The 72,089-nt window shown below is 35.4% G+C and overlaps 1 protein-coding gene across 1 annotated transcript; it reads right to left on the bottom strand.

Moving 5' to 3' along the window:
- Window positions 1-23,252: 23,252 nt before the first annotated feature.
- LOC141901319 (lysosomal phospholipase A and acyltransferase-like) lies at window positions 23,253-54,918 on the bottom strand. Its single transcript, XM_074788482.1, has 6 exons — window positions 54,776-54,918; window positions 44,971-45,127; window positions 40,859-40,977; window positions 39,330-39,428; window positions 38,545-38,775; window positions 23,253-29,296 (listed from the first exon to the last, which is right to left on the bottom strand). Exons 1-6 carry the CDS (start codon window positions 54,888-54,890, stop codon window positions 28,779-28,781), a joined length of 1,239 nt encoding a protein of 412 aa, XP_074644583.1. The 5' UTR covers window positions 54,891-54,918; the 3' UTR covers window positions 23,253-28,778.
- Between the last annotated feature and the right edge of the window lie 17,171 nt (window positions 54,919-72,089).

Below are 72,089 nucleotides of genomic sequence, written 5' to 3'. Positions count from 1 at the left end.
CAATGTAGAATGCCATGTTTCAACGGCTGATGAATCAAGTCATAAAAGGTCTTATATGTGTTGTTGTATATATTGATGACATAATTGTATTTTCTGATACGTGGAATGAACACTTGTATCGATGCTTATTTGAGTGATTAACTGAGGCTAACTTAACGGTAAATCTAGTTAAAAGTGATTTCGGTCAAGCTAATGTATATATCTGGGTCACGTTGTAGGCCATGGGCAAGTCAAACCCGTTGATGCAAAAATTGAAGCTATTGTTAATATACCGCCCCCCCCCCCCACGATCGTCGATCTTTAATGTGATTTCTGGGTATGGCAGGTTATTAATAGGCGCGTTCACACGACGAAATTGAGACCGGTCTGAATTTGATCCGGTCCAATTTAGACCGGACCAAGCGTTCACACGGGCAAAAATACAGTTCCAAATTAGACCGGTCTAGTTTAGACCGGTCTAATCTGGCACGGTCTAAAAGAGCGAACCAGGTCCGGACCAAATTTTGGACCGGTCTAAATATGTGTGTGTGGACAGAAACTGGTACCAGGTCCGGTCTAAATCGTAATTCTGAATCACTGCGGTATAGATGTCGCGACCTCTGCGCCAGAGGGTGAGTCCAGTTTATTAAGTTTTAAATGCTTTTATTACCGTTTATTATTCTTAAGAACTGTTTTTCTTCCCTTTACTATGGAAATGTTTGGAGCGTAATTCGTATTCGTATATCGCGATCATCATCCGTTTTACTACCGTGCTTTGAACCGTGTTTAAACGACACTTCAGCGTGATAGAATAAAATCGAATTCGCAAAAATGTCTAAACCTGACAGAGGATCGAATAGGTCAAATGAAGAATGTCCCGCTATACTTCGAATCTGGAAGCATGACTTCATCCAAGGCGCAATTAATTATTTAGCAGATGGCGACATCTTGTGGGCCCGGTGACAAGCGATTTTATCACCGCGTTTCAAAACGCCGTGTGAACGCTCACCAAAATTTGGTCCGGTATAAATTTGGACCGGACCAGGGACGGACCCATTTAGACCGGTCTTACTAGTTGTTACGTGAACGCGGCTATAGATAATTCTGTGTGAACTTTGCCAAGGTCACATCGGTATTGCCTGATTTGTTGAAGAAGAATGTTAAATTTGAGTGGACCCATCAGCGCGATGAGGCATTCTTGAACGTAAACAGATTGAGTAGTAAACCAGTGCTTATTGCGCCGGATTTTGGTAGGCAATTCTAATGATCGACGCCTGTGACATTGGTGCAGGTGCTGTATTAATTCAAGCTGACGATTGTGGTATAGACCATCCAATTTGTTCCTTCTAAAAAAAATGTGATGTTTCACAGCAAAATTACTCAACTATTGAGAAGGAATGTTTAGCCTTGATACTTGCTTTAGAACATTTTAATGTATATACTACTATGTGTCTTTTTCCGGTGGTTGTCTATACTGATCACAATCCGTTAACTTTTGTAAATAGTATGAAGAATAAGAACAAAAGGTTGATGAGATGGTGTTTAACCTTACAGGAGTATGATCTCCATATATTACATGTACGTGGTTGTAATAATGTTGTGGCGGATGCGTTGTCTAGAGCGCAAATTGATAATGGTAATTGTAAATAACTACTTCTTTATGATCACTTCTTTAAGAAGGGGGGTGTTACGTATTTTCGAGGTTTGTCTAGCATCACTGGTTTTCAAATTCCTATTTCACTATTTCATTGTGTTCATTGTGAATATTGTAAGCTTTGATCTCCTTTGTATTCTTCAATTGTTGTTTCCTATATATGTTCGTTGGTGTTATGTAGATGGCAGTCTTCCGAGGTTTTATAGGTTTTTATAGGTTTTCCAGTTGTAATTTTGCTAATTCATTTTTCAATTAAAAGTTGTGATCGAAATACACTCGTGAAAATATCTTATCTTTGTCTGTGGTCTCTCACTAGAAAATCAACAGTTCCAAATTTGGCATGTGTCTAATCAAAGGGGGTGGGGTTAAACCAATTAGACGGTTATTCTAATTGACGGAACCTTTGAAATTTCGGGATGCTCCTTTATGGACTAGGACTTCGTCTTTTTATATACAATTTATCGTGGCAGCAGGAAAAAGGATAAATGAAATAATATATATTCATTTATTCATTCAGATAAATTACGTACAACGCAGATTATTCCGGACTGGACAGCACACCAGGCGGTTTGCTTGATACCTCGTTAACCTAGTTATTAGTAGAAAATCACTTCACATTTGACAGAATAAACTGATAAACGCGATTTTCAACTGAATTCTTTTTTTTCGGAAAAAAGTATTCGTCGTGTGTTTTAGCATAGTTTGAGACTTAATGTCTTCGTCGTTGTTAGGAAGTGAAAATCACAGTGAAGTTCGTCTGTTGCGACGTCGTCAGAGTTGACCGTTGTATTCAAACCAGGTAATCAAGGTATGCGGTGAGGACCTGTGATGGCGCTGGTTGCTCTCACGGGTTTAGTATTGTTCGGCAGTCGAACAGTTGATGTTCACATTAGGCAGTGAATGAGTGATGCGTGTAACAGCGTCAAGGTGCAGCATCACCGCCCGGAATTATCCTGCAAAATAAGAAAAGAAACATCAAAGTCTTCTCCACGTTAGATATTAGAAAATTGAATTACTCCGGGCAACCTTTAAATGTTATTACAAAGTGACTTGATTTGAAATCCTTACGATGCAATTTGTTACCACTGCATGAATTTTTTAAAAGGATTCAACGCTGAAAAATTTGGAAAACCAATTTTTTGTTGAACATATATTAACGGGGCCCTATTCAAGCAAACTGCCTAACACGTGTCCCAAAAATAAGTGATTGGAAAATGTAACCTGTAAATTAGCTGTCGGTTTTTACAATACAACTGAGCTATAGGTAAGTGCGAGCAATGTCAAAGAATAGTCGTTTCGTGTGTAAAAAATTGTATTTTCATAGATATGCAATTCCCTATGTATAGACTAATTTACGCAAGATATTGATTTGATAGCCTACCACCACCACCCAGTAACAAATTGCGACATTTTGGTAACTCGTTCAAAATCTTGTAGCCTGTGTTATGTTGTGTCCAGGTGAAAGGGTATACAAGATTCTAAATAAGTTTACAAATGTCACGATTTGTTCCTGGAAAGAGGTGTAAATCTTATGTCTTGCGTAACTCGGTTTAATCTGATATTCAGTGATCCATTCTTTATTAAAGAAGTTTCCATTTTCTAGCCGCCATTTTGTGGCGGTCCCGCGAGGTCCTTCCCATTGTTGCGATAATTTGCGCTCATTTTCAAAACATAAATTAAGATTGAATATCACAGTTCTGCAGTCCCTTGCTCGACGAACTTAATTTATACACCATCTTAAAGGAAATGAAATGCAGATATTTGCCGGTGATTCTTGGATTTTTGGATATACCCATGATCGACAAATCCAACAACAAGAACAAAGCTGACTTTTCATTAGTATGCTGTAGGCCTACATGAAAATATGTATTCGATATAACTTCGAATCGAGTAACTTAGGAATACCGGTAACAACTGCCAGGTTCCGGATTCCAAATATGATCGTTACTGACATCGTGAATATATAACTTCATCATGTTGCCAATTCAAGCTTGAGGTAAAACCCCTGTAAATTTTGGCATAGGCCTAGATGTAAACACCGAAAGGTAAATGAAGGTGTAAAAACTAAATTGTAAGTATAACAATAAAAAAAATTCAATAAACATACATACAAAAAAAACTTCAAGCTGATATCCTTTTCGTGAAAAAAAACAATGCACAACCAAGAGTGTCAATTACACAACCAGCCATACTTAGGTTTATAGCAAATCTTATCTACTTGTACATGTGTATACTGGAAAAGTTGACCGAAATCGCTGAAAGTGGGTCCAGTATTCTCTGATACTAAATAATACATGATTGATGTATTTTCATAGTTTCGGCTTCTTTTGAAGAAATAAACTAAGCTATTTAGACTTGTGCCTATCAAATGGAATTACGACAAAATAGATCTTTAGCACAAAGCTTGAGGGGAGACATACTCCTGGAATAATAACTTAAGCCAATATACTGTGGAAAAACATAAGCCAACGGCCTGTCAATCCAAATGTGGAATCAAAATCTATATTTGTACGTCATTAAATGAGGCCCACGGGCCAACCGATCACGTGTGCCAAATGGGCCAAAAACGTCGGAGCAAACCCGAGAGCCAAATTTTAGCACAGGTCAGATTATTATGCGTGTAAATTGCAGTATATCTATAGATGAGGAAATGACTCACTTCGCTTCCTCGGCATGGTCTAGTATCGAGTGAGTGATTTACATACGTGTGAACAACTCTTTATAGACACGTGCCAAATTTGGTAGCGGCGCTCTCTGCTGCCTCCCCCATATTTCCCTTTAACACCCAGACTATGGATTAAATCCATAGTCAATTAATTATAGTAGGCTATTTCCTCACGTACATATCACAGGCATTTTGTGTGTGTTATTTTTCACGGCCTCAATAAACTCTCAAGTTAGTTTACTTGTTTACACATCTCTTTGCGATGCAAACTCCGTAGGACTGTCTGAGGCCGAAATTTTATGTACATGTGCAAACAAACACGACATACAGACAACCCCCGATCTACCCCCTCCCATATACCGCCACCACTCGGTTTTCTCAATGTACGGAACATTTGACTTGAAATCTGTTGAAAAAACCCCGAAGTAATGTCCCCCCACCCCCCGCTTTCCGCCACCGCCAACACATTTTCTGTAGTACAGCTCAATACAAATGCATTTTAAAACACCTCCGATTCACTGCCTTCGAAAATTTTGAATTACGCCTTTTTAGAATAAGTAGGCTTACGTAGCCAATAATCTATAGAAGAAACAATAAATGCAGTCAACCCCGATATAACGCCCACATCGGAGCAGAACGGTTTTGCCGTTATAGCGAGTGGCGGTAGGTTATGGGTGCGACAAACACATGAAACTTTAAAACAGCTGTTATTTATTCTGTCTTTCATAATTTAAAGCATTAATAATTAATTCCTTTAAACATTGTTTTGCACCGATGTTGGCGGTATATCAGGTTTGACAGTATTTATTTTTGTTTTACCTATCAACAACTCGTGTTGGACACAGCAAGCCCTCTCGGAGTCGTGTGAATACACCATCAGTCGATCCTCAATACTATTATTTCATTTCTAAACTTATCAGCTAGTTCCGCACACTTAGACATATAACAAGTGCCTGCTTTGTAGTCTTACTAGTAATCAACCCAGCTACGTAATCATTGTATCTCTTGCATCTCTTTTTGTCGAGCGTACAGTTTACACATAAAAAAATCATTCTCCACTGTTGGCATCGATTTTTAGGGCGGTCGGCATCCTTGGAGGTCAAAAAATGACCAATAATTGTGGATGTAAACCCTCAGACACACTGGGTGATTTCGTCGGTCAACTCAGTCGCCGGCGATTTTATAACCGATTTGATCGCCGACAGACCCGGACACACTGGGTTGTTCCGGACTGAATATTTTCTGAAGAACGATCATTTTTAATCAAGATTGAACAACTGATGAAACGTTGTCCTTTTCCTCGAGATCGAAATCTGTGGTTCCTTCCTCGGGAATGGATTTCGACAAAACTTCTTCTGTGTTCCTATAATTTATTGTCTGAAAATCTTTCGCTGTGCTCCGTCCGATGAGTAGGATGACGACCAATGCCTCTCTCAGAGTGAGTGAAAATAGTAAATGAATGCTGAATGAATGAATGCTATTTTGGTAGTGACCATTCTATTTTTACCGAACCCAGCCCCCTTTGTCCTGATGTGGCAGATGGCTTCATCTGTTCCAGAGAGGGCTGTTTGTTCTCGTCTGTGCCAAAGTAACTTAATTTGGACAAAATCGATGATGTGACATGAGCTGTTTAACCAATCCTAGAAGATCTAAAAAATCATGTGTATGTGAACAACGAAATTGCAGCGAAACTTGGGCCAAATTTCTTATGTGGACCCTGGATCCGCTCCTGACAACATTTTTGAGTGACAAATTATGAAAAGGCCAGGATGTTATTTTGGAGGGGTCATATATGTTATAGATTCTTTAATTAAATTTGTGTTGCATGATGCATGAACAAGTAGAGGTTGACTATGCATTATGGTAGACTCAATGACAAAATTGGAGGGACATGCATAAAAGGTATGGTTAAAGGTAACCATCAGATAAATGCCAATGGCAGTTTTCATTGCCACTGTGGTACATTTATCCGACGTTTAGCTTTAACCAGCTCTTTAGAAACTAGTGGATCATTAAAATGATTGAATCAGAGAAATGTTAGCTTTAACGTTAACCATTCAAAAACCACACGTCTGCCAGTTTGTTGACATGAAATATGAAATATACGTAGCCTACAAATTTTTAAACTGAATTAATGAATAATTCCAACCAGACGCGGTGCTATTTATTTCTTTCAGCTTATAGCAATAGTTTTTTTTTTCGTGGGTTTAATGCCCAGTGGATAAGAACACAGCTTAGCCGAACGTAGACCTCGTATTACTCAAGATTTTCATTGAACTCGTAGGATGAATCGAGAGTAAGATAATCCCAGGATTAATGAAATCATGATTAGATTTGGTTGTCGCGATAAAAAACTTGCAAATCACAAACTAAACGCGATCTTTTACATTATTTATGTAAAATAAGCGCAGTAATTCGAAACCCAACTGAGGACAAATCGCCTACCCATTCAAGCACTAGGGAAATTATAAATTCCTAATTCTATCATCTATCATGGATGTTCAATTCAATAAGATGTTTTCAACTCGACGGAAGTACTCGCGTGTTTCAAAGTTGAATTTGGAGAATTGACAATTATCGAGAATTCTACCGAGGCAAACGAAAGAAAATAAATTTGTTATTCGTTTCACCTTATTTCTGCGAAGAATTGAAAAAAATAAAACATCAAAACTTGCCGTTTTAGAATAAATAATTTGGATTATGTAAAATTCGGACGAGAGAAAGAGAACGGAAGGCATAGTAAACACGAAATAATAGAGAATATTCACATATTCACAGTCATAGTGCTCTTATTAAGTACTTTGATACATGTATCAACGAATGAGATAATTAGCCTAACAAACGCAATCATTTGTCCCGTGCTACTGGCTCGGGTCTGGTCCGACATTTTTGGTCGGGCCAAATTTGGCCCGTGCGAAAAACGCTCGTGTGACAGTTTTGGTCGAAATGATTATGCTCGATGAAAAGGAAATACTGTGAGTTCTTGGGAAATATTTAACTAACATGTTTTTCAAGGCACTCGTATTTTGTTACTAGGATCAGATACCCTAAATTCTAGGACAAGTATTTGAATATTTTTAACAGTTAACAATCTATAAACATTCAGACCACGTGGTCAAAACAAAGCTTAATCTAATTACCCGCTATTATCATTGTTTATTACTTATCATCCATCATAAATAAATCATTGCGCTTATCACATATCAGAATTACTGAAATAACTGTGTAGTAGAAAATACCGCGAGTATAATTTCCCGGCCATGTCAAGGTCGACTAGTTTCCGGCAGACGATATTCAGTGCGAAAATGATATTTTTGTTAAATACTTTTTGATGATCAGGTTTTTTCCTTACCAGTTATAACCGAACAAGAAAAAGGAGTTAGATTAAGGTATATATTAATTGAAATTCCATACCATATCTTGCCTTGCACACGGATTCGAGCATTTGGATAAGATAACGATAAGATTTTACGTGAAAAGATTTTCATCATGTGTTCTTATATCAGAAAAACCTAATCTTGTGTACGTAGGTACAATAATCATATAAAGATGGCTACTATACAGCAAACCGAGGCACCACTGAGTCAGTGTACGTCGAGTATAATCTAGATTTTCTGAGGTATAAATGCAGATTTTAAGTGACAGTAGAAAGAGTAGTGATTGTAGCTAATTGAAACGAATGTCGATGCCAATAATATTATATTATTTCCACTGTAGCTGTGTATACTGCGAGGTTTCCGTCTAGCGCATATCCATCAAATTAGATCGAAATCAGAATAACACGAAAATACTAGAACCTATCATGCGTACGTTAAATAGATAAGTGTAGTAAACGGGAATAACTAAAAACTATGAGCCTGCTTGTAAAGCTTATGTTTCACATACACGTACGTATTTGAATTCCAATTAGTTCGAAAACTGGCATGGCGTTGCGTTGCTCTTTAAAACGTATCAAAATTAAGGAAAAAGCTCGGTCCTTGAAATATATATATCTAGCACTTGGCCATCCGAAGTTAATATATTTTTCAAATTAGACTTAGCTACTGCTTTTACCCCTAACTCCTTTTATCCAGTAGCTTAAATGCGACGGAATCAAAATTGAAACATTAAACTTTTATCTTTTCGTAAAACTGTTTTGCGATTATTTGATTTCCCGGTGTTCTCGGTTGGGATCTGATGATTGGGGTCTGAAGGAGTAGTTCCTTTGTGTCGATTGAATTTGCCCTCAACGCAATTGAATGAATGGATTATATACAATAAGTACATTGTGTTTCGGGAATGATACGTTAGACAGATATAAGATACATTTAATGAACGTTTTGAAATGAAGAGCTCGGTTTGCTGAACTTGCGGTTCACATCTGTCGTTTTATAAATTGAGTTTATTTATAGATTTTTCATCGTGATTAGTTTCAGTTATAGTTTCATACTCATGAAGTGAACTCAGTTGAATGCGTCAGTAGAATTTCATGAATTATATACGACACCAGTAAAACCTACGTACTCTATATTATATATGTTGTTAATTTACATCAGTGGGTTGTAAAGTTAACAAAAAATATTCAGCCATTAAAATTGAAAACTGTTCATCTCGGCTTCCCCGAGAGCACAAAATCAACCATGTGAAACGCATGTTATACACGTATCTCTGCATTATCAATGATAGAGTTGGCCAATGAACTACCCATGTCGAAATAGTAGGCCTTTTATCGGTGATTTCAATTAGCTATAGAGCAATTATTCTAGCTGCTTGCCAGGGGGATAGGCCAGTACCATATGGGTGTTGTCCATGAACGCCAGTGTAAAGTAATATATTGTATACTATTATTCACTGCAAAGCTTTTCTGTTATTTTAATGTGTCAAATGAACTTTATATGATGTACGTTCCAACTCTTGAGGTACATCTTATTGTTACGTAACTGTAGGCCCTTGTCAATACACAGTGATTGTCGAAATTTGAAGGATTGAAATTCATGAATATATATTGCTTCACACTGCTTCCAATTCATTGGATCTATCTGAATAATCAAAATATCTCTGTTGAAACAATAACCAACGTACAGATCCCTGTTTTGATATTATTTTGTTTTTCTCCGATATATCAATGAATCGCGCTATTACCGGTGCGAACAGTCATACGTAGCTCCGATAAGTAAGAATCCTGAATAACGTTTAAAAAGTTTGCCACGATCAAAAATTAAATCCAGCCAATAAGGGATTCAGTTCATTTGCACGATCATAAAAAGTTACACGAGGAAAATCAAATTTGATTGAAGCTCGATGTGTTGTTGACAAAGATGTTGCAGTTTATTGAAAATCCACTTTTATGTGCCACTCAAAGATGGGAATAAAACTGCAATTGAACATTTCATTATAGATGGATATAGTTTCGGGCGGTTTAAATCTTAAAAGATCTGTTTAAATTAAATGGTTGAAAAGTGTCCAAAATCCTGAAGCCAAACAATGTTATCGGGATTGTATTTTGGCCCTAAGCCTATAGTATACTGCTGTGTGATGATGGGAAATACCCGAGTCCGTTGGGTTGATACTATTGTGGCTGATAAACGGCACTTTATGAACAACTTTTCCATCTAACGTCACGTTAAATCAAATGTTTCGTTTTAAATCTAGAACTGTGGAACTAGGCCCTGAAGACTACATTTTATACTTGTCACGTTGCACTCAATTGAATATGAATTTTATCGACTTTTCAAGTCAAAAACCCATTTTTCCCTTAGAACCATCATTAGAAAATAGTCATTAGAAAGTAAAGGCTTCTTTATTTATTTATAGGTTTTTCTGTCTTCGACTTCCTACGTTGCACGTTCATCGTGAAAACGTAGTAGAGTGCATTCGTCGATTGGCTGTGACCATCTCACAATGGAAGATAAACACAACATCTACAGTTCAGACTCGGGTCGAAACCCCTCGCTTTTGGACAATGCTTGCGTCTATAAGCTCAAATCCGGGTCGACTTTATGTCATTTGTTGACCAATGTGTACTGCGTATATATATATATATATATATATATATATATATATATATATATATATATATATATATATATATATATATATATGTATGTATGTATGTATGTATGTATGTATGTATGTATGTATGTATGTATGTATGTATGTATGTATGTATGTATGTATGTATGTATGTATGTATGTATGTATGTATGTATGTATGTATGTATGTATGTATGTATGTATGTATGTATGTATGTATGTATGTATGTATGTATGTATGTATGTATGTATGTATGTATGTATGTATGTATGTATGTATGTATGTATGTATGTATGTATGTATGTATGTATGTATGTATGTATGTATGTATGTATGTATGTATGTATGCATGCACCTACGGTACATTTAATTTCAATTACATTTACACCTTATATACATTAATCGTCAGGTTGCAGAAAGGACTTTGGTATGACATAGAGAACAGAGTTGGTGTGGTATGTTGTTGAACTTGATTTGACCAGCGAGGTAGCCCAGGTCTTGCATGTCACTGAGTTAACTTCGGCGCGTTCAGTTTATCATCGACGGACATCAAGATCTCTTACAAATCGAAGCAGATGATGTAGTGAGGGAACGAGCATGCCAGAGTGAAACATGATATGATTACACTCACCCGTGGGACATCTCTTAACGGTTGTTTCAAGTATTTTGCTTTATATTAATGAAATTATTGGTTTCGCCACTAGCAGTCTCGTGGGTGTTTAACAGGTGTGTGCCTTTCTGAATACGTAACACGTTATACGATGGAGTAATATCGGCAACAGTTTACCTCTATATACTCTTATCACCTACTTATCCGTTCATTCGGATCAAATGAATAGCTCAATATGAGTCAGCTCATAGAAAAGTTGAAACAACTAGTACCATGAACTGGATCCAAGTACCTTTACTAACGGGATTCCATGGCCCAGTTGGTCACGTTGTGACATAAGTTCGAAATCTCCATAAAACTTAAGTTAGTCTTAAATAATTAAATCAACTAAAAACTAATTAGATTGGTGTTAATTGAACATCAAATAACAGATAATGATTCTCATTCTCAAATTACTCCACCAACAACTTACTTATAAGCAAACATCTAACTCATTCAAACATATTTAGCCAGGGTTTGGTAAATTTTTTTAATTTTTCAGAAATTCATAAAAACACTGACGATATGACTAAATGAAATTAGCAACATATGCATTCTCATTCTTTGAAACGGAAATAAAACTGGAAATTTTCACCGAAATGCTGGAATATATTGAAACAAAATCATTATTTTACCACCGCATAAAAATTCTATTCAGAAATTAATAAAATCACTGGGGAATTAACTAGAAACATGTACCGCCGCAGTGAATAAACGTCAAACCAATCTTAAGATCTAGATATCCACCGACTTTCTATATTCATACATCCTCCATAATGTTCTATCAACGGACGTTAATTATACCAGCTTGTATAAACGGCTAGAGCATCGGGCCTAGTTGCAGAGTCGAAACAAAGCCCAGAAGTGTTTATTTTTTCGTTAGTTGTTAGATTGGTTACGGGTTGGTCTTAGGACTGTCTTAAAGCTACACTTTTCTGAGCCCCTGGGTACTAAATATGAGTTAAAATCATTTGTCGTTACTAAATCCATCTCTCAAAATCATTTCATTAAACGTCGCGAATATAGTATATGAATTCTAAGTATCAACATTGGAATAAGAGTCGCGTCATATGACAAGTCACGAATGGTCGACGTTTTTCTTGTCAGAGTAACGAACAATAGGGGTTTGTACTAGTTTTTAAGTTCTTAAGAAGGCGAAAGCAACAGCAACCACATGGGCCACACCCGTGACAGAAATATTGTCATGATCATCCAATTAAAAAAGATATCGTCGTTTGCTAACGTGTAAGTTTGAGATTACACGCGGAAATTGAAATGCGCCTAGAATCAAATGTCGTATTATGGACGCAAACAAAAACGAAATTCAAGGCTAATTTTACCCAAATCGGCCACTGAGCGGCATGCAGAATTTTTATACATAACTAGATGAATCACCCACATTCATGTTTGTGAGAATATGACACATTAAGAAGAAAAGATATATATTCATAATCATGACATGTGCGTTTCTGTATCTCATAATGTCTTTTGGAAATTATGAAACCCCGTGATACGGAGAAAACGGTTAAAAGAGGCCTACAATATCCATCCCTGCAAATTGTGTCCGCTTACTCTAACTATTTTTTTTAGAATTTGAATTTTTGAATTTAAAAATTTCAGATACCTCATTAGAATGACCTTTTAAAGAGGTATCTGAAATTGCAAAATGATGATACTATATACTTTCCGAATATCTCAAGCTTTTCTGTCGCTAAAATCAATAAAAACATCAGTATCATATACATGTATACATAAATGCCGCCGGTTTCGAAATAGAGTATGACGATATCATATAGAGAGGTCAGTGGTCATATTACGATGCGATATTTAACAAGGCCGCTTTCGCAGGGCGGATACTTTAAAGGTGGATACAATTTTTCTTAAGTAGGATTGTGTGCGACTGCCGATGGTGTTTTCTGTCACAGTATCAGATCTCGTTTGGATGTTTGTATTGGAGTGTTTCGATCATAGAATGATTAATCAAATTGAATGAATAAATGTGTAGAAAGAAGAAATGTGAAACATGTACCATTGAGCTAGAGCAACTTGTGTAAGTTCTAGTCGATAGCTGTAAAAAGTAAAACGGTAAATTTCCGTTCTCCCGTAAAGGTGCGGCTTATAAACGTCTGAGAACGGAGAAGGCCGTCAATTAACCGGTCGTACCAATCACAACGCTTATATCAAATGACATGAGGCTTTTGTTGGATATCCAGTTAAATGGACCAATAAGCGAACGTTTTAGCGAACAAAAACGTATTTCGCAAGTTGATACATGACATCATGCGCAAAAGCGCCAGTAATGAAATCGCGCGTTATGATGTGAGGGGGCTGGTGGAAGCGGGTTCGGGAGCGATACAGGACCCCTGGCAGGCGAGGATGCGTGTACCGACACTTCGGTTTTGAAATACTATCCATAAGTAAAAAAAAACCTGTCCAAATGCTCCGATCTAGGAGGATGAACTAAATCCAAGGCAGCCTAGCTTGCGCATCATCTGATGAAATACCTTCAGCCCATTAAGTTAGTAGAATGGTGGTTCTAAACTATCATAAAATCATATATTTCATTCTTGGTATTTTGCCACTTAGTAAACATCTATTTACCAAATCTATCATTTATATTTAGTTGTACTATTGCACCAAATGCTTTGAATATTTTCTATGTTATCAGCCTAATTTTTCAAGGCATACATGAGACCATAAAACTTGATACAGTGTACATGTATGAAGGAAATTAATCTGCTTCATTTTGATCAAATGAAGTGTTTCTGAATAATTGCATCTCGAAGAATGAATTTGATGTTGAATGAAACAGTAGATACAGATGGACTGTCGGTGCTGATTTATGCTTTAAGCTGAATAATGGAGTGCTAAGTTTCCCATCAATGTATCCAAAGCTTTAATTCATTTTCTTCCATATATAATTGTTTTAAAAGATTAATTTGTGAAGAGCCAATTTTTCTCTATCAAAAAATCATTTGTAAAGTAATCAAATGATTTTTTTTTCTCGTTCAAAAAATAGATTTTTTACCAACCCTTGAGACAAGTAACTTGTGCAAAATGTTAAATTAAGATATTGTGCAACTGAGAAATGTGATCTTATGTATTTTATTAAATGGGTAGAAACACCTGGAAAATATATTTCCATTATCATAGATTTTCTAATGTTTTTTAATGTTTGCCTGCGCTGTATACATGTTCGGTGGTAATTGGCATGTCCCCGGGACGTGAGCCAAGTTTCAGGAACTATTTAGAGTAGTGGGTTTGAATCCTAGAAGGATGAACATACAGGGGTCAAAATCACATAATTGAGGATTTCACACCCTTTTGGAGTGGATTTACCAACGTCTATACACGGATCTCTACCGTTATAAAACGGATCTGTTTCTGGTATGGCCCGCAAAGTGTACCGTATAATGACGGAAAAACGGTTCTCAAGCCATCATGAAAAGACGACCAGCCATGCCGTTTTTAAACGGGAATCAGTTTTAATCTACGGATTTATTTCCGGAAACACTGCTGCAACGTCAAATTACGGCTTCAAGCCCTTTACTTACGGAAATACTTTTTACAGTGTATCATCTTGCAAAAATCCGGATGAGTAGTTTTACTATATAGGAGAGAGGATATTTTTCGTTTGGAACTTGAATTGGTTGCGTAGGATTTTCTTCATCGGAGGACTAGGATCAATGATTGACACAAGACAGTCTGAACACATTTGGAGGCCCCCACGAGAGGGAAAGAAATGAATAAGGAAAACACATGTACAATCATTTATTTGAGTTTCGGCTTGCCTTTCTGCAGAAACTTTGTTATCTCCATATCAATTAAGAGTTTTAAGTTTAGGGTGATGATATTCGTCAATTATTAGGCGAAGTTAGCTTGACGAATTGACGAAATCGTATTTTGGGACTTTTGCGGCCCTACAGGGTCCACAGGGGTCTTTTAGGATATGATATACCTGTACGTGATCTAAACAGGTTCCAGGAACAAACGTTACAGCGTAAAAAAGTATGTTAACTGCATGTTAAGATAGTCGCAATTAGAATTTTGTTTTTGTTAAAACTTTTCATCAATCATCTATACATACTTTATTCAAATATATTTCGCCCCGCCCTACCCGTGTCCTTTCTTCTAGCCCCGTCTTCTAATACGTTTTTATGAATACATTAATTAAAGTTTCACCGTTGCCATAGAAACACGTCCTCAGATGCCCCGAAAGGTCACTAAAATGATACCAGATCTTCTAAGTGTTTAGACACCCCCCCCCCCTACGGGCTTAGCAACTCCAGTGCTCGCATATAAAATATAGTTGCCCTGACCCCCCTCCGATCAAATATGACGGTTTGACGAACACATGCAGTTTTGATGGGTACATTTTGTGTGAATTTTATTTTTTAAGTTATGACTGGTAAATCATTATAGTTTTATTTGTAAGATACGATAGTTTGTTGCGTGAAAAGAAAGTGTGAAATCTTGATTTTGAATTTTCTACGATGGCCACTTAGTTTTGACAGTATATACATGATCCGGTTTTACACGTCAAATATGATATTTGTTTCTATCTTGAAGTGGGGATTGACCCTGTTATTAACCTAATTGGTAGATTTTGTCGGATATATTTTGAATTGATTGGTGTCCCTTACAGAACTACCACACCTGCTTGGAACGAAACAGGGGGTTTGATTTTGAGATCGGAAATCGAAGTACAGATATACAGTGTGGTCAAATTTAGAGATTTTTGAAGACATAAAGAGATAAGTGACGAGCATATCATTATCATCTAGTTTTGACTGGTTAGATTATCACGTTCTTCTTAAAGATTATAAACAATGATAGGCAAATATGAAGTTATGCAGTTGTTATTTTGACAGTGACATATGTATATTTATATGTAGCGATTTTGCCGCGTCGAATAAATATGGTATCTATAATGTACGATCGGATTTGGCTCGTCAAATATTGTGCTTTGAAGAGCGTATCATTTAGTTTTAACGGGCATTACGTTTAATTTTGAATAAAGAAAATGTTGTTTCTCTTCATAAGCTTAGTTTTAGTTTATTTGAATGTCAAGGATATACAATTTCAAGATCCGATACACTGGTCACACTTCTGTTTTACTTTAGAGACCCGTTCATTATATCCTACATACGGTATACCTTTTTAATTCATTAGTGACGCTGTCATGATTCCTATGTATTAGGATATCAGATGACAGATTCATATCACGGTAGTATACATTTGGGTCGGTCTACTTGATAAAAATGAAATGAGAATTGGGATGAGAAATGTCGAAATCGCCCAGAATTTTTCTATCAAAAGATATACATATGGCTCGAATCAGAATAGTACTGATGTCAAGCTTGAATAGAGCCTCGCGTCTATGCGTATTATCTGCTTACTACCGGGGCTTATTATAGCGGAAAGCTTTATATTTCGTCCCAAAAAAATTCGCAGATTCAGCCTTGCAATTTTTCGAGAGCATGGTCACTCCAGTTCTTGTTTAATAACGATATGAGTCGATGATTTAATACTACCAGAGTACACTGGAAACCAATGGAGAAAGGTCAATTTTTAATTTGAGAGGTATCGTCGCCAAGAAGGTTGTCATTTTCTTCATAATCTTCGAAACCGATTTCTTAGACTAAAATTTAGAATAGGACCAATTGCTTTTGCCTACAAATATTTTCGTTTTCTCAGCCAACAAATCTTTTTATCACCAACCAACTAAATAATGCAGATATCGTATATAAGTATGAATTTGCACATATATTATATATGCCTTCTCGTCGGGCGATAGAATTAATAGTAACTAATAAATAAATAAAGTATTTAATAGGAACGACTCACGGTCACTGAACGTTTCACTGGACGACTAAATAACGGATCAAAGTTTCATGGGCATCGTATTATCGTACCTGAAGGAAACTTCATTCTGTAAATTACTCGTTCTTGACATAAAAGGAAATAATATATCGTACCCGGAACCATATTCATCAATGAATCATCACATTACTTTAGACCATTTAGCCGGCTTACCATGAGCGACAGGAACCATTCACCGGCCGAGACTTACCCGGTACTCTATTCTGACCAGGTTCTAAATATTATACCCGGTAACGATATAATTTCAAAATTATCAGTCCAGAGTAGGCCTATGTAAACATGAGCGAATTTCAAGCAAATCAAAGCACGAAATCAGTCAACTTAAGGCGTAATGAGCATCGAACAATTACTATGACTGATTACACTTCGTTGTTCAGTTTTAACATGCAACCAGTTATTTTCTGTTGCGTATCTGGAGTATAACCATTGATGCCAAATTGGCAATTTTGGTACCTCACCATGTTTCGAGAATTTTCATTTTGATAAAATATTATATGATTTTCATGAATCTCACCTCATCTGCTTCTAGACAAATGAAATCGTGATCGGGTCCGTTTCAGGGATATTCGTAATTTTTGTCTGATCGTCAATGTCCTTTTCTTGCCCGTGAAATATTCACAACTGAGTCCTTTGAAATATCGAGGGCACCTGCATCTACAGTATCCGAATATGTCCCTGGGCTGTATGAGAACTCCTCCGTTAAGGCAGGTACCAGTACAAAGCATTGTAGCTGGAATTGCCAGGTGGTCTGGTACTAGAAATACCACCAAGAGCACCAACATACCAATATATTTATTTGGTCTCATAGCAGATTTGCGAATCGTCCCGCCACAGGTCGAACACTGCCGCTTATATGAACTCGTTTATCAAACATCTAGAATTATACCGAAAAAATATCACAATGGTTTTTCCCGTATTACTTCAAGGATGCTAGAATAAACAAACACGGATGTCGACTAAGTTGTAGCTTCCGTTGCAGCTCCTAACTACACGCTTCGGTGATTGTTTTTCGCTCACAAGTTCGGTCACAAAAATCGAGAGGATATTTTCAACGTATATGCGTGTTGTTTCTTTATCTCACAAACTTCGCTCCGGTGAAGTCGGCTGCGTTAATTCCGATGGAATGAAAGTTCTGACAGTAGAATAAGGTAAAAGTTTGGATGGTTTTGAACGTGACGTATGTTTAAATCATAGCGAGATGACGCAGCCGCCCACGTGCGAAGCAGACTCGTTAAAACCACACAATACGCGTCCGTTGATGCTGGCTTACTCTAGAATTCGCGTCGTGGCTTCGTCGGAAAATCGGCTTGTATCAATTACTAATGAAATAGCTTCCCGTTAACCGCCTAGAAATATACTAATCAGCACACTGATAAAGTGACAACTAAATAACGCATCAGTCGACAACTGGAGTGACAATTGCCAAAAATGGTTGCAGTGGCAAAGTCTCAGACATAAGGAGCGACTGCGGTTCAATGTATGAAAATAGAAAACCGCAATCAGTTGCCAGAAACCACATGAATTGCAATAAAGCGCAGGTGTTGCCCATTGAAATGGAGATAAAAACTAGAAGATTCACTATTAATTACGGACAATGATCTCAGGTGTATCGACTTTGTAAAAGATGTATAACCGATTTATCGGTAACACGGGAAACTGGTGCATGCGCAGATGAAGGTTGATGATTTTAGAATATATGATTACTGATGACCTCACTACAAAGAGCAGCTCATTGTTTGAAGGAGAGAGTTTTTCATAACGACAGGTCTAATCCGATACTCATATATTATAATCTTCCAAGGTTTAAAATCGGTCTTATAATTTATTTGTTTGTTTGGCTATAAGAATCTAAGGGAAAAGCCAATCCCCTCTATAAGTGGAATTTAAATCTTTTCGTCGAGAATTCTAATGAATTTAATTTCAATCGCAAACGTTTGCTTCTTTTCTTGATTTCACGACCCCACCCACTTCCAATATAATTAATTAACTTCTACAAGCTTTCTTTTACACTCCCTTATCAAATTACATTCGTATCATTTGGACAGTTAAGACAATTAAATTAATTAACTCCCGACTATAACGAGTACTAATATCATTTCCAAATCAAAAACAACATATTCCTTCAACCATGAAGATCCTGTTCAATTTGGGGGCGTTAACATTATTTTTTGCTTCGATCAAATCATGTCAATTTCCTTACTTTCACGAAATGGGTTTATATTTATCCAAATCTACATTGCTGAAATGAAATTCTGCTGTAAGGATACAATTTCGAGATCAAATGTTCCCTAAGATTGGATTTTATATACGTACAAAAGCAATGGCCAAAAGGGTAAACTTCCTATCAGACCGACCATTGGTATATAAGATTGATTTTTGAGTTGTGTATCATATTTCTCACGGAAACAAATGAGGCGTAGGTTTTCGCATGTTGAGTCTATGCAGAAATTACAAAAACATATATATTCTCCTTAAAATAAATATAGTTTCTCTAAAACTTATAGAAAATGTTTTTTTTTCCAAAAACATATTTCCTCTTACTAGACTGGTCAGGTATAAAAAGTCATAAAAATCCCCATATAACTGATATATTGGTAATACTAATACCGGTAATCTAAGTAGGTAATGAAACGTATATATATATATATATATATATATATATATATATATATATATATATATATATATATATATATATATATATATATATATATATATGCAGACGAGCGTATGTCTGAACCGTACTTCGACGAGAAAGCCGCTCGTGACGTTTTGGGTTTTTAAAACGTCATATATATATATATATATATATATATATATATATATATATATATATATATATATATATATATATATATATATATATATATATATATATATATATATATATATATATATATATATATATATATATATATATATATATATATATATATATATATATATATATATATATATATATATATATATATATATATATATATATATATATATATATATATATATATATATATATATATATATATATATATATATATATATATATATATATATATATATATATATATATATATATATATATATATATATATATATATATATATATATAATATATATATATATATATATATATATATATATATATATATATATATTATATATATATATATATATATATATATATATATATATATATATATATATATATATATATATATATATATATATATATATATATATATATATATATATATATATATATATATATATATATATAATATATATATATATATAATATATATAATATATAGATGAGATCTAGTCTGCAGTAATGCAGAGACGCGCATGGATAAACCTCAAACCATTTACGGTAATCAAAACTCAATAGCTTATGGCTGCATGTATTGCCAATGTGTCAGTCTAAAACTCTGTGTCATTACGCTAGCCAAGGCATGATTAAAAATGAATGGGGGTTGATATGAATAGTTAGTTTGAATCATTATTATCACACAGGTTCTACTGAGCTGTATGCTAATCAGTTAATGCGAGTATATTGTCTACTGCGTCGCCTCCATCACTCGGTTTATTAGGTACATACGAAAAAATGTGATTTTCCCAGAATTTCGAGATTTGTAAAATAATCGTCTATTTATTGGAAATTTAGCATGGCTCACTCTTAGTAGTTTGCCTCCAGTCTAACAGCTGACATGGACAAATGAAGACACAGACAATCCAAGGTCTCATTTAGCCAGCGTGTGTAAATGAAATTGATACTACACACAATCAATTCAATCTTCGCCGAAAGAACTTGAATCGAGCGGACCATGGACTAAACTTTTTAGATACGTGTATGGGTGGACATACAGTGGGGAATAGGACATATATAGGAAAACCGTAAGACCATCCCGGATACGTAGGTTGAACCTTTCTTTTGACGGTTTCCCATCATGGACAGATTATCTAAGGTGTAAACTATTTCCTTTGTCTTTTGAAACTTTCATTCCATAGTTAAAACATTTCATTAGGAAATACCAACCCAGGTATGAATATCCTATTAAACGGAGAAGATTTCAGCCAGTATTGTGGTTTACATGTGTGGTTAGGGGTCACAAATGTTATAGGCCTGCAATATGAAATTTGTGGATATAAATACTGTTGATAGCTATCTATAGCGTTGATCTAAACGCATCAGAACTGTTCTAAATTACTTCTAAAGAGGTGCGGATTCGAATTCATTCAAACACGTTCCTGCAATGTACGGTAACCAATGTCAACGAATGAGAACTACGTCAGTCTAAGAAGGAAGGTAATAGTCGTCCCGGTTAAAATCCCACAAGGTAGATATCCTCCTGCTAAAAATCCCCCAAATTTAGTTTTCTATCAAACTAGAGTATAAACTGAGATAAAAAAAACCCGGCAATTATTTATATGTATATCATTTTTATGCATGTAGCTTGATAAAGTCACAGATTATCCAAGGTTAATACTGTAAGCAAACACGACGAAGAATTTGAACTTTTCTAAATCTATCGAAGTTTTTCAACATAATAATATTGAAATGTGTTGTTGAATTTTCTTACGAAATAGAATTTGGGGGATTTTTACTGGGGGATATTTACCGGGGGTATTTCTGTTACCCCTAAAAAGAATTAGCCTACACACCCATTTAGACTAATCATGGACGTATAGTTTATACGTCCATGGACTAATCAAATATCCGATTCACAAGAACTACTGAAGATTCCTATGAACTACTCGGCCACTCAGTAGGCCTCACAGTTTTAGTATTTATTTCAATTTGCAAATGGACTTTTCGTGCAGTTCTGTTTTGTCTCAGTAATGAATTAATAAAGATATATAATCACTACCTGTCAAGAATTATCACTTATAAATATGAGCATAAAAGATGATAATTTGACATTATGTTGGCTGTGGGAGTGATTTATCTAATTCTTTATGAATGCAATATACAGGGATGTTTGTAAAATATAAGCTAGATGTTTAACTTCTTGAATCTTCTATCAGCTCACGTAGCCCAAGCCTACAAGTATAATAGAACGGAAGATCTGGCAAGGGAACGGCTCAGATTTAGAGTCGTTAGGTCTCAAATAAAAAAAATCCACAACTGAGTAACCGACCCCACTAAACTGTACTCCAGAACCATAAGCTCTGCCTAAAAGACAATGACAGATACATAGATTTTTTTATTTGTTGATTGCTCGTTCGTTAGTGGAATAAAACATCCATTTGTGTAACCACATTGCATACTAACTTACTTCCATGAATACTGCAACGATTTTCCAGTTTCTTTCATGTACAAATCCTGCAATTTTTCACGCTCGTTCCCGACAATCTGCTGGCGTTTGCACAGGACGAATTCCGTTTGAAAGAAATGTAGTTAATCAGCAACTTTATTCAGGGATTTCCATTCCAATTTGTTTACAAAAATTGCCACCAAAATACAAAGTAATGCTGAATCGCTTGAAATCACATTATTCGTGGTACATTGTATATACCTAATATCAAAACGCCCCACAACTATATGTTGACCAAAAAGTTTTTTTAACTAGATTTTTCGGGTAGTTTCTATCACCCTCCGTCAGTATAAAATGAATATGAAATGATTACATAGTAAGGCATGAATAACTGCACGTACCAATATGACGGGGATACAGTTCCGCAAATTTAGGTATTAGTCTGGAGCAAAGACCAGCGTTAAGCACGCAGACTTAGGGCTTTTCCTATGTTACAGCACTCATCTTGAGATGATTGCTCGTAGGTTACAGTAATTACGGTACGCAAATAATTATTGTACATGTATCGCATCTATTTTAAGGTTGACCGTGATAGTACAAAACAGATTGTGTCTTCCCGAAAGAAAAATAATTGCAGCAATTGGAAACTTTAGTATGTCTTTAAGATTTTTTACATAGACAACGTTTCATCATCCCTCTTTTGATGGTGTCATTAGGATTTTCTGCGTTTTCCCAGAAAACCCTTGCTGAATGCCGATAAACTCGCCTCTGTTGCTTATATCAATAAACAATCTCAAGTTAGCTCAGTTGTCTCGAATATTATACGGTAAGTGTAAAACTGATTGTTAAGCAAGGTGTCCAAAAAAACCAGAGATTTTGGCGAACGTTATGACCGCCGATTGGTCATCTTGATTTTCTCGATCGTTGCTGATGTGTAAAGGGTATACAAAACATGAATAAATTATGACAATACATCAAAACGTGCTGAAATTTCCACCAAAAACCTTGATTCCCGTCTGCAGATGGATTGAGAAACTCACAAGCGAGTGGAGCCAGTGGGGAGCTATGACCCAGATGGGCTACACTTAAAGTTGGCTTAAAAATAACTCTCTGAGTTTCTATATAATGTATTTATATTTGAATATTTACAACAAAATCACGACAATTCCTCCTATATCCATAATCAAAGCAAATCTTTGCCGAATTAGTCACAAAGCATAATATATTCTTGTTTACAAATGATATATGAGTATAAAATAAAAATAAATGTTCTGCTTCTTTCTTTAATATAAATACGTAAAGTTGGAATTAAAATAGTAGAGGACAAGCACAATCTAACTGCACACCGTCGTACCATTCATAAATACTAAAATCTTAAAACTTTCATATTAAAACAAACAACAGAATTCGACGTACAGTCAAACTCGCTTAATTCGGATCAGTTTAATCCAGATTTTGATCTAATCCAGATATCATTTACATTCCCAATATACCCCAGTACATATGTATGTAAATATGACGACTCATTCGAATTTCTTACAAACCGGATCAATTTCATTAGTCCCAAATGAATTCGAATTGAGCGGGTTCCACTGCCAAAAGCATCCCAATCGAATTCATCAATTATAGAGATTGAACTTAACATGAATAAAGTAGTCAACTTGACATTAATCAAGTACAACTTGTCTTACTGCGGATACTACAAAAGCAGCAACTGTTGAATTCAGTCCAAAGAGCAAGGATATTTTAGATTGATGACATCATACAATTAAATTTTTCTCTGGATTCAATTATATACATGCAATGCATTCAAATCAAACCAAGTAATATTCTTAACCGATGACTGCAAACGATTCCAGAGAAATTCAATCTACACAGATAAAATCGTGTCAAAAATTATGAAAGAAGGCCTTTTTTATGTACAAGTTTTATGAAGCTAATATACCAGTTTGGTACCGGTTTTAAAGTCAATTTTCAGTACACATGGAAGTTAGATATGGATTTGCATAGCAATAGCAAGCTTATGTACATGTAAATATAGACAAACAGTTAATACAGTCAGTCGTATTGCTGACATTTGTTTGCTAAAAACTGATAGATGGCAAATGAGCACGAAGTACCCCGGCTCCTCTCTGACAATTGCATAAAACAAATCAAGAAAAACTACACAACATAAAACAACCAATAAATGAGATGAGAAATGATATTAAAACTATGCATTACAGTTCATATATTAAATGGTCAGAATATGTAAGACAAACAAAAAGGAATTTGGGTTGACTAACGTTAACCAGTGTTTAAATACCATAACACTTCCGTTAAAAAAAATCAATCTTTTAGTGAAAATAAATTAATCAATCAATCAATCAATCAATCAACCAATCAATCAGTACAAGTCAGCTTTGTACAAACTCCAGTACCATTTCCCTGTCAATTCTTACAGTACAGTAGTACAGATTATTTGTGGTTCATAGTATACAAAATCTGAAATAATACAATGATTAATTCCCATCAAATACAATGATTAATTCCCATCAAGATTGCACTAAGAACTAGAAACTGTTCATAAATTCTGAATGATGATTTCACCTGTAAATCATATGGGGCTAGTATTACAGACTGGTATTACCTTTAACCCAGGGGCTAACTTAATTCATTTTCAATTGAGTTAGCCCCTGGGTTAAAGGTGATACCGGTCTGTAAAAACGGGCCCAGAATATTAGACGATTTTAAAAGATGATTGCTATCATTACAACTTATTCTGGTAAATGAAGTTCGTATTACATTCCAAATTCAGCATTCTATAAAAGTTTTAAGCAGGAACTATACTTGATCTTGCTGATTGCTGTACAATAAATATTTCAAATTTGAAAAGCTCAAAGTTGTTGTTGTCTACAGAATAGCAAAAGTCATTGCATGAAATAGCTTTTTGTCCCCGCACCAACCAGCCGTAAAGGCGGACATAGGTTGAAACTGGTCACAATGAGTGATAGTTAACCCATTTGCACTCAAGCCGCCCGCATCCGCTCTGCCCATTACTCCTAAAGCCGCACGAATCCGCCTGGCACTTTTTTCGTATGCTGCACGAAAACGATTATAGTGGGATTCGAACCAATAGCTTACGATAAACTAAACATCTAAGTCCTCGAAATACCAAACAGAAATCAACATCCATCTATTTCAATTTCTCAAGTATTTCGAGTTTGAATATGACACGTCTGAGCGCTCGATACAAATCCAAGGTTGGATGAATTTCGGGGGGCCGAAAGGACACGATTTTGGTGGCCCACCTCATCAGATCTTACATTACCTGGTACATGAAAGCCTTTACTATTAACTACAAAATAACACTAACTAGTAATGCGTGGAAACTAACAGCAAATGAGCTATTCAGTATCGTGATGAACTTAGATTTTACCTTGCATTTTCTGAGGAGTAATTAACACCACATAGTGCAATTGCTGAGTGCTAATGGTTTAACAACCAGTCTCGATCAGTCAATGCTGTTGCAGAAAATAGAACATGTGCAATACGTAATGCATTCATAAGAGCACGGAGGTCAATGGCTTTTCAAAACACGATTGTTGCAAGGCCGACCTATGCCAAGATAAAACACCAAGGCCAAATTTAACCCAATCCTATGGAGACAATCTGTAAAATGATAACTACTATCTGAATCATATCTTTTGCTTATCTGAGATAACAGCTGGTTACCAACTGCCTTTAATCAACATGAATTGAAGCCAAATTCTAGTGCAATTTTAGATTACCAGAATAAATATCAGATTTGCTTATCTATAGAAAATGAGTCCAGTACAGACTCATTTTCTTTAGATAAAAACTGATTTTAACAGATAAAAATTCATGAAAATTCAATACAAACAAAATCTGAATAAAATAGTACTAGAATTGAATTTTAGATTTAGATTCTTCAAAAATAAAAGAACGTGGAAAATCAACCATCGACCAAAATCAAGAAATTGATATCATGGTAGACAAATTTACAGTAATTACAGTAGACTCCGCCTAAACATGGTACTGGTCTGTCAGGTTATCATTTCAATACGTAAAATAAAAATAAGATTTCCATTGCTACTGTTTTTCAATACATAAATATCGCCTGGTATGGCACTATTTGATTATCTGCATTATCCAATAAACTTTTGATTTCATTTCTGTCCATTCTGCGCCAAAACTGGTAAACCATAATGGCTCTTCACCTGTATTACACTGTATACTGTACTGTCGATCTTCTATAGCTGTTGGCAATTCATATTAGGCCCTATGTTCTACAACTACTGCACACTCATGACCATAAATGACCATAATGAGTGTACTGAGAATGAGGAAAGTGTTGCGGAATTAAAAAGAGAAATGCAAAGTGTCAAGTCTATTGAAGGACTTGTGTCAGGTATATGAAACGAATAAGGAAGCAAACCCTTGGTGGTTCGCTAGTCTGATTGTGTGAATAAGTTACCGGTAATGCTATACTCAATAATTCCCTATTCTTATCCAATGATTTTCGTAGTCCTACAAACCAGTAACAACCTAATTCAGTAGACAAAATTGAAAAATCCAACTGTACTGGTTTAACCGGAGTCTACTGTACATTTATACAAACGTTGACAAATCATACCTGCTTAAAATTGTTTCTAATAATGTTATAAAGGTGAACTAAATTTTTGACATAAAACTTTAAAAATTCGGACAAAAGAAAAATTTTGCTGTCCAAAATTTCAAGTTTCAGTTAAGTTCTGTGATGCGATCTACAGGCAGAAATAACATGAACACAAGGTTTAAGACTAGTACCAGGCTGGAAATATCAAGTTCCCTGCTGGCATAACAAATTAAAAGACTGGGTTTTTAAACAATCGTTTTAACGTAAGAAGATATGTCATTCAATTCTCACTTATTTACCCACAAGGTTTAAAACTTTTACACTAGGATGACTTTGATATCCCTTCAGTTCGTAAATATAGGCTTATCTGGGATTACAGAAAAGGGATCTTTAACGATTAAACTAATACTTGTATAAAAATTATTGAGTGAAAATATTTAAAGATAGGTTAAAGATCTTTACCACGAGCGTAACTTTAATACCCATACTCTGTTTTTAAGATAAGAGACCTGCCGGAATAACATCGGATGGAAGATTCTGCTTACCCAACCTGAATGAACTTGCAGATAAGCACCTGGCTAAAAAACTGATTGTTGCTATTTAACATTGTCTCGCATAGAAAGAATTTCATTACTTGGAGCATGGATCCGGTTCCAGGGATTCTGCAAAAATCATCAAATTAAAAAGAATAATTTTTTCTTAGTCCTCCTTTGTGCCTTAATCATAATTTGCCCCAAAAAATCTTTTTATTCCTTTTGTTAATCTCGTTTTACAATATAGTGAAATGCATTAAGTTATGTTTATCTAAATTTTCAACGATTTGCATTAACCATCATTTGAATCGAATTCATCACAACTTTGACTCCTCTTTCATGTATTTTTTGCAGGCTTTCTAAGGTTTTATGCGTAAAATAATCAATTAAAAAAAGGGTTCTATTTGTATTTTTTCCTGTTCACTTCCATTTCAAAATGCTTATCATAAAAAAGAATGTTTTTTATTTTTTAATTTTTCCCCTTCAGCCTCCCATTTTTTCTTGAAAAAATCTGTGCTCCAAGTAATCAAAAAAGGGCTTATATTTATCGGACTCAAGTGAGTCTGAGGTAAGATAAACAGAATCTACAACAGTTAAAGACTTCTTAAGTTAGATCTTTTTAGAATATTTGTCCAACTTTAGTGAAAATCCCATTTAGAATATCCAACATAAAGTAAGTCTAGAAAATGGCCCAAAACATATAATGCAGACTTAAGGAAGCACCATAAAATCTTGTCTTAGTTTGCCATCAGTGCAGAAAGTTTAGTCATGAGGTGCCGACATCTGTACACAAATATCACTGGTGGAATCACATGAATACATACATATATCGAATGGTTGACCTGGTTAAAATATGGAACAATATGTCACATTTTAAAAATATATTATCAATCACGAGAGCCAGTCACGGCCCAGTTTTAGGTAAAATCAAATCATACAGAAGAATAGTAGAACTTAAGTTGACAAATATTGAATTAAGAAAAAATATTTGGCCTAAAAAGTATCAACATTCTGAAAATTGAAAATATTGAGCATCCCAGATTAGCTGATTTTGATTTTACTACCTGAAATCACGACTCAGGAACCAGGCCTTCATTGGTTTCAAAACTGACATAAACCGGTCAATAGTTATACAGTAGAATCCGCTTAATTCGGATCATTCGGGACCAACAAAATACCTCCAGTTTAGGGGAAATCCTGATCCAAAGTAATTTTCTTGTATACTAGTGAACAAATGGAACTGCGAATATTGGCCAAAATCCAAATGTAGCCGATGTAGATTAAGCAGATTTGACGGTATATTAGAACCAAGATGAGTTAAAAAATGGGTGATTTTATTTGTTAAGTCTTGAGTCTCCAACCAGGGATCGCTATAAACAGATACGAAACTCATACACCAGATACAATTAGAAATTTAGTGGATTTAGCCCTTTTGAAGAGAAATTTGACCTCCTTTAGAATTCTGGAGACAACCACGCAATTTGTAGAAATATTATGGTTCAAGTTTAATATAACCACCATCATCATTATCATAAACCGGTCAAAACTTTTTTGATATAAGCTATAATAGCTGGAACTTTCAACATTTTCATATGTTCGGCATTTGGGAATACTTGATGATACACAGGATATTTTTGTTTTCCGCGCCATAGTAAACAACCCAGCAAACTTCTCATATTCACAGTACCGTCTCCGTCATCTGGAATCATGTATGGCTGTTTATCAGGCCACATTCCTGTTGTATAACGGAATTGGCCCGGGGTTTTTAATCCGTTGCCGTGAATACAGTGAACTTCGACACCAGGTGGCGTCAGATCATGTATAAGATTCATCGTGTCTTTTCTCATTTCCCAGCCAGTCTTGAAATTCAAATCTGTGAAGAATTGTTCGTAGTCGTGTACGGTGTAATTTCTATGCGGCGTGAAAACGAGAATTTCATCCTTCTTCCAGAATTTAGTGCTCGGTAACATCCACGCCGTGCTAGACATGGTTCGCTGCTGGGTACGCGCTACTAGAGGATTTACCACGAAAACTCCCAAATTATCACCTACAAAAAGGAAAAGACTCCCATAAGTAAGACATTCATACATAAAGGGGTCATCTATCAGCCCTACGTCCCACCAGGGATTCAAACTCATTGGCACTCTGACCCTTCACAGAACGAAAGCATGCTTAATCAACAATGCAAATAACTAATTTCCTAGTTATGTAACACCCTGGTAGTTCAATTTTTGAACTAACTTTAAGATGAAATAAAAGCCCATGGGCAAAGTCTGGTTTACGTCCAAAATCTAATGTCCACGCCCAAGGAAAACTATTCTTTATATGGAAAAAAATATTTTTCACCATATGAAAAATAATTGTAATAACATTCATGATATCACCAATCAAAGGGTGTCTAAATAATGAATGTCCAATGTATGGCTGCGGAAGCTACCATACCGGTACCGTAAAAAATCTGTGTATGTAAGTAGATCGTTTTAAATCCTGGATTATACCACTAAAATATCCAGATCTCGCCATATACCTATAATTTGCTGCTTAGTATTTTCAGTCACAAGTAATAACAATTTATTACATATTCTACATAACTGAAAACACGGCGCAAGCTTCAATAATAAGGTTTTCCATGGAAGTAGCAGAAAATCCGAAATTCATTTAAAATTAGAGACTATACAGTGAGCAAGAGACAGTAAATGTCGATTTTCAATGCCATCAAATTTGAGCTAGAAGTTAAATACTAAATTCGGCTAAGAATTATCCAAACATTTTTCATCCTCTGTTATGCTCTGAACCCAACAAGGGGTTGACAGTACCACTGCTTTTTTTTCCACACATATTAAAATAACGGATTTTTATGTACCCTTATGGTATATGGTAAATAAATTGCCCATGGGCAAAGTGTGGTTTACTTTGAAAGCTAGAGGTTGTTTGGGGTAAGGGCATTGCTTGAAAAATCTTTTTAATTTGTGACTTCAAAGTTCTATATTGTATTTCATCTTTCTCAAAGAATTATTTTGTAGTCAAATAAGACCAAAAATATACATTTTGTAGGGTACAGGTAGGCGCGGCAGGGAAACTATTTTATATTTTCAAAGAAATATTTTTCACAATATGAAAAAATATTCAAATAAAATTCATATGATGTCACATATCAGAGGGTGGCTGAATATTTAGTCTTGGAAACTTCTTCCAACGTATGGCCGCGGAATCTAAACCGGCGCAGTAAGAAATCGGCGTATTAGATCGTATTAGACAGTCTATTATAGCACTCCGCGCGCACGTGGAGGCCTTGTGTCAGTGAATGTTCGCTTGCACTTCAGTGTCAATCAAATCAATCACCGGTAATTAAAATTTGAAATTTGCTCGTATACGGCACCTAGTCCAATGAAACGTTCGCCATTCTATGGCTTTACCATAATTATTTTAGTAGCGCCGGAATTCCCATCCCAAAAACATATATATATCCCATATCCCATAAACAGCCAATCACATTTGCTCGTAGAGACAACGCCCCCCAATCGAGGTCATTGCAATTTTATACGCGAGAGCTAAGAATTTTCCCGCCAAAAACAGTTTATCGTAGAATTTTAACAAAGTTGACCATGTACATCGGCGGAGGTTCGTCATGTCTTCAATCGATTATACGTCGTTTAACCTGAGAACCAATGAAACAAATGCTCATATAAAACTAGGGGTCCAGGGACACCATGCCCACTTGGGAAATGGTTTCAAATGCTCAACAATCTAACAATTTCAATATTCAATGCCCCCTGGTGACCATTTACAAAAACCAACGACCTTGAAACTCACCAAAATCATAGAACATGTCAGCAGCTACGATTTTGTAATTGATTGTGATAACAAAATATGCCTCGTTACCAATTTAATATGGAAATACTAAGTCATTCTACTATTCAACGCCCCCTGGTGACCATATTCAAAACCCAATGACCTCGAAACTCACCACAATCATAGAACATGTCATGAACTACAACTTTGCAATTGATCATGGTAACAAAATATGCCTAGGTACCAATATAATAATGAAATACTAAGTTATTCTACTATTCAACGCCCCCTGGTGACCATATAGAAAAACTAATGTCCTTAAAACTCACAACAATCATAGATGATGTCATGAGCTACAACTTTCCAATTGATTGTGGTTACAAAATATGCATAGGTACGAATATAATAAAGAAATGCTAAGATATTGTATTATTCAACGCCCCCTGGTGGCCATATACGAAATCCAATTACCTTGAAACTCACCACAATCATAGAGCACGTTATGAGCTACAACTTTCTAATTGATTGTGGTAGCAAAATACGCTTAGGTATCAATATAATGTGGAAAAACTTTTTCCCACTTACGAATGAGTACTGTCAACACCAAGATGGCCGCCAATTGCGTCATAATTGGCTGATGAAAAATACCTGTCTGAGGTATAAAACATCCCTTTCCAAAGAATACCCATCACAAATTGCAATGAGAAATGGTAAACCAGTAGGAAGCTACAGGACTCAGAATTCGGGCAAAAATTACAATTTTTTTCAAAAATTGGTATTTACGAGGAATACTTACCTGGGAAAATACACTATAGCCATATTGCTTTTGGCTAGGCAGATAACGCCCGAATCGACTTTTGGTAGGGGCGCCGTAACATAGCGCCATCTGGCGAGACGCCATCATCTTTTTGCGCCAATAATCCCTCAATCGCCTGGGGGACGGCTGGGTGGGAATACCCGTGTATTTTCCCAGGTAAGTATTCCTCGTAAATACCAATTTTTGAACAAAATTGTAATATTTACTTCGAATACATTCCCTGGGAAAATACACTATAGCCAGAATCCCAAAGAATGGAGGAGGGAGGCGACCAAAAGTCGATTTAAATTCTCTACACTTACACTCACCGTAAAACTCTCTGCAGAAAACCGCAACAAACCCCAGGTGAGCCAGTGGAAAACCAAAAATCAGGGAGCTACCGTGCTGCCTCCTTTTCAGTTCCTAACTGTACTGGTAGATAATAACATGCCTATTATGACCCTGTTACGTTTGAGTCGAAAAAAGGAAATCAAACAACCCGGTGTCAACTGACTCCCGGATACCTTAGTAAGGCACTGACTGCCATTACCTCGATATTAACCTAAACCAGTAGGCAAAAAACTTAAACTCTAGACGCAGCCTTGCCCAGGCTATATAAATGAAATCATGATTCATGTCTAAACTTAATACCTATAACAAAAGGGACCCTTACCACTAACTGTCTTAAGGTAACATAGGCCCTGTAAAAGATGCCCACAACTTATATACATCAACTTTCTTATAGCTGAATACAGAAGAAACCCTTTAATCCCCAGGACCGGGTTTAAAAAGGTCTAACTGGGCCCAATGTTTTTTGGGTTTTTGTACGCTTATTCGCTGTGCAGTAACAATTGGACCCAACGTGGACAGTGAGCCAAACTGTCCAGAGACGTCCTTCAAATAAAATGACGAGAAGGTAGGAGACGTCCAGAAGGCTGACCGACAAACCTGTTCCAAGGAAGCCCCCGTGAATAATGACCAGGATGTGGCTAATGCCCTCACCTGATGAGAATGTATCCCGAGCGGAGCCTGGGCCCCCTGAGAATGCAGAGTTTCTTTAATTAAAGATACAATCCATCTAGCGATTGTGTCCCTTGAGATATCTCTCTTATCCCCTTGTCGGAGAGGAATAAAGAGCCTCTCCCTATCTTGTCTGTGGGGAAGTGTCCTCTCTAGGTACTCCTTTAAAGCTCTTACTGGACAGAGCGACGTATCAGGAAGATCGTGAGATACCCTATGCGTCAAAGCCTCGATCTTCCAAGATCTGGCTGCTACGGAAGCCTTTTGATTCTTGGCAATAAAACTAAGACCAGGCCGTAAAATGACAAACCTATCTTGTGGACCAAAGGAAATATGACCCGGACGCATCGATAAAGCATGAACCTCCGAACGCCTCGCGGCCATCGCTAAGAACAGTAAGAACACCGTTTTCTTAGATAAGTCTGACAGGGTAGTATTGCGGATAGGCTCGAAGGGAGTGATCATAAGTGCTCTAAGAACCACTGTTAAGTCCCATGGCGGGATATCTGAAACCTGTTTGGGTCTCTTAACCCCAAAACCTGATATTAATTGAGCTATTTTCACATCCTCCGTCACTACAGGAACGCCCGCTGAACGAAAAGTATGCCCTATTGCTGATCTGTAGCCTTTAATGGTTATAACCTGTCTATTCTTCTCTCCGAACAGGAAAAAATCTATTAACTCTGACACAGAGGGGTGGAGAGAATCCACCGCTCTCCTATTACACCAATCGGAGTAACATTCCCATTTGGAATCGTACAATGCTCCGGTAGAGGGATGTTTGGATTCCACGATAAATCTGGCTGCCCCCGAAGAAATTCCTTGATTTGAAAGCTGTCGCTTGACAATGGCCAGGCGTGTAGATTCAATTGGAATTGATTTGGGTGTAACTTGAACCGTCCCTGGGACAGTAACCCGGGGTAATTGGGCAGAGTGCGAGGGAAGTCCACCAGTAGATGCAGGAGTCTGACGAACCATGTCTGAGTCGGCCAACAGGGAGCCACTAAGACCACTTGACAGTTGACTGCCCCCTCTATCTTCTCCAACACTCGATTGAGTAGGGGAGTGGGGGGAAAGGCATAAGCCAGCAGGTTGTCCCAACTCAGAGATAGAGCGTCCACCCCCCACGCCAAGTCGTCTTGAAATGGGGACACAAACACCGGACACCTCGTGTTGAAGCGAGTGGCAAATAGGTCCACGTTCGGACTTCCCATCAGGGCCCGGACTTGATTGGCTACCCTGACTGCCAATGTCCACTCGGTGGCTACTGGCTTGTCTTGGCGAGACAGAGCGTCGGCCACCACATTCAGGCTGCCCGCCAGGTGGGAAACCGAAAGAATCATCCCTTGAGCCTGGACCCAGGTCAGAATCTGAGCTGCTAAGTTGGATAATTTTGGGGACCTGGTCCCCCCCTGGTTGAGCAAATAAGCCTTTACTGTGGAGTTGTCCGTTGACAGCCACACATGATGACCCCCTAACCTCTTTTTGAAGTGTTTGAAGGCCTTTTGAACCGCTAACAGTTCCAGGTGATTTATGTGGAGATGAGCCTCTGCTCGAGACCAGTTCCCGGCTTTCTGAAAACCTTCTACATGCGCTCCCCAGCCCTGATGGCTGGCATCCGTGAATAGATGAATCGGGGCCTTCAAAGGCGCTAGGGAGGTGCCTCTTGTCAAGTTCTGCGCGAGAGTCCACCACTCGAGGTCGGGGATTAGGTTCACCGGTGGTACCGGCAATAAGGTATCCCACTCTTCCCCTACCGATCTCCAAGCTTGCTTCCAGAATCTTTGAAGAGAACGGCTGTGTAAACGACCGAGCGAAACTACGAGTGCAACGGAACTCATCTGGCCCAAAACCTGGGACCAGGACCGAGCCGATCTGGGCGCCCCCGTCAGGAGACCGAGAACTGCCTCCCTCAGCTTCTGAACTCTGGCCTGTGCTGGTCTGACTATACCTTGGTACGTGAACCTTTGAGAGGGGGTCAACTGGGACTTCTCTAAATTCACTATGAAACCTAATTGACGGATCAATGCCAGTGTCTTGTCTAAGGCTTCCTTGCACTCTGCTTTCGAATTTGCCACAACCAGCCAATCGTCCAGGTAACAGAAAATGCGAACTCCCTTCGACTGAAGGTGTTTCTGAACCCTTTTGACAAGTTTGGTGTAGACCCAAGGGGCTGAACTCAGGCCGAAGGGCAGAGACCGAAATTGGTGTGTTCTTCCCCTCCAATGAACTCTTAAATACTCTCTTGAGTTCCTGTGTATTGGTACTTGTAGGTATGCATCCCTCAGATCTATGGATGCTGCCCATTGGCCTGGCTCCAGCCCCTGAATCACCTCCTTGGGTGTTGTTAGCTTGAATTTTGGAGCTATGATACAACGATTTAGAGCTGACAGATCTATTACCGTCCTTAAGCCCCCAGATGATTTTGGGACGGTGAAAATTCTTGAATACCATCCCGGGGATCCTAGAGGGATTTCTTCCAGCGATCTTTTTAAAATCATCTCGTTGATCGCTGGCATAACGTGGGACTCCTGCCCCCACTTCGGCCTCAATTCCACCGGCTGATGAGATAGATGCGGTTTGTGAACGAATTTCAGTCGGTATCCTTTGGAAACGATCTTTGTAGCCCAAGTGTCGCCAAATTTTTCTAGCCATCTTCAACGGGTAACTGTGTTGGCGCGGCCACGAAAGGGTCGATTGAAGCCCCTACGTAATCTAGCCCTACCCCTTTGGGGATTGTCACTGTAAGAACTTTGAGAATAACTGACATAGTTCAAATTGTTATTGTTGTCGCTTTGAGCTCCCTTGGAGCTTGTCCAACCCGCTTTTTTGTAGCTTAATTTGCTGTTGACTTGAGATTGATTGTATCCGGGCTGATTTGCCGGTGAGTTTCTGTAGGTAGAGTTGCCGGGGTAATAACTAGGCTTTTTTGATGTCTTCTATGACTGCCTACCGGCCTTAGCCTGAGATTCTCTTGGTGGCCTCCGCATCGGCGGATGCGCAGCATCCAGAGAAAACTCGTGAGGAATTGCCCAGCGGTGCTCTGTATAGAGCTACTTTCACCGGGTCTGGAAGTTTGGAGTCGGCCAACAAGCTATACCTATTGATCAAGGCTAGGTTAGCCTGGATCCTTATACCCAAAGGTACTTGGTGACACAACGCCTTGGCCATAGACTGTAGAATTCTCTCTATGGTCACCACGTGTTCGGACATTGTCCCTGGATCCGGATTATCCTGGACTAGTTGAGACTTTACTTTTTCTAACTCGCCGTGCATGGCAACCAGTGAAATGTCTTGGAAAGACGCGATTTGACAAATGCTACGAGCTAATTGGTTCAACGCTCCCATTGCTTGTTTTGGTAAAGTGTAGGAGGGCGGTGGTTTTTTGGGTAGTCCTATCGTGGTTGACCCATCGGAGTCTAACTCAAAGTGTGGTTTGAATCCGGGATCATCAGCACCTGATGTGGCGTAATAATAAGTCTTGTACCCCGATATGGGAGGATATAACGGAGAGAAAAATTTTGAATCCTTCATGCCTGCCTCTAATGGAGGATAAGACCAAGTATTGTCTGTACGCTTACCACCCCACAGTGTCGTGTACAAAGTCTCACGCCATTCTTCTCTATATGCAGAATGTGGTGCTAAAACTAACTCTTCGGTGTCATCGGATGGACCGAAGATTTTGGCGGCCGACCCTCTAGGCTGGGTTGTTTTAGGTTTGGCCTTGGTACCTCCGTACCGGGAGAAAACTTCTTTACTAAGTCCTTGAATGGAATGTCTCCCATCTCTTCCATTGTGGATGGTGACGGAGAGCACGATCTGTGCATGTCTCCGTCCCTGGATAGACCAGGTTCTTCTGGATCATGAGATTTTTCCTCGTCAGAAAAATCGTTGACCTCATCCAACACCAACCCATCTGTTGGGTTGCAGGACAGCCCTGTTGGCACTGATGGAGGCTTGGGGCCCGGGGTTTCCTTACCTTTTAGTTGTTCCTTAAGGGAAGCGATCTCCTGCGAGAATATCGCTAGCATATTCTTGATGTCACTAGAGTCAGACGGCTTATCAGCCAGTGATCTAGAACGTGAGCGACGACGTTGTTGCTTATGAGCACGCTTGTGCCTACGCCTGGTAGGTGACGGAGAATAGGTTCGACTTACTCTAGAACGGGACCTAGAACGAGACCTTGACCCAGAGCTGGGGTCAGACGGTGAACGACGTCGTTTTTTATTAGAGCGCTGGTGCCTACGCCTAGTAGGAGACGAAGAGTCGGACCGACTAAATCTCGATCGGGACCTGGACCTAGACACGAATCGTCCCGGATCATTGCCCTGTTTCCGAGTATCCGGGCATTCAGGTGTATCAACCTTGCCCGATGAGGACGCTGGGGTCTTAGAAGGTGTATCAACCTTACCCAAACGTTTAAATCTCGGTCCCCTAGAGGAACTGGAGACGTCGTGATCCGACATGTTAAACCCTAAAATAAGCTGAAAATGAAGGGTTAATTATTGATACGATTTTTAGTACAGATAATTAATTTTCGTGAATGATGAGACGGAAATCAATTACGTTGAATGATAATTATTAAATATATAAGGCGGGAGGAGCCGCTTAGAAAACAGCACGGCGCTCCCGCGAAACCGGAAGTAGAAAACCGGTGGCAAAATGTTGAAATGCGCATAAATTAAAAACGATCTCACCCGAAGTTCGACTTCTATTCCAAGATCAATCACTCTTATGTCTGTTTCTTATATCAATTAGAACGGATGTCCGATCCAACACGAAGAATTTTAACCGATTTACGAGCACTGCCGAAACACGTTCTCTAGAGAACAAGCGCCAAGCAAAAAGATGGTGGCGTCTCGCCAGATGGCGCTAAGTTACGGCGCCCCTACCAAAAGTCGATTCGGGCGTTATCTGCCTAGCCAAAAGCAATATGGCTATAGTGTATTTTCCCAGGGAATGTATTCGAAGTAAATATTAACATTTTTGGGCACTAAAAAGGTCATAGGACGGCCATCTTGAGTCCGACTGACCCAACTTTTGTTTCGTTGATGGGCCCTGGGGGGATTCATATATATCCGAAAGATCAAGGTAATTGATCGAAGCGTCTTCAAAATTTCCCTCAAAAAGTTCAAAAATGTGTAAAAAGTGCTGATTTTGGCGAACAACAATGGCTGCCAGTCAGCCACCTTGATTCTGACAGGGCCAGTTTTTGGGCTGAAGATGTTGTTTCTAGGGTAGATACACGTGTAACCCAAATATCAAGACGTTACCTTGAAGCGTCTTCAAAACTTCCCAAAATAACTGGATTCCGTCTACGGACGGACGGACGGACGAAAAGTGAACGCAATAGCCCGCTGGGACTTAAGTCCCAAGTGGGCTAAAAACGTACCGCGATTTTACATGAAATTGGCTCAATGCCAACTTCATATCGCTAACAAAGGTAAACCAAAAATAAAGGAAACTTCTAGCACCCCAGTCACAAGCATTGCTCACCCACACTACGTTATCCTGGAACACTACCTTACCTTATCCTGGAACCTAAACCATTCACTCACATCAAATAACGACTTGGAAACCATAGTCAAAAACACTTAAATCACTCACTCACCCTGCTCTACAACCTATCATCTCAGAGGCCTACCATATGAACACCTAAGACAAATATTAACAACTACTCTACTAACCTGACGCCATTAATCTGACTAATTTTGAAGCACCACCCCATGGTCCAGCCAGTGTAATCATTGTTTTGACATATTTATCTTTCCATGCTTGATTGACTATTTTGTTCAGGAAGTACAGCGCAACGATATTACCCATACTGTGGGGTATTATCACTACCTTCTTATTGCCATTCATTGCGTAAGTTTCTTCGATTAGTTTTTTCAGTTGAATAAAATAGTCGCTCATTTCATCTGAAAAAAAAAAAACAAAATTACGAATTTTACGTACAATGTGAAGTGGGACAGCGTGGGAATCTGGAGCCAGTCCTCTTTATCTACTTCTAAATATACGATACTTGGTAACCTCAATTGGACATGATAGCAGTCTTTTTACAGCATAGGCTATACTGCCAACCACATCAGCAGTTGCTCCTTGTTCAGATGTATTTAGTTTATGCATCATCGACATCTATAAGATTATCACAAATTTTTTTGCGATTTTGAAATAGGGAAGATTTTCCCTCTTACTTATTTTATTGATTGATTCAAGTTGTTTCATAGTTACAAACCAACCTCACCTGTCAGAAATGAAGCAGGGTGTTATGATTTTGAAATTGGAAATCACAGTACACATGTGATTGGATGGTTGGCCAAATTCATATGCCACTGTATATTTGAATAAAATACAATTGAAAATTTTGATCACCGTGGTTTTTCCTTACGGAAAAATGAGGTTTGAGCCCGTGAATGGCTCTGACTTAAATCAAGACTATTATAAAAGCTTTCGAATTTCATATCATACTTACTGGCTGAACGTCTAAAGTCAAATGGAGCAGCTCTGACAGACCGTCCACGAACATAACCCCATTTCACCATCTCTACAACTATCTCATGAAAATACGTTGCTGAAAATAAGAAATTCTAACATATTTCATATTTTAACATATTTCTTCAAATTCCGTCAATTGGCAGTACAATAAATAGAAAAGTATAGTTACTATATAGAAAATACAGAATTCAAGATTACACAACAGTTTACTAAATGATGTACATAATAATATAATATATTATGCAAATAATAATACATTTCGCTATATAATATATTACGAAGAATCCAACAGTAAAGATGAAAAAATTAAGTCTAAAAATGTTTCCTTGAGCTCATGTTGTTTATTCAACGTTTCAACTATATTCTCATAGTCATCTTCAGGAATTTTTGGACTTTTTCGTGGGATTTTCGTAATATTATTGTCAAGTCACCGAGATGTTAGATAGAAGTACTGCCTTCTGTGGTTGCTCGGACTCAAGTTTAGTTAATCAAGAAAACAAAGTGTTGGTTCTTCAGAGAAAAGTAGAATCAATTGAAATTAAAGTAGATTAAGATGAACATGATAACCAGGGATGAAAAAAGATTAAAAAACGTTTAAAAAACGCAGACAAATTTGAAATAAATGTATTAGGGTAACTACTGCTGGCTAAAGGTGCATATCCCTAAAGGGGACCTCCCCCAAGAAAATTTTGAAATTTCAAGGAGTTTTTGGCGCAACTGAGGCCCATTTTCCAATGACAAAATAAGACTGCTGCCACATGGTTGATCGTTCGTTGTTCATGTCTGGAGTACATGAAAAGGATGGCTCTGGCGATATCCAAATCACTAACTAGAACATGTTCATACCTAAATGAACAAATAGTAGGGTCCCAAGAGGAGCCCTTAACCTATAATCTTCCAATCTTTCACTCAAGACAAGCACATTGTGCCTGAATTAAAACAAAGACAACTTTTATTAAGCACGTAGGCTATGATAACAAATATAGATCTGTACAAGTTTATTTTCTAGACAGTTTCGAGGCTTAAACAAAGCCCAATCATCGAAAACTGTCAAGAAAATAAACTTTTTACAGATCTAACTGTGGGTTTTTATTTGTTAACTCTACACTGAGATAGATATCAGTTAATTGCAGTCACGTAGGCTATGCTTTGTTGGATACGCGACCACAGATTCTAAATATAGATTTCCTCTGCTGGGCTATTACACGTATATCATAGTATCATTGATCTCACAGTGGGTCTAGAGACGCTTTTACGGTCTGTTCTTTAAGTATGCTACGATCTAACTCTCAACTTTTCCCCAACACCCTAGCCCCCCATCATTTTCTCAACGGATCTTCATCATCTCAAGAATGATAAAAATGGACCTCCAACCACGGAAATCCGCGGAAGATTTTCATCCCTGGATAACTTAGTTGAACTTAAAAGATCCTATCACAATCCTTGAGAGTTAGTACTAGAGTTAGTAGCTACTGATCATTGATTTTGTGAGTTTAAATGACTTACTAATTGATAATTGACTTTCATCCAAATATTCAACACCTGACGTATTGCCAAACCCATTAATACGCGTTTCCACTCCTGGTGAGTTAAATGTAGCGCGGGTTTTGTTGTCATACACCAACCTGAGAATAAATTTTTAAACAGTTTTTTGAAAGTGCTACTAACCACAGCCATAACACTAAATTTCTAACTAAAGAAATACAAGATGTCAACAGGGATTACCATGAAGATATAATTACAATGCCTATTTGTTTTTGATTTGATTTATAGCGATCTCAGAAAGAAATTTACAACTAGGGGTCCAGGGACACCATGCCCACTTGGGAAGTGGTTTCAAATGCTCAACAATCTAACAATTTCAATATTCAACGCCCTCTGGTGACCATATACAAAAACTAATGACCTTGAAACTCAATACAATCATAAAACATGTCAGCAGCTACGATTTTATAATTGATTGTGATAACAAAAAATGCCTCGTTACCAATTTAATATGGAAATACTAAGTTATTCTACTATTCGACGCCCCCTGGTGACCATATTCAAAACCCAATAACCTTTTTACTCACCATATTCATAGAACATGTCATGAACAACAACTTTGCAATTGATCATGGTAACAAAATATGCCTAGGTACCAATATAATAAGGAAATACCAGGTTATTCTACTATTCAACGCCCCCCCCGGTGACCATATAGAATAACTAATTTCCTTAAAACTCACCACAATCATAGATGATGTCATGAGCTACAACTTTGCATGTGATTGCGGTAACAAAATATGTATTGGTACAAATATAATATAGAAATACTAAGATATTGTATTATTCAACGCCCCCTGGTGGCCATATACAAAAAACAATGAACTTGAAACTCATCCCAATCATAGAACACTTTATGCGCTACAACGGACGGATGGACGGATAGTCTCAAGTGGGCTAAAAACCACTATTATTTCAATAATAGCCGCAATCGTAAAGCTTTTTTGACCCAGAATAAACTGGTGCGTAATGTACCCGTGCCTGACGAAAAATACACTTAGACTGAGCTAAATTTTAGCACAGGTCAAATCATAGAACGTGAATTGCAACAGGTTCCGGAAATGACTCACTTCGCTGTGTTTGAGCATCGTTCAGTATTGAGTGGTTCAGGTATGGTTTCAGTGTGAGAGCGCCTCTAATTAGCATGGGCCAAATTTGACTCAGGCCTGTTCCGGGCCAAATCATCTCTGTGTGACCGTGGCTTAGAAGAGACCGCCAGAAGCTAAGAAAATCTGTACGGATAGTCTAGTTTAGAGCTTAGAACAACAAGAGGACTTTAGAGTCCTGAGGTTCGAAGAAGCAGTCTTATTAGGAATAGTTACATAGATTGGCTAACTAGTAATACATCGTACATCTCATTGATGTGTGATACATCGTACATCTCATTGATGTGTGATACATCGTACATCTCATTGATGTGTGAATAGCACTTTGTAATCAATCAAGGTTTAGTCAAGATTATTCCATTTTAGGAGTCAGTTTAAAATCTGGACTGCACAACTCTACTGACTCGATTAAGACCTACCTATTTGAGGTATGCACACACAAAATTAAGCGAAATATCCCAAAAAGATCGTGGACAATCAAAAATAAATAGACTTTAGGAGTTAATCCTATCTTTTAGTTAGCTCTAATATAAAGTCGATCCGTAAGTCAGTCTGAACAACAGAACCTTGTTAACAACAGATACAGTACGTACGTTTGACGCTACAACAATTTCATATCAAAATTTCGACGATATGTAAAAATCTGCTCAGACTATTTGATATTTAATACTGGCAAACAAAAAATATATTTTGATACTGGTTACAAGGAACTTTCAATGTATAACAAGATTTTCCAGTTGTCTATTAGTTGATTACAAAATAGTTGTAGTCTGGATCCAGTAATACAGCAGTATCAAGTGTAAAAATGTGTTGTTTTTTTTTAGATGAAATAATATAGGACCATAGGTCCAGTCATCCTCACTTTCCAGCTGCCCGCCACAAAGCTCTGGTGCCAACACAAACCCTGACAGCAAATCCCTCAATGGTCTTCTATTACATCGCCCACGATTTCTTGGGCGGACAGGTTCCCGTTCAGCGGCCACCAGTCTATATATCTTATAGTTAATCAGATGTGTGGTTTTCATAGAGCAAACTTGCCGGAGAAATACAATTCATTTGATCGGCTAGATATATAGATTGGTGGGCGTTGGGCATTAACCTGTTCGCCCGAGAAATTTTTGGCATTGTAATAGACCAATGAAGGGTTTGCTGCCAGGGTTAATGTTGGCGTGAGCTTGGGCGGGCGGCAATCAGACCAAGGCAAGCGAGGATGAGGACCAGTAGGATTAACTGAGTACATTGTGCACAAAAATCGATTTTTCTTGGATTTGCAATAACGTATAAACAGTATAAACAAGATGAAATCATGTTGCGCTGTGTAGTAAGCATGTTCAACTTAGATGATATGGTAATGGGTTTTCCCTTTGACTCACTAGCACATGGCAGAACGATCAATACTATGTTCTTGATATAGGGCATCACTGATGTCATCATCAAAATAGGTCAAGCATCAATTAGTATCGAATGGGGAAAAAATTCATTGAAATTTTGCACATATTTTCTCCCACTGCTTCCAAACAGCTTTAAAAGAGCTGATGGACAAAACTTGCCATATCAATTCCAACACCTATTTCCCTCCTAAATTATCAGCTGTTTATATACATTGGTTACAATTTGTGCCACCAAGAGCTAACAGAAAGTTACTCTCAGGACCATTCTGCTAGGATCAACACAGCTGTTCCTAAAAAGTTGTAAAAAAAACCAGTGCCTTAATACAGTTAACCAGGCCTACCTCGGACAAAATGAGACTGCAAAACATTGGTCCAAGTTAAGGATAGGAAAGTACATGGTAAGTAAATTACAGGAAGTCAGATGATTTTACTTTCGTCCGAACTAGTCGATATTTTAAGTTGGCCACGTTCATGTAAGGCAAGATTTAATGCATTTCTAATGAATAAACCAGGAAAATTTGAGCACTTCTTCAAACATTCAAAAGCAAATACTTAGTAATATCCAATAGGCCTAAATTGGAGCTAACAAAGAAATAGGGAACTCACTAGGAAGTTTTTTCAAAATATCCATTAGTCAAAGTGATTGATTATCATTGTAGTTTTCATGTACATAATTAGGCCTACAGGAAAAACCAACACAGACTCCAAAAACTTCCTAAAGCTTTGTTCGGATTTGAGGATTGGTAATGAAAATATCAGCGCTGGCAGTCTGTTAAAAATAATTGATTAATGCACATTGTACAACATTGTTCAACTAAACTAAGTCACAAAAGACATGATGGCATGGAACTGGCTATGTAAGCTTCATTTCCCGGTAAAATTTACCAAGCACTGGTAACATTTTTGTTTTGAATTCCATATGGAGCACCAATATTTTGAAAACTTGCTAAATGTGTACCAAATCACCTTTTAACAGGCACGAATCCAACGAGCCCCTGACCAAACAATAATTTAGTGAAATTAACGGAAATGGTTGCTAAAATACTTTCAGAATGCAATTGAAATGACTCTACAATATTCAAGATTACATGAGCTCGCCGTAAAAGTGCAGTAGACAGTCATTTTTGAAACACGGTAGATAAGGCTAAACAAAAATGATACCTTGTTTCTCCGCAGCGGCCGGGTCATTTTTGTAAAATTTGATAAAATTTATAAACAGTTCATTTCTATAGCGGCCGGGTCTGTTATGGTAAAATTGATCACGATTTTTAAAAAAGTAATGTATAGGGTAGATAGGCGGCCGGCCGGGTCAACATTTAAGCTCAGCAGAGCGGAGAAACAAGGTATTAATTTTTTTTAGCCTAAGCACACAACATTCATAGTACAAACCTCATATTATCTACAAAACATTTGACCACCGGCCAAGCTAACAGCTCAATATTCAACCACAGTGGAAACCAAGTATCTGATTTTTTATGGCAGTAAAATGCTACCGTTTGATTTTTATCCAGTTTCGCTTCGATTTGACTGCCACCATCACCGGGTACTGCAAATATTAAGGGAAAGAACAACTCACCTCATGTTATCCACAAAGCAATCTAACACTAATGGTGCGAGAAGTTCAATATTCAACCAGAATGCAAACCAGTAATCTGTCTTCTTAGTACATAAATAATGTACGACCGAACTTTTATTAAGTCTCGCTTCCATCTGACTCCCACCATCGCCTGGGACTAAAATAATATCGAAAGGAGGTCAATGCCAAATATGTAATGGGTTAGTATCATGCAGTACATTTCTTTGTCTTAATTTAGATTTTTATCGGAGTGTATATTAACGTTTATTGTGGATTTAATATTGTTTAATAATGCTAAATATAATTCTCTTGAAAATTAATCAGCCTGATATTGATATGTGAAATGGGGCATCAACATCGATGAGTTGTTTGTATTAATTGGATTAGGTAATTTCTTGTGCTCAAAAGTAATATCAGTGTCACAAACATGTCAGTGTCAAAACATGTCAGCGTCAAAACATGTCAGCGTACTCATACAGTAGTACTCTCTCCATTATGTATAAACAAAAATATGGTTAAGCACACAGTTTTTCTAGTTGGAGTTGTAAAATAGAAGTTGAAAATAAATCATCTAAATTCAAGATCATGACGTTATTTCAATGACGAGAAAAGGACAAGATATTCACGTCATGACATTAGCCTATGCAATTATCTTCAGATACCTTAACCGCAGGCCAGTTGCTCTAGAAAATTAGTATGAACTAACATCAATGAATGCCGCTCTTTTAGGAGGAAAAACATATAAAATATTCATATCATAAGATTATAGTTTTATGTCATAGGCCTATCTTTAGAAGTAGGAATAGGGTTCAAGGTTAGGGTTAGGTTGAGGATTATGAATTATATGTTAAAAAGAGTTCATTGTCTTGAACACGTTGATAGAGAGAGAGTAGGACTAGGGCGCAATCCACGGGTTGCATGTTCAAGTCATGATATTCTCCAATTTCTACTTGAGAATTTTCACGTCTAGGCTAACAATTCTATGGTGTAGGCTATATAGCAATGTCTGTTTGGTTGTTGGAACTGACTCTATGCTAACCAAGTTGTGTAAACCTAGACAGGAGGATTCAATTACAGAATCTAGTATTTGTAATGCACTAGTCAATGAAAATCCACGCCCTACGGGGGCCGGGAAATGAAAATTAGCTCAAAGCACCAGTGCTAGGATCGCTCGATCGGGACTTTTTCCCCGCTACCGGTAATGTTAACGAGCGACAAATGCACAGGAGAAAAAATGACGACTTGAAGTACATTCTAGAACTACTCCAACATAATGGTTATCACAGGCACCCAGACATAAAAAAGTTTTTCGTATGGGGGATAAAAATAACCCAAGTAGACCGATGACGGTGGTGTTTGTGGATATGGCTCACAGAGACAGGGTATATGACTTTGTTAGGGGGTGAAATAAAAGATGACGACGGAGCGGAAACAAAATTTGCTCTCGATAGATCCAAAAGAAGAGGATTTTGCTATACTGAGAGGGGAATTAGAGCGAAGGAAGGCCAATGGTGAAACCCTTATAAAAATCGTAAATAACAAAATTGTAACAAGAGCCCCAAGGGGCACAATGGTTAGCCTGTCAGATTTGCTTTTTATAAATGATGTAATCTGTGGGTTATATTTATCAATATACACTCCCTGCTCAATATCATTTACATAGTAAAATCGTGTGTTAACACAGACAGCAGGAACGAATGTAATATAGAAATACTAAGTTATTGTATTGTGCAACGCCCCCTGGTGGCCATAAAAAAAACCAATGAGCTTGAAACTCACCTCGATCATAGAACATGTCATGAGCTACAACTTTCCAATTGATTATAGTAGCAAAATATGCTTAAGTATCAATTATGATGTGGAAAAACTTTTTTTCCACCTACGAATGAGAACTGATGACCCCAAGATGGCCGCCAAGTGCGTCATAATTGCCTGGTCAAAAATACCCTCTCGGATATAAAAGATCCCTTTCCAAAGAATACCCATTACAAATTGCAATGAAACATGGCGCACCATTAGAAAGCTACAGTACTCAGAATTCAGGCCAAAATTGACATTTTTGGGAACAAAAAAGGTCACAGTACGACCATCTTGAGTCCGATCAACTCAATTTTTCACATGCCGATGGGCCCTCGGGGGATAAAAATATATACGAATGATCAAGGTTATTGATAAAAGTGTCTTCAAAATTTCCCTCGAAAACTTCAAAAATGTGTAAAAAGTGCTGATTTTGGCGAACAACAATGGCTGCCAGTCGGCCATCTTGATTCTGACAGGGCCAGTTTTTGGCCTGAAGATGTGTCTAGGGTAGATACACGTATAAAACAAATATCAAGACATTACCTTGAAGCGTCTTCAAAACTTTGGAACTCTCACGAACTATCTAGATGGTTATCTCTCGACCTCAATAGCTTCAAGACCCATCTCAAAACAACTTTGTTCCATGCAGCATACCATTAACTCTCGGAAAGCGAATTGTATTTAACATTTTTTGGCAGAATAAAATTTGATTGAATTTGCAATTCGGGCACATGGCTAATTAGCATATCAAGGTCATACACCCGATTTGGTAAAACCTTTTTTTCGCGAACCTTGCGCAATTGTCAAGGATGAATTTTCTGTAGAGCCAATAAAAATTCCTCCCAAACACCAAATCAACTAAAGATTTCATAGAAATCGATCTTGAAATACAATTTTAAACCTTAAAATAAAACCCGGAAGTAAAACAGTAGACGATACCGCGGATTCACGTGAACACCTGATTTCTGTAAACGAAATGTTGGTTGTGACAAAATTGTTCAGACGGTTTTAGGTGGTAATAAGTACGGAAACGTAACGACCATGGTCGACTTATTCGATGAAATCAGGCCTATGTGATATCCAAATTTTGACTTTTTTATTCTCCAGACCTCCCTGATATAGAAATAAAAAATTTTGGTGGTACGAAAGTGCAATCACAGCGCCGACGGGGACAGAGCCGTGTCAGAGATCGGCGGAGTGAAAATTGAGGTGGACGAAGAAGTAGGCTATTGCGCTACTTGAATCACGAAAACTCCTGGCGCGGCCCAGACGCTTTTCGTTGATTAAGTAATACAAATATCATGCAATGGGTTTTCACAATCTACCGCTGGTATTTACCGGATTTCAATATCACTCCAAAATTCAAAGAAACCTCGAAATATCGAACCGGAACACATCCGGTACTGTAGATATCCGCGGCTGCCCAACCGGGAAACTTATTTGTTTCAATAGATATTGATAGGATCCATCATCTTCACCCGTAAAGGGATTCGAACCCACTAAGCTAAAGCCATGCCAGAATCGGGTCGGGCCAATCACAGCGATTGTAACAAACCACATTAGGCTTCTGTGGAATTTCCCAGTAAATGGGCCAATCAGCGAACACGTAGCGAACGCGGAAGTATTGTCGCGTGTTGATACATGACATCATGCGCAAAAGCGCCAGTAATGAAATCGCGATAATTCACGTGAACAGCTGCTGATATTTTCAGATAAACCAATCACAGGGAAGACACAACTTCCTGATTGGCTGATAAAAATTGAAATTTTCCCGATTTAACTTTCGTGAAAAATGCAGAAAACATTTCTATGAGACCCTATTTCAAAATTCTGCTCGCTACGATTCCGAGAATGGATTACGCTTAAATACGTGATTTTTTCGAATATGCCCTCACTTGGCAAGCAAAAGAGCCTTTTGTGTGGAAACCATGTCATTTAAATTCGCTCCATTTGTATAGTAATAGGCTCAGCCTACGGCTGGCCTAAAAATGAGACAAACGGAGACACCCTAACAAATAAACTCCACGAATCTGTTTGTAATAACAACCCGGATATAATATTACTAATGGAGGTATATCCGAAAAACTACTCACGTGACTGCATAGATGCATCTACCAGTTTCTAAGTATCGGCGGAAGGAGTTATAATCTATGTAAAACACGGTATCGATTACCTTGAGCTCCCATCGTCTGACGAAATTAATGACAATCTTTGGATAAAATTAGAGTATGAAAATGCTCAGTTGATTGTTGGGGTCATTTACAGAAGCCCTAACACATCCCCTGACGAGAGTAGAATTTAAATAATCTGATTTTAAGATGTCAAGAGAGATAAGCCAGGCATCGTTATAACCAGGGACCTAGTATTTTCGATGTCGTGTTTTAAAAGGACACAACTGTATTGTTAATTTACGACACTACCCCCTCTTGGAGCGAGCGACCATGTGATCATTACTTTCGACACAATTATCCCAGTAAATTATAAAGAAAGCCCTAGAAAGTGTATGTAAAATTTCGAACATGGTGACTACAACAAAATGAGAGACGAACTGTCTAAGCAAAACTTGCCCGACTGTATATCAAGCTTGGTTGTAATATCTAGGTGGAACGTAATAAGAGATTCGATAAATGATTTAATTAGAAGGTTTGTACCCAGCAATGAAATTACTCATGACCGCGATGAAAGTAAAAAGCCCAATGGATGAAGGCCGCAGCTCTCAGGAAAGTCAAATCGAAACAGAGAGCCTGGCAGAGATATCTGACCACTAAAGATAATAAGTCATACGCTGATTATATCAATATAAGAAACTTGACGAGAAGAGATATTAAAAGAGCCCTAAGATCATATGAGAAGACCATTGTGATGAAGGTGAAAAAAAAACCCCAAGGCATTCTGGAGGTATACTTGATCCAGAACCAAACAGAAACCAGATATACCGCCCCTCAGTACAATGACCGTCACACAATATCTGACGACAAAAAGAAAGCAGGTATGTTTAATACTTTTTTCAGCAGCGTGTTCATGGATAAGATTTGTCGAGCCTTCCCGATCTAGCGCCGAAGGTGTTAACAAGCCTAAGTGATATATCATAGATGCTGAATTAGTAAGGAACATTTGAACAACTTAAACGTATACAAAAGTCCCGGAGTTGAACGAAACGATCAAAAGTTTGATGCCGTCGAGTGATGTACCGGCATCGGTGAGAAATAAAACGAGAAGAGAAAAATATAAATTAGCCTATACAATATTCATCCGAGAGTACTCAGAGAATTGTCCAGTGAGCTTTGTTCACCGCTGTCGCTCCTCTTTAATAAATCAGTCGGCTCTGGTCTCTTACCAATGAACTGGAAAATAGGTCTGATAAAGCCCATTGACAAGAAAGGACGTAAGGATGAAGTAGAAAATTACCGGCCTGTAAGCCTCACTTGCATTTGTTGCAAAGTGCTCGAGACTATCGTCAGGGATAAGATTATGCAGCACCTAGACACTTACTCGTTGATTTCCCCAGCGCAACATGGTTTTGTACCTAAAAGAAATTGTCAGACCAATCTCTCAGCGTGTCTCGAGAAATGGACCAGTATATTAGAGAGAAAAGGTATGGTTGACTCAATCTACTTAGACTCGAGAAGGCGTTTGATAGGGTTCCTCACCAATGTTTGATAAGCAAACTCTGTAGTATTGGTAGGCCTTAAGATGGTGAAGTCATAGATTGGACTTCTGATTTCTTGAAGGGAAGAAAACAACAAGTAACGGAGGTGTTAAGCGAAGTTCCGCAAGGCTCAGTGCTTGGCCCTATCATGTTTTGAATTTTTATAAACGACGCCACCGCAGGAGTAAAAGACCCTACAAATCTTATCTCTTCACGGACGAGTCAACAGTAAATTATACGGGGAGATTCGAAATATCAACGACTGTTTAGCCCTTCAATCTGACCTAAATAGACTAGACGATTGGTCCAAATTATGGCAGCTATCCTTTAGTCCTATCAAATGCACTACACTAAGATTAGGAAATAAAGGACCAATGGTCCAGTGGCTTGCCAAACTGGTTTGGGGAAGTAAAAGTCACTTAGCCTACAGTACTGGTAGGCAAAAATTTATTTCATTGAAAATTAAACAAGAAAAAAATATATGGAAAGGACTCAATTTTGGTCAGTGCGAACTTTTGATAACTGACTTCACGAGATTCGAAAAATTGATCATGGGTCTTTTGTCTGAACAAATATTCATTATTGTAATACATCCCTTGAATGATGTAAAACAACTAAAACTTTGAGTGACCCGATAAGATACGGTACAAACTTGGTGAGAGCCTGAGTTTCATCGCAGGTTTTTCATTATCATATGCGGACCAATCAGGACAGAAGCTCCCAAGTTCTTCAAATTTGAGGACAGTACCAGTTACTGACGAAACAAAAAGTTTATCGACTGACATGGTTTTCAATAATTTCACGATAGGAAGTAGCTTACATCCTCACTCAGACAAATCGTTGGTACGCTCGACCTACACCGTGGCGCGAGTATAAACTGATACATACACGCAGTGAACACGAGAGTATAATGCGATAGGCCTATTGCCTATGCGACTGTACACGACTGTTTTCAACGCAAATGCTCATCGCTGTGCCGCAGTAACAAACTAATACTAATAATCAGGCTCCAAAACGGATTGCTGATGCTTCAATTAATGATGATATTAAAACAAGCAGGCCTACTCCAGTCGTGTGTATATCAGACACATCTCTAAAAATCTGATGATATCACTGTAGGCCTATCAGTCAATCAGCGACTGTACACGACTGTTTTCAAAGCGAACGCTCATCATTGTGCCGCAGTAAACAAACTAATACTAATAATCAGGCTCCATAACGGATCGCTAATGCTTCAATTAATGATGATAAAACAATTATTCCAGTTGTGTATATAGGCCTATCAGACTCATCTCTAAAAATCCGATGCTATCAGTAAATCAGCTGTGTGGCGAACACGGAAGTAAATTTCCGCATTTTGAAACCACATTTTTGGCAGATATCTTGATGCAACGTTACCTTACGCACGGGATATCAAAACTAGATGAATCATTGAACACATCGCACACATTAAACTGTTATATCATACGCCTTAAGTATCAGTATTTGCGCTAGAAATGATGAATATCAACCTATTCAATCGTGCCGCCATTTTGTTTGTGAAATAACGCGCACCAGCTGATCCACCTCGTTCAATGTTATGACGTCATGATGGAAGTCAAAACCGGGTCAACACAAATTTGATCTAACCAAGATTTCAAGGGGTTTCGTCTTTGAAAGCCCATAACTAGGGATTTCAGGTTGAAAATTTCTATGTGTCTTTCTAATAGCTTAAAATGAAGAAGGGGATAGCATAAGCATACAGCACTTTACAGAATCAAAATTGGTCAAGCGGTTCAAAAGTTATAAGCAATCTAAGGGTGGAAATTTGAGTATTTCTGTCATTCGATTGCGCAATTCACTTTAGTTCATTTCCAATGAAAGTATCAGACAGGAAGTGTCTAGGTTTTGTTGCTTTTTAGCCAGATAAAGGAATTAAATTCAACATTAAAACCAATATAACTCCGAGAATTTTTATCTGTTTAAAACCTAACTTGGTCAGTAAGTTGTCTATACAAAGTAATTTTAGATTCATGTAAGTAATTGCAAAAATATGTAAGTTAGGCTAATTTGCATACTAATTATGTAATTAATACCCACTTCTATAACCATTAACACGCAATACTATAGTTTATTTCTCAAGATAAATGATACTTAAGACATGGAATATCAATTTTGAGATAATATACCGAAGATATCGTGCACCAGGGTGATACTGATTACCATGGTAACCATAAGGTAAGTATCAAGGCGGCCATCTTGAATCTTATTAACTACATCTTTAATGTATTTAGTTGATTCGATATGGCCTTATAGACCTTTATTATTTGAAATAACTAATCTTAGTGGATAAGTTCAATGTTTTAAAGCCTTCTGAAATAAAAGATACTAATAATATCATTATATTTCAGATACTCACTTGCCGCAGAAGAATAGGATAAAGCGTTGAAGAGATCTACGTACTACATGGTTTTCCGAAATTAAATCAAATTGAAATGAATGGAAAAGCCTTTGTTTTTCTTTAGAGATCCCTAGGCCCTAACAGATTTACCCATGAAATATCTATATCATGATATCTCAAATTGAGGCTCGAGGAATGGCGGCCATCTTGTTTTGCGTCAATATTTCATCGGAAAGTCAATTTTACAAAAGTATGTCATGTTTGGTATCTAATTAAAGGTCTCCTTCTAGGCAAGTCATTCGAATGAAAAAGAAAATTGATAATATAATCCTCTAGAATCTATTTGATTAACCATTGGTTGGTGGGTATTTTAGGCCTAGCAGCGGCAGTTATTTAGCGAAAGGGTCGACAATTGGAATTGAAAAACCATGAACAAATGAATAACAACTGCTTTTCAGAGGGATATCCTAGTATTCAAGATGAGATGATTACCTAAAGGTGAAGCAGATAGGAAAAATAAAATTTCTTTTTAGCAAAAAATGAGCTAAAATTTAGACAAAACTTGGATTCTTGTGCAAAATACTCAAAGTTTTTAAATTGGGTAGGCCTAACCATTATTCGTCTTATATATTGCCGATTTCGTAATAAAGTATGAGTTTATTGAGTGAAAGTGACGTTTTACTTGCTAAAGTGACGTTTTACTTGCTAAATTGACATTTAGAGTGGTAAAAATTAACCAGGAAGTGTTTTGATTGATCAGCTGGCAGCCGGTGTGAGCCGGCAGTGACCAGGATGTAAACAATTTAAACACCTTGCCAACTTTAGGTCAAAATCCGCGAAAGACTACTAAATCAATCTTAAAAGTAATAATTGAAAACAATATATAAAGTATCTTATTTTATCATGTAGTAGAGTGCAAGTTGTTAAAATTATTAATTTTAGCGTATGAGCACTTTGAATTATGTTTACGACTTTTTCCGAGTGATACAGGGCCTACCAAAACTTGCACGCACCGACATGCTCTACTTGAAACATGTTCTTAAAATATTCTGAGGTCAAATATCCAGCCAATCAGCAGCCGGCTCGTGGATTTGACCCAAAAAATTGCATGCGTTTTTCACGTGTTTGAAAAATGCATGAACAAACATGGCCGCCATCTTGTTTCCTAGAAATGAGCCGACGCGCGCCAAACTACGACTTATTGCTCCGTAACTAGGCAAGATACACTCATGAAATTTACACCACAACAAATAACCGGTAAATTGAGTATACTGAGCAAGTTTGGCTTCAATCAGATATAGAATACGTTTTTTATGAGCGATTGAAAATTTGAAGCGTGGAAAACGCTAATTAGCCTATGACACATTTTGATCACGTGACCTGAAATCCTTACCATAACTACCGAACAAAGCGTTGGATCTTGGCGAGATAAGTTCTTCCGACGCAAATAGCATTGAATTTTAACCTGTGTAATCTTGGACAGTTAAAGATGCTGCATAAAAGAACGTGCTCAAATAAATCGTTAACTTTTTGGTAAATCTAGTCGCTAAAGGAGAGCTGCGCTGTTACCATTGTGCGCTCCACTGATTTTTTTCGCTGGATCGCCTCTGTCCCGGCGCTTTAGATCACTATTTTTCATTCCGTTGGACGGGGGCCAAGAACTTTCATTGACTAGTGCATAACCACACAATATTGCTAATCGATGCAATGATAAATAACAGCTCAAAAAATAATTTTTTGTTTTAAAGCATTTTGTAGAAGAAATGTTGATTATTTACGTTCGCATTTTTAAAACACAAGTCTTGGAAATTATATAAAATATCACGTAGTAACCATACGGATACGTCAATAGCCATTGGCATTGGGGATGGCAGATTGCCAAATAAACAACCGTCAGCGCAACGCCAACAACAACTTCAACTCTACAAGTCGAAACGCAACACTTCTTGACTATATCCCGAAATATATATACATACCTATAACTACCGGAGGTAATGATGTGTTGAAATACAGTTTGTTGGATGTTAACGAACTTCCAACAAACAAAATAAGCAAAGAAAAACTCCATAAAGACTTCACTAAGCCTAACATTTTTCGTTTTTCTGTCTAGTTACATGTACGGATTATAGTCGTCTGATCTCGAACGCGGCATCAGGTGATTAGGTGGCAGCACTTGCCGGTGAACAGCATGACTCGTTTTCCGTGTGTAATGGATTTCCCAGACACGGTAACCATTTGCCCCCTGGTCAAAATCACTAATAAAATACTCACCAGAACATACAACTCCTGCAGCTGTGTCTGCACCGGTAGGCTCCCGTACGCCCGGCTTCACGGGACGACGCTCAATAAAAAAAATGTCTAAGGACTAAGGCTCCCCGCGACCTCCCCCTCCTCGTGTCTACGTGGTCCGTCAGTGGGTCTGTCCGGGTCCGTTCGTCCTTCTCTCGAAGGCGAGTAATACGGCTGGGCGAAGTTCCTCTCCTCTTATCGTCTTATTCTTGGTAGCGTGATGAACCCACCACCCCACCGCCCCCCCCCCCCCCCCGGACCGCGCGTCCAGAACTGATACGATGCGCAAGCTGACCTCCTCATTAGAGCGGGTAGGACCTCCGCTGACCTCAACGATAGAACTACAGCCGTCTGTAACGAGTATTAATCAGTGGCGGATCCAGAGGAATATGACTACCGCATTTCGGCAACCGAGTGCTGAAGGCACGAGATGTGCAATACCAGTGCCGAAGGCACGATGTGCCTGGGGGGTTTTGGGTCCTCCCCCAGAAAATTTTGAAAAATTTAAAGGGCTAAGATAACATTTCCTGGGTTTTGGAAGAGAAAAATCCTGTTTTAATATGGGTACTTTTTTCCAAGGAATCAGCTAAGTCAAATCCATCCATGAAATAAATAAAATGTTGTTAGAGGAAAAATGTTGACTACCGCATTAGCGGCAAGTGCGGTAGGCTAAATCCGCCACTGTTAATAATTATTTTTGGCGTCGAGAATGAACATATACAAATAAACTGGCCGTACGATTTGCTGTCCGGGAACGAATACAATAACCGGCGGTCCGGGAAATAACGACCGAAACTGTTTCCCAGGGACGACGATAAGCTTATACAACAATAGGCCTACGGGATATCGACAAATTCAAGTTATTGAATTACTCGTTCGATGACGCTAGTCAGAACCGGAAATTGAAACCTAAATCCGCCATATTCTAGTTCATTTGCAATAAAAATCTCTCGCTTTAGTTAGTTTTTAGTTAGCGATATTTTACTTACTATACAACGGCACGCATAATCCTTTGAGTATGATATCCTGACAATGTGTTGACTAAAAAGCTACCAAAAATAACAAATTTAGAGATGACGCTCGAAGCAGCTAACGGAAGTAATGACTGGTGCCAGGTGTCATCACTTTGTTGGTGAGTTCAAGACTCTTAAGATAAATTTATTGCAGGCTACACTGATAAATATAAAATAATGTTATGAAATAAAATTGATTTTAGAAGGACTAAAGTTCATAAAAAATGAGTTCATTTTAAAGCAGTTAAAGTTATTCAATTTCTTTTTAAATCTATTTGATTTCTAGTCATTCTAGTGTTTAACAAAAATTGATTAGAATTCAAAAAGATTTAAATAAAAAAACAATAATATACTTTATCTAATACTAACATATTCAATTCTATTGTTTTTTTATTTAACAAGATTTAAAAGGATTTAAAACTGCTAATATTATTCTTGTATTATCCTAGTCCAAATGTAAAGAATTACAATATCATATTTGAATAAAATAAAAAAGGTTCTTAATTACTTCTGTGACTTAAATTTAAGAAATAAAGCATAATTTGTATTTAATACGTATTCAATACATATCTAATACGTATTTGATACGTATTTTATACATTAATACCTAAAACGCCCTTTTTTAATTAACTAATATTTTATAAATTTTCAACCAATATATTTTATATTTCTCAATGTGAATTATATAATTTATCATTTAATTCATGAATATATTTATGATTCCATAATGATTTTGAATTTTTATACCTGTTATTACATATTTCACAGCATTTAATATTATTAATTCTGAAATATAATCAATGTTTTCTTTTAATTCTGTATATTTAATTTTGTAGTTATCATAGAATTCCAACAGCTGTTTTAATGAGTAAATTAAAAAAGAAACTAAACCTGAAACCATAATTATTAATTTCAGTTGCTCTTGATTTCTGTCAATAAGATGTAATAAATTTAATATATTTTCACTCATTTTTATAGTTAAAATGTATTAAATAAATTAAAGAATACATTAAGATGCTGTTTTAATCCTCTAAATCATTTTCTAAATTAACTTTTTTATTCTTTTTATTTTTGTGATTGTTTCCATTTAATTTCTTTAATTTCTTGCTCAATGTTATATTTTCTTTCATCAAATCCTTACTATTATTTTCGCAATAAAAGTAAAGCGCTGCCAATATTAGCCCTCCAGCTACGAGATAATGTTTCAAATCACTACTTCCGGTTGGAATGAAATCTTCCATTTATCATTTATCGAATTCATATAAATTCGAGCGTGCGAGAATTTATTTTTCATTTTTTATGAACTCGACCCCTCGACCTTTGATCTGAACCAACACATTCCCAATTACTGTGGCCGCGATTTTTCTTACTTAAAGGACCCTATTCTGTTTATAACCTTTGGTCTTTCGATATCTACCCCAAAGGTTCCTACAAAAAATTCCTGCACCTTTCTTTGTTCCTCTTTTCTCCCGTTTTTGCTTCAGCACTCTGAGATTCAGGCATGTTATAGATTATTACATTATTTTTCCTAAGTTCTGATTCCCTTAATTCTGCCTTCATATCATCAAATGTTTCTTTAAATTCCCTTTTCATTCTAAGTTTACTCTCCATTTTGTCTACCTGTATTACTTCATTAATGAGGTTTTTTTATGGTGTCGGGTCAAAACGTCCTCATGTCAAAACGTCCTCGCTTTTGTCGGTCAAAACGTCCTCACTTTCGTCGGTCAAAACGTCCTCACTCATGCCAGAATAACTTTATCATACAATCAATTCCGTCAATGCATTGGCCTATAGTTATTACTACTGTTAAATCCGAGTTATAAGCTAAATATAAGGGGCCCTATGACCTTTAACGTTTATATAGATAGATGACGTATCAGGCATCGATAAATATTTACGAAAACAGAAATAAAAGTATTTAAAACATAAGACAAACGTTATTTACAACATACTAATTACATACTATCGGAGGAGGGATCTAAATACATCTAAAAAAAGTTCAGATTTTTTAAAACATCAAGATTCCTAAAGGTGACTATCGTGAGGTGCCGCCCTCTCTCCACTACTGTTGATTGAGTGTGGAGAGGACAAAGGCCCCTAATACAGACGAGGACGTTTTGACCGAGGACGTTTTGGCACGAGGACGCTTTGACATGATGACGTTTTACCGTAATTCTTTTGCATCATCCTGACTTGCTTCCTCTTTTAATTCTATAACTTCTAGTCTCTCCCCCAGTCTCTGGACATTTTCTTCGATTTTTTCTACTTCCCTTTTATAAGCTTTATTGTTGAGACTTAGCACGATTTCTTTCAATACTTTCTCTTAGTTTACGAAATTTCCTTCCATTTTCTCAAGAATCTTGCTTTTGCATTATCATTACCCTCAGACATATCAATCCCTATTTGCTGTTTACATTCCTGACAGGTCAGGGTAAGGTAACTATTTTCAAGCATCCACTCTTCAATTTCCCGTAGTTCGGGCGGAATTTCTGCGCAAGCCCAGCACATATTATTTTTACAAGAGAAACATTTAAACTTTTTGGCTGCTTGATTTCCCTGTATATCTAATTTGTCCCCACAGTAATTGCAAGTCTGTAGGGTCGAATTAGTTACTGGGTCAACATCAAGTCTCTGTCGTCTTGCCTCTTGCATATAGCTCACCTCCTCTATCCTTTGTTCATCCTCCTTTTCCTCTTTTCCCTATGTTCCTTTGATCGGAACTGGGTGGACCCATGATTTGGCACCTCTGGAAGTATCCGCTGTGGCGTTGAGGCTGTAAGTCTACTTGGCTTACCTTTAATTGGTGTAGCTATGATAGAGGCGTGTATACCCGCATAGGCCGCTGCCTGAGCTAGCAGATCCTGAGGCTGCGATTTAAGTCGCCGCTTTCTATATGCATCGGATAATTATTTTCATCCTCGCTGCTGCTAGCCTCATCAGTCTCCCGATACATTCTTCTTTCACAACTTATCCCCTGAACAGAATTTATATTTCGCCAACTACCCAGCAAATTGTCATAATGTATCACTTCCGGGTTTGGTGTTATTGTTTTGGTTGTTGTTGTTCCGCTCGACATTTTTCCGGACTGGTTGTCAAGGCTTGATTGATGGTCGACGTTAATTTGTGCTATACGCACTATTTTATTAGAATATAAGCGATTGTCTTATGATAACAATTACGTTAAATTATCTTTTATTGGGAGCTCTGACTTCCCCTTGTAGGCCTCGATACTGCCTAGTAACCATCCTCTCATCAAAATCGTTTTTCGTCCGTTTTCACTATCGGTGGTCATCTAATTTTGTAAGGTGAAACTTTCTATATATTTACTTGACATTGGGTCAGAAATTACGGTCGCCAATGAGGATGAGTCAGCTTGTTCAAGTATGTAGCTGACGAAATGTCAAACAAGCTATAGAAGAAGGACGGAGTCAGTCCTTTCTCATTCTTTTCGACTTTTATGGGCCCTCGAGTAAAAAATTCTCAGACTAGTCGTGCTAATAAAGATAAGGGCAAAGTCGTTAAACAGAAATCGACTCCTAAGTTTCTCGTCGAGTCATTGGGTCTAAAAGCTCATGTTTGTTATACCTGGGACTTCTGATATTCATGTCGATCCTGTTATGACAGAGTTCTTGGAATGAAGAAGAGACTTGAGGCCTCATAGTCTCATTATTTACGTAATGATAGTGACCAGTTTTATCTTAACCAGCAGGATAATTGTGATTTTGGTGACGAGCGTCAGACCAATTTGCTGCTTTTTTCAACCAAGATTTAGACCGTAATAAAAACGTCCAGTTTCTCAAGGACAATACTGGCTTTATGACCTGTATTAGGTCGGAGATGGAGGGTCTTAAAAATGTTGGACCAGTTAGCCCAAGCTGTTGATAAACTAATGTCGGGTGTTGGCAACAATTTTGGCTAGGATGTGCTGCCCTCTGGGGAGGGGGGGAGACTAGAAAAAACGGAAGTAAAGGGTAGCGTGGTTTGAAGAAAGAAATGGCGATGAGCTAATTGTTTTAAACCTTCGTTTAATGCTGATTTATGAAGAAAATAAATCTGTGGAAGCGTATGAAACTAAGCGTTGATGTTTACTTCCTTATGACGGAGAAACCACATAGTTTAAAACAAAGCTAAAACGGCACAACGAGTCAACGATGACGGATGTAAGAAGGGATTCCGAAGAAGAAACAGTCGCGTACGGATATGATGGCGTCGGCTCGGACGATAACGGATTAAAGCCCTCTGATTCGGTAAGTCAGTGTGGGTCGCAACGGTCGGGTAGTTCTATTCACCAAAGATTGGTTGAAGAAGAGGCCTGTACGAAGGGCTTAGAAGCAAAGTTAGCCACCCTCCAAGAAGAACTTGCGCTTAAAAGGCAACGTCTGCAGCTTGAATTAAGACACAAGCAGGAAGAATTAGAACTTAACTCACGCGAAGAAATGTTATGTGTTGAGTCCGAATTAGCCCAGTCAGCGGCTTAACAGCGCGTGTACGAAAGCAACGCAGGGCAACAACCAACGAGCGCGAGACCGCTGAGGGTTGATGCGAACCCCTGGTGTCCGCAACGATTACATCAGCCATCACCGGTGGCCATTCAGAACTCGTCTCAGGATCTAGTTCACCACTTGGAGAGAATGGTCGTCCAGCAGCACGAAAGTAATCTCAGCTTAACACCCCCGAAAGCCGAGATGCCGACCTTTGCAGGCGATCCTACCGAATTCTACCAATTTCTAAGTGCGTACGAAAATTTAATTGATTGCAAATCTTCAAGCGATGGCTCCGCGACCAATTGATTTATTTACAATACACACATTCATATAATCAAATATATTCAAATAATAATAATTATTCTATTATTCAACTGAAATACACACGGTTATGAAAATATATTATAGTTTTAAATTACTTTTAATATTTGTTATTAATGAACTCGACCATTCAACCTTTAACCTGAAACAACATATTCCCTATTACTCTTAAAATATTCATATATATGAATAAAATATAAATGAATAACTTCTAAAATCAATTTTAATAGAAAATTTAGTATTAAAATGGAAGCAAATAAGTACTACTGTCCAACATGTAATATCAATATAGATAAATCCCAAAAAGCAAGACACAATAAAACTAAAACACATTTAGAGAATAAATTGAAACTAGAATATAAAGATGATATATTAGAAAATAAATTAGATGAATTAAAGAATGAAAAAGAAATATACAAATGTGATACATGTAATCAATCATTCAGTGATAAAAGATATTATAATGAACATTTAAAATCTAAAAGTCATATTAGAAATATGAATAATGATATTTTAGGTGAAGATTATTTTGATACTGATAACGATAAGAAACATAAGACAATTAAAAGAATAAGAAATAAATTAAACAATAAAAGACAATACATGGAAGATGTAAGAAAATATATTAATTCATTAGATAATAAAAAAGATATAGAGATAACCGATAAAAGTTTATAAAAGTTTATAAAATCTGAAGATAAACCAATATATAATATAAATTCTCATTCACAACATATTATATCTAAACAACATATAGATGATAAATTAGATAAATGTTATAATGAAATAAAAACTAAAATAGAAGAGAAATATTTTGAAGGATCTGGTTTAATATTTGATGAAATAATATTTATGACTTTACATGTTTATAACACAAAATATAATAAGTTAACTAAATCAAAACCAATTGATGAAAATAATGTATCATATTATAAAGAACCAGATATTGAAGCATCGAGTTATATTAAACTACCATTTAAAACTAATGCTGTAATAAATGTACAAAATGAAGATGATAAATGTTTTCTATGGGCTATAATAAGTTGTTTACATCCTGCAACTTATAATATTTGTAGATAAAAATATCCCAAAAATAGAAAGAGATAATAATATAAAGATAAATGTATTTGATTTAATCAAATTACCAAATACAAAAGGTAACAATATAAAACATTATACATTAGAACCTTTATATCTATCAAAAGATTATGATTCAAATGATGTTATAGATATACTATATTATGAGAATCATTATATGTGGATTAAAAGAATTGATTTATTTTTTAAATCAGAAAATGATTTTGATAATAAAATATATCTATGTAGAAAATGTTTACATAGATTCAGTAATGAAAGTGCATTATTAAATCATAAACAATTATGTGAAAATCATGATTATTGTAAATTAGTTTTTCCAAATGAAAAAGATAAAATATTAGAATTCAAAAAATATGATTACAAAAATAAAGTTCCATTTGTTATATATGGAGATTTTGAATCATTAAATAAAGAATTAACTGATCAAGATAGAAAAGAAATATATTATAAAAGAAAGAAATTAAATTCTAATGAAAATGATTTTTCAGATGAACCACCAAAAACAAATACTATTAAAAAGATTCATCAATCAGCTGCTGCTTTCGGGTTATATATTAAATCTGATTATCCAGAACTAATTGAAAGTGAATATTATCATTATAGAAATGAAAATGTTATCAATCATTTTTGTGACTTATTAATTGAATATGAAATAAGATTTAGTAAATTATTGAATACAAATATAGAAATTATAATGACAGAAGAAGATAAAGAAGAATTTGAGTTTGTAGATAAATGTTATTATCGTGGAAAGATATTTAATTTTAAAGATAAAAGAGTTAGAGATCATGATCATTTGAATGGAAAGTTTAGAGGCGCAGCGCATGAAAATTGTAACTTACAAGAAAATTAATTTTGTACCAGTTATATTTCATAATCTATCAGGATATGATGCACATTTATTCATCAAACAGTTATGCCATAAAATAGAAGAAATTAATAATGAAATAGAAAGATTAAATTCAAATAGATCAAAAGATAAAATACCAACTTATAAATTTAGAATGTTAGCTAAAACATCTGAGAATTATATATCATTCCAATTTGGTTGCCTAAGATTTATAGATTCATATAGATTTTTAAATAGTTCATTAGATAACTTATCAAAATCATTAGTTGATGATGAATTAAAGATATTAAAACAACACTACCCAAATAATGATGATTTTCAATTAATGAGATATAAAGGCGCAATTCCATATTCATTTTATAAAAATCATAATGATTTTAACATAACTGAATTATTAAAAGAACAATTTTATGATGAATTAAAAAATGAATTTGTTAAAGATGAAGTCTATAATAGAACATTGAATATTTGGAATCATTTCAAAATAGAAAATCATGGGCAATTAGTAGATAAATATTTAAAATCAGATGTATCATTATTAACCGATATATTCGAAAGGTTTAGAGATGTAAACCTAAAATATTTCAATATTGATCCTTGTCATTGTTATTCATCACCAGGATTAACATGGGATTGTGGATTATAATTTACAGATATAAAAATGGATTTGTTAACAAATATAGATCAGTTACTATTATTTGAAAAATCTATAAGAGGAGGAGTTTCAGGTGTATTAGGTGATAGATATTTCAATGTAAATGATAACCCTGGATATAAGTTATTATATATAGATGCAAATAATTTGTATGGTTGGGCAATGATGGAACCACAACCTTATGGAGTATTTGAATTAACTGAAGTTTTACAGAATGAAAATAATGATAAATTTGATTGGAAGAAAAGAATTCTAGATATTGCAGATGATTCAGATACTGGTTACTTCTTTGTTGTAGGTTTAGAATATCCTGAAGATAAAAAATTTAAATCTAGAAATCTAGCATACTGTCCAGAACACAAAACTGTAACACATGAAGAATTATCAAATTACCAAAAAAGAATTAAACCCGAAAATCATATTCATACAGAAAAGTTAATGGTAACTCAAGAAGATAAATATAATTATGTAGTACATTATAGAATGTTAAAGTTTTATCTAAATCAAGGAATGGTTCTAAAAAAAGTACATAGATATATTTCATTTAGACAATCTAAGTGGTTAGAAAAATATATAGATTTTAACACCAAACAGAGAACTGAAGCTAAAACTGATTTCGAAAAAGATTTCTTCAAGTTAATGAATAATGCATTCTATGGTAAGACTTGTGAAAATATTAGAAATAGAAATGATATTGAGTTAGTCATTAATGGTAAAAGAATTAGACATTTACAATCATATCCTAAGTTCATTGGTAACAGAATATTTGATGAAAATTTAGCCGCAGTTAAGATGAGAAGAACTTCTATGAAATTTAATAAACCAATCTATGTTGGCGCATCAGTTTTAGAATTATCAAAATTACTAATGTATGAATTCTATTATAATGTATTACAACCACTTTTTGGAGAAAAACATATAGAAATATTATATTTTGATACCGATTCTTACATATTAAAGATAAAAACTGATAACATAACAGATGATTTAAAAACATTAAAACATCATTTTGATTTCAGTAATTATCCTAAAGATCATGAATTGTTTAGCAATGATAATAAAAAAGTTCCCGGTAAATTCAAAGATGAATTAGGTGGTGAAGAAATGATTGAATTCATTGGTATTAGATCTAAAATGTATTCATATAAAACTAAAGAACATGAAGCTAAAAAGTTAAAAGGAATAACCAAAAGTGTAGTAGAAAAGAATATTCATTTCAAAGATTACATCAATTGTATATTCAATGAAGAAGTTAGAAAACATAAGATGAGATGTTTAAGATCTGAAGATCATGAAATGTTTATTGAAGAAATTGAAAAGATAAGTCTAAACCCATTTGATGATAAAAGATATATTTTAGATGATGGAATTCATACAGTTGCTTATGGTTGCAATTTAGATGAATACTTAAAATTTAAAAGAGAAGAAACAAAAGAGAACGAGATAATGAAAAGAATTCTAACGTGTTAATCAAATTTTAATAAAAATATGTATTATAAATGGAGAGAAAACAAACACACAGTGAGAACAACAAATTATTTCTAGATAGAATTAAAGATATCACAAATGTAAAACCTGTAGATTATAAATTCAAAAAAATAACAGAATTAACAATCCATAAGAAATATCTAATTACAAATATTGATACAGTTACTAATAACTATGGAGATAAATTAGTTATACACTTAGAATATGAAGGATTAAAAGGAAATACACATAAATTCAGAACATATTTACCAGATAGATTTCATAGATTATCAAGTGAAGATCTAGAAGAATTATGTTCTGGAGATTTCTATTTCGTATACAAAGGTAAGAATGAAAAAGGGCACCATGAAATAGATTTCGAATAAGAAAATATGTAAAATAAATGGTGGAATTAAAAGAATACAGAATATTTGTAGATTCTAGAAGGCTTACAAATTATAAATCTCATAATTTACTAGTACAATTAGATAGAGAATTCAAGAATTGTGTTGATTTAAAATTAGTTAATATAAGTTTATGTAATTCTTTTTACAATGTATCGGATAAAACTATTGAACATAGAGTCTTTTTAATTCATGATAGAAATAAAAGTAAATGGTTTCATCTTTATCTTAAACCAGGATTATATAATTTAGAAACATTAGCTCAAGAAATTAATAAAAGAGCTCGGTTGAAAATGGGTGCATCTGCTGGATTTGGATTAAGACTGATTAAAAGTGATAGCTCCGATAAAATAAGAATAAAATTAGGTAATGAAGATCAACATCAATTTCTAGTTAAAAAACCTTTAGCTAAAATTTTAGGAATAACCCCAGATGTAAGGATACGCAATGCTGATGCTACACCAAATATAATGCCTTTTACACACTTTTATATTTATTGCAATTTAATCGATCCTACAAAAACATTCGGAGCAACTAAAGATATAACTTGTAATCCTGGTTTACTAAACATTTTACCATTGAAGAATGTTAAAGAATTTGGAACGCAAATAAATTATTATTTAACAGAATGTGATTTCAAACAATACATTGCTCGTTTTAATAATTTTAGATTAGAAATAAGAAATCATAATGGGCACTTAATTGATTTAAATAATTTCCCTGTAATTTATGAATTAGTTATAAGATGTAGAGAGTAATTTTTTTCACTATATAAATGAATATAACTGTTGGACCGAGTATATGTTTTGGGTTTGATTTTAAACATGGTAAAGAAATGAGAATTAAACTAAATGATGTAATTACTGATATAAAAAGTAAATCATTTAACAATGCATCAATGATTAATAAAGAAAATTATAATATAGAAAAAGTAATTGATTTAATTAAATCACCTTTTGAATATTATGAATTAAATGAAGATGGAATCATTGATGATATTAAAAACATATTAACCAAAATATATGATAATCATAAAAGTAGTAATAAAATAAATGTTGAATTAATCATAAATAAGTTAACTAAATATTTTGATGATAGTAATTTTTTTGATAAATAAATGAGTGATAATAAGTGGATAATAACTGGATTATATAATGGCGCATTACTATCAGTTGGAACTGTTGGTTATTCAATGGTATTAAAAAAAGGAATTAAAATGGGAAGTGTTAATGTTGATAGATTTGATATAAATGATATTTTAAAATTAACATTAGCAGTTACTTTATCTAATTTAACTATTGATTATTTAGAAAAACAAAAATATATTCCTCCCATATAAATGCGTAGTTATTTTACTAAATAAATGGCTTCTGCAATTATAACTATTATAGGATCGGCAATTGTTAACGCTTTGGCATTTACTGGTGGTGGATATTTATTTAAACATATTGATAAAAATAGTTCATTAGGAGAACAAAGAAGACATAACTTAGCATTAGAGAAATACAATAAAGCAGCAGAAGAATATAGAGAAAAAAGACAAAACTATATGGATTACATCAATAAAGAATTATATGATCAGAAGATTTCACATAGAGATTTTCAATCAGTTGATGATGCAATGAGTTTATATAACGCGGTAACCAATAAAGAATATTATCATTATAGAAATGAAAATGTTATCAATCATTTTTGTGACTTATTAATTGAATATGAAATAAGATTTAGTAAATTATTGAATACAAATATAGAAATTATAATGACAGAAGAAGATAAAGAAGAATTTGAGTTTGTAGATAAATGTTATTATCGTGAAAAGATATTTAATTTTAAAGATAAAAGAGTTAGAGATCATGATCATTTGAATGGAAAGTTTAGAGGCGCAGCGCATGAAAATTGTAACTTACAAGAAAATTAATTTTGTACCAGTTATATTTCATAATCTATCAGGATATGATGCACATTTATTCATCAAACAGTTATGCCATAAAATAGAAGAAATTAATAATGAAATAGAAAGATTAAATTCAAATAGATCAAAAGATAAAATACCAACTTATAAATTTAGAATGTTAGCTAAAACATCTGAGAATTATATATCATTCCAATTTGGTTGCCTAAGATTTATAGATTCATATAGATTTTTAAATAGTTCATTAGATAACTTATCAAAATCATTAGTTGATGATGAATTAAAGATATTAAAACAACACTACCCAAATAATGATGATTTTCAATTAATGAGATATAAAGGCGCAATTCCATATTCATTTTATAAAAATCATAATGATTTTAACATAACTGAATTATTAAAAGAACAATTTTATGATGAATTAAAAAATGAATTTGTTAAAGATGAAGTCTATAATAGAACATTGAATATTTGGAATCATTTCAAAATAGAAAATCATGGGCAATTAGTAGATAAATATTTAAAATCAGATGTATTATTATTAACCGATATATTCGAAAGGTTTAGAGATGTAAACCTAAAATATTTCAATATTGATCCTTGTCATTGTTATTCATCACCAGGATTAACATGGGATTGTGGATTATAATTTACAGATATAAAAATGGATTTGTTAACAAATATAGATCAGTTACTATTATTTGAAAAATCTATAAGAGGAGGAGTTTCAGGTGTATTAGGTGATAGATATTTCAATGTAAATGATAACCCTGGATATAAGTTATTATATATAGATGCAAATAATTTGTATGGTTGGGCAATGATGGAACCACAACCTTATGGAGTATTTGAATTAACTGAAGTTTTACAGAATGAAAATAATGATAAATTTGATTGGAAGAAAAGAATTCTAGATATTGCAGATGATTCAGATACTGGTTACTTCTTTGTTGTAGGTTTAGAATATCCTGAAGATAAAAAATTTAAATCTAGAAATCTAGCATACTGTCCAGAACACAAAACTGTAACACATGAAGAATTATCAAATTACCAAAAAAGAATTAAACCCGAAAATCATATTCATACAGAAAAGTTAATGGTAACTCAAGAAGATAAATATAATTATGTAGTACATTATAGAATGTTAAAGTTTTATCTAAATCAAGGAATGGTTCTAAAAAAAGTACATAGATATATTTCATTTAGACAATCTAAGTGGTTAGAAAAATATATAGATTTTAACACCAAACAGAGAACTGAAGCTAAAACTGATTTCGAAAAAGATTTCTTCAAGTTAATGAATAATGCATTCTATGGTAAGACTTGTGAAAATATTAGAAATAGAAATGATATTGAGTTAGTCATTAATGGTAAAAGAATTAGACATTTACAATCATATCCTAAGTTCATTGGTAACAGAATATTTGATGAAAATTTAGCCGCAGTTAAGATGAGAAGAACTTCTATGAAATTTAATAAACCAATCTATGTTGGCGCATCAGTTTTAGAATTATCAAAATTACTAATGTATGAATTCTATTATAATGTATTACAACCACTTTTTGGAGAAAAACATATAGAAATATTATATTTTGATACCGATTCTTACATATTAAAAATAAAAACTGATAACATAACAGATGATTTAAAAACATTAAAACATCAATTTGATTTCAGTAATTATCCTAAAGATCATGAATTGTTTAGCAATGATAATAAAAAAGTTCCCGGTAAATTCAAAGATGAATTAGGTGGTGAAGAAATGATTGAATTCATTGGTATTAGATCTAAAATGTATTCATATAAAACTAAAGAACATGAAGCTAAAAAGTTAAAAGGAATAACCAAAAGTGTAGTAGAAAAGAATATTCATTTCAAAGATTACATCAATTGTATATTCAATGAAGAAGTTAGAAAACATAAGATGAGATGTTTAAGATCTGAAGATCATGAAATGTTTATTGAAGAAATTGAAAAGATAAGTCTAAACCCATTTGATGATAAAAGATATATTTTAGATGATGGAATTCATACAGTTGCTTATGGTTGCAATTTAGATGAATACTTAAAATTTAAAAGAGAAGAAACAAAAGAGAACGAGATAATGAAAAGAATTCTAACGTGTTAATCAAATTTTAATAAAAATATGTATTATAAATGGAGAGAAAACAAACACACAGTGAGAACAACAAATTATTTCTAGATAGAATTAAAGATATCACAAATGTAAAACCTGTAGATTATAAATTCAAAAAAATAACAGAATTAACAATCCATAAGAAATATCTAATTACAAATATTGATACAGTTACTAATAACTATGGAGATAAATTAGTTATACACTTAGAATATGAAGGATTAAAAGGAAATACACATAAATTCAGAACATATTTACCAGATAGATTTCATAGATTATCAAGTGAAGATCTAGAAGAATTATGTTCTGGAGATTTCTATTTCGTATACAAAGGTAAGAATGAAAAAGGGCACCATGAAATAGATTTCGAATAAGAAAATATGTAAAATAAATGGTGGAATTAAAAGAATACAGAATATTTGTAGATTCTAGAAGGCTTACAAATTATAAATCTCATAATTTACTAGTACAATTAGATAGAGAATTCAAGAATTGTGTTGATTTAAAATTAGTTAATATAAGTTTATGTAATTCTTTTTACAATGTATCGGATAAAACTATTGAACATAGAGTCTTTTTAATTCATGATAGAAATAAAAGTAAATGGTTTCATCTTTATCTTAAACCAGGATTATATAATTTAGAAACATTAGCTCAAGAAATTAATAAAAGAGCTCGGTTGAAAATGGGTGCATCTGCTGGATTTGGATTAAGACTGATTAAAAGTGATAGCTCCGATAAAATAAGAATAAAATTAGGTAATGAAGATCAACATCAATTTCTAGTTAAAAAACCTTTTAGCTAAAATTTTAGGAATAACCCCAGATGTAAGGATACGCAATGCTGATGCTACACCAAATATAATGCCTTTTACACACTTTTATATTTATTGCAATTTAATCGATCCTACAAAAACATTCGGAGCAACTAAAGATATAACTTGTAATCCTGGTTTACTAAACATTTTACCATTGAAGAATGTTAAAGAATTTGGAACGCAAATAAATTATTATTTAACAGAATGTGATTTCAAACCATACATTGCTCGTTTTAATAATTTTAGATTAGAAATAAGAAATCATAATGGGCACTTAATTGATTTAAATAATTTCCCTGTAATTTATGAATTAGTTATAAGATGTAGAGAGTAATTTTTTTCACTATATAAATGAATATAACTGTTGGACCGAGTATATGTTTTGGGTTTGATTTTAAACATGGTAAAGAAATGAGAATTAAACTAAATGATGTAATTACTGATATAAAAAGTAAATCATTTAACAATGCATCAATGATTAATAAAGAAAATTATAATATAGAAAAAGTAATTGATTTAATTAAATCACCTTTTGAATATTATGAATTAAATGAAGATGGAATCATTGATGATATTAAAAACATATTAACCAAAATATATGATAATCATAAAAGTAGTAATAAAATAAATGTTGAATTAATCATAAATAAGTTAACTAAATATTTTGATGATAGTAATTTTTTTGATAAATAAATGAGTGATAATAAGTGGATAATAACTGGATTATATAATGGCGCATTACTATCAGTTGGAACTGTTGGTTATTCAATGGTATTAAAAAAAGGAATTAAAATGGGAAGTGTTAATGTTGATAGATTTGATATAAATGATATTTTAAAATTAACATTAGCAGTTACTTTATCTAATTTAACTATTGATTATTTAGAAAAACAAAAATATATTCCTCCCATATAAATGCGTAGTTATTTTACTAAATAAATGGCTTCTGCAATTATAACTATTATAGGATCGGCAATTGTTAACGCTTTGGCATTTACTGGTGGTGGATATTTATTTAAACATATTGATAAAAATAGTTCATTAGGAGAACAAAGAAGACATAACTTAGCATTAGAGAAATACAATAAAGCAGCAGAAGAATATAGAGAAAAAAGACAAAACTATATGGATTACATCAATAAAGAATTATATGATCAGAAGATTTCACATAGAGATTTTCAATCAGTTGATGATGCAATGAGTTTATATAACGCGGTAACCAATAAAGAAAAATTACATCTATACAAACCTAAATTATCAGATTATTATACCCCAAGTAAAGAACAACAGAAATATGAAATAATATGGATTTTAGGTGGAACTGTTATTGTTATATTTGTTGCTTATAAGTTTACTAATTAGTAATTTTTTTTGCTAAATAAATGGATGATAAAGTTGATAATATTGATATTATTCCTCATGATATAAATAAAACTAAATTAAAAATATATTTAGAAAAACAAATATTAGAATTTGAAAGTGATTTAAAAGTTAAAAAGAAAAAATATTTAAAAAGTAAAATTATATATCATTTGATTATAAGTGGTTCGGTTACAATTAGTTCTGTAATAACATTTCTAGCAATATTCAGCCCATTAACACCTTTAGCTATATCAATTGGCGTATTAGGATTAAGTTCAAGCGTTTTAACTGGTATAAGTTCAAAATTAAATATAAAAAGTAATAAAGAAAAAATTAAAACTAATATAAAAGAAATTAATAAATTGAAGAATACACTAGATTATATAATAAGTTTAAATGGTCATATAACAGTTGAAGAACAAGATAAATTATTAAAAGAATTAATAAATTATTAATTTTTTAGTTATATAAATGGTAGATA

The sequence above is a fragment of the Tubulanus polymorphus genome, chromosome 3, assembly GCF_964204645.1.
Source record: "Tubulanus polymorphus chromosome 3, tnTubPoly1.2, whole genome shotgun sequence".
In the NCBI taxonomy this organism is placed as follows: Eukaryota; Metazoa; Nemertea; class Palaeonemertea; order Tubulaniformes; family Tubulanidae; genus Tubulanus; species Tubulanus polymorphus.
Note: the sequence above shows the minus strand (reverse complement) of the source record. Positions and strands in the feature narration are given on the sequence as shown.

Excerpts from the sequence above, each read along its gene's own strand:
- LOC141901319 (XM_074788482.1), bottom strand. The coding sequence starts at position 54,890 with ATGTTAGGCTTAGTGAAGTCTTTATGGAGTTTTTCTTTGCTTATTTTG. Across the intron at positions 40,978-44,970 it reads TGCTTTGTGGATAACATGAG|GTTGGTGTATGACAACAAAA; the intron begins GTGAGTTGTTCT and ends ATTTATTCTCAG. Across the intron at positions 39,429-40,858 it reads TGAAAGTCAATTATCAATTA|CAACGTATTTTCATGAGATA; the intron begins GTAAGTCATTTA and ends TCTTATTTTCAG.